A 72,089-nucleotide genomic window follows, 5' to 3' on the forward strand; every position below is an offset into this window, starting at 1 on the left:
TTTATTAAAAAAGAATATTAATTTAATGAATAAAAAAATAATTAAAAAATATTGCTTAAAGAATAATAAGGACAAATAAATCCCTAACCAATTTAAATTTAACAACAACTAGATCTCTATCCATTTTTGCACCTGACACATAAACAATTTTCGATGAGTTTTCGCCATAAAACTAACAGAAGAACTGCGTTGATAGACGAAATACAAGATCAGAGATCGTAATAAAAAAGATTTTTAGTTAAAAATCGTCTTGTCATTTTAAAAAATAGACAAAGACCAAGTTGGTACTTTACTCAAATCTTTTGCGAAGTGCCAAATTCCTTTCTCGCACAATGCAAGATACATTTTCGCAAATAAAAAGAAATTCCTTTCTCCTTCTCACGTGATGCGAGTTGATTTTTTCTTAAAAAAAACTATTTATTTATTTATTTTTTGCGAGTTGTTTTAAAAAAGAAAATCGAATTATTAAAATTGTTGATAAGCTTGCGTCTCGCATGTGCGAGAAGATCCTAGGCCCATAATATTGCATATTTACATTAAGCCCTGTTTTGAACATTATTCTAATAAATACTCCATTACTAAATGTTTTGCCACAAAATTAACTTAAATATATGCCAAACCTTTTTCAACTTTCTATCATAATGACACAAATTAAACACGATTACAGGCTTGGTAATGTCTAACTCAAGTTGAATGGACATTGGAATAACATATACCAGCGGCTACATAGGACAAACCGAACAAATCACTCTCTAGAATGTGAACAAAGAATTAAAATATACATGCGGCTACGAAGCAAAAACAGACTGAACAAATCCATTACCCAGCATAGTGAGTATACTATAATCTCACGTTTTCCTCTTCCTAATTAAGATTTCATTTTATATAAAAGAAAAAAAATAATAATTAAAATCTTGGCTATTAGCAACTAACATGGTATCTATTCTATTGTTTGTGCCCCACAATGATAACACTTAGCAGGGGGAAAAATCTTATCTTGAATAGCATGTGATTCGCATGATATTTTTGTTACCGTTCTATACTTCTATCCTAATATTGTGAACACGTGTCTCGTAGGCGTACGGTGTCTCCAAACACCGCCACTCCACAGAACAATAGCTCGACACGTTTTCACCTTTAATTTCCCCAAAGCTGAAGAATCAGAATCAGATATCAAATATTAGGCATTAAGTTGGGTTGTCGTGTTCATATTCAATTTTGGTGAATGTTATGCTGTGTAAAATGTGATGTTTATTTATTAAAAAAATTAAAAAAATAATATTTAATTTAAAATATATAATAATAAATAATTTTTAAAAAATTAAAATTTATATAAAAAATAAATTAAATAAAATTTAAATATTAATTTATAAATATTATAAAATTGATTTTTAATTTATTTATTGTAAAATTTTAGATATAAATTATTAAACGATCATAAAGTTGATAACTAAAAATTATTAAACGATCATTTAATTAAATTTATTAAATTATTTAATAATTTTTAAATATTAATTTTATAAAAATAATTATATATAAATTTTTACTTTTTACATATCATATTTATTTAATAATTATTTAATATATATGTTTTTTGTGTTTAATTATATTTTAATAATAAATAAAAATAATGTTTTAATATGTTCATACATATTTAAATATTATCAACAGTCAATCTGTTTAATTTTATTATTAATTTATATTTTTAAATAAATTTAAAAATAATTTATATTATTAGTTTATTACTATTAAAATAAAAATTAATTTTAAATGTTTAATTAAAAATATTTAAAATATTAATTTATATTTTAATATTAATAAAATATTATAATATTTACTAATGAATTTTAATTCAAAGATATATTATAATATTTTATTTAAAAAATATACTTTATATATATTATGTTCTGCTCTCTGTATTTTATAAAAAAAAGATAAATATTATGTGGCTAATTTTTTTTGTGTAGAAAAAATTTTAGTGTTTTTTTTAGAAATGGGATTATTTGATGTAATTATAGATGAGTGAATTTTGTAGAAGATAAATTAATACGTTGGAGGCGTGTTGCAATACGGGAGGTGTGTTGGATACATGACAGCGTTCTAGCCAATACGTGGGGACGTGTTGGACACGTGACAACATATTGGTCACCACGTGAGGGACGTGTTGCATCACGTGAAAAGATGTTGAATAATTTTTACAATATTATAATACACTTTAAATATCAATATTCAACCAAAACATCATTTCTTTTTTCATATTAAAAATAATTTCTGATATTATGTCAGGTTTTGTATTTGGGTCCTTGATAACTACCTATAGTTTTATTATTTATTTATTTGTTATTATATAAAGTTCGTGGTATTTCATATGTTCTCATGGTTGCAATTTTATTTTGAGTTGCCACGAACTACTACTACTTTACCCTCTTATATACACTCTGTCTCACTATTTTCACTCTTATTATTATTACTAGCTCCATTTGCAGAAGCAATGACATCTTGGGTGTTTGAGGAGAATGGACACGACGAGGGAAATCAACAACCCTCCGATTTTATCAACACGAATCTGACAGCCACAAATCTCTCACTTCCAACTGAAACCTTTCTCAGAGCCGCGGTTTCACTCAAGGACCAGGCATGTAATAATAATTTAATTATTTCTTAATTTTTAATTCATTTCTTGTTTTAGTAGTGTCTGGGAGTTCTTTTACAGATAGCATGGAGACGTAATTTTTTTCAATTTTTTGTTTAAAAAGAAAATTTAGATAAGTATTTTCTTTTTTTAACTAAATCTTCTTCTCGAGACCTTAATTATGAATTTGATAAAGTAATAAAAGAAAAATGATTGTTGTGGGTAAAATACATATAGGTGGTGGAGGAGACGTGGAAGCGGAGGGAAATGGTTGATCCAACGGTGTATAAGGGTTTGCTGGGCACAGCTTTCACTTGCTTGAGGTCGTACGAGGTCACCGGTAACCACACGGACTTGCAATTATGTGCAGAGATTGTCGACACGTGCGCCACCGTTGCACGTGACTCCCTCAGGTACCGTACAACCTTCTCGCTTTCATTAGATGTTATTTATATAAAATACAAATTAGAATATAAATATAAATTACAAATAAATTAAATCATATATATTTATATATAAATATATTGGTAGTTAATTTTGATATATAAATAATATTTTTATATTTATATTTAAGTAAATTGAAAATTATTTTTCTTTGGACTAATTAAGAAAAAAGTATTAATTAATTTTTTTTATAATAGTAAATAGTAGATATATATATTTTTTTATTAATAAATATTGCAAAAAATAATTATATATGTATTTTTGTTTTTTTGGTGTCACTTAAGTATAGAAACAATGTAGTTTTGAATATGAAAATATTTATTATTTTTTGAATTTTTAAATAACATTTATTAACGGTATTATATAACATTTATTGGGAAAATAAAAAATTAATTAAGGCAATAATTATTTTTTATTTGATGTTAAATTTGATTGTTTAACTAGTATATTTAGTCATGTCGTGCACAAAATAATATATAAAAATATATAAAATATTTTTTTGAATTTTTTAAATAAAAATACGCATAATAATTTTTGTTATAAAAATTTCCTAAAGTAACTAAATTTAAACTTTATATTATTTTTAACATTAAAAATAGTTAAACTTTAAAGTATACCCATTACCCATTAATAGTAATATATAATTTGTAATTAAATTAAAATATTTATATTAGAATTTTAATTTTTTCAAAGATCTCTCTTTAAATAATATTGATAATATATTAGTGGTTAAATTTGTAGATATTTTTTATAATTCATGAGAAAAGTTTTCAAACTCTTTTATCCTTATGTTAAAATTGATTTGAGCAAGCATAATCTAATATGAGATAAAATTTATCCTTAGATTACTTTTTTTATCATCATAACAAAAGAAATTATTATAAAAAATTATTTTTTTAAAATCTACTTAAAACTAATTTATATTCTAATAATATATTTATTTTTGTAATCAAAGTAATATGATCAACATTGTTATCTGTCGGAACTCATCAATATATTTTGTCTTATTTTTAAATTGAAATAGTTGTATTTATATTTAAAAATAGTTTTATGTTTTTTTGTTAATTCAAACCCTTGTCGCTAAAGATAAGATAAATGCACAATTTAATATACAATATCTTCTATTAATTCTTATAAAAAGATAGGATTTGTGGGTAAAGTAATTTGTGTCTAAGATATTAATTTGTCTATAGGTAAAATAATCATTATTGATACAATTTTTTTTTCAAAAAAATCTTGTATTAATTACAATGAAAATAAATGTGATATTGATTATTCAAATATCAAAGTTGATTTGTCCATTCAATATAATTATTTTTTTCGAAAAGTAAATCTTTGTTATGTGTAAAAATAATTAAGATATCATACAAGCAGTTATCAAGTGCTTCGTAAGAGGACTTACTAACTAAGGAGGGTTTTTTCCCAAATCATGCCTTTGGTTCTCATTAATATTATTACTTGTGGGTAATTAAGTTAGATCTTGAATATGGAATTCTCAATTATATTTTTGGTAGTATTTTGAATTTTATTATTATAAAGTCAATAGTTGTTAGAGTCGAATCGGTGATCGAATCAGTCGGATTATTGGGTCACTGAATTACTGGTTCAATCGGTGAATTATTAGTTGAATTGATTCGGTCCTATATATAAAAAAATAATTAAAAATTTAAAATACATATTTTTACTAACACTTTAAAAATATCAAGCTATTTTAAAATAATATGAAACAAAAATAATAAATATTTTATTATTTTTATTTTACTATAAATATTTTTGTTTTGTTTTTATATTAAAATAATTATTATTTTTAAATTTTAATAATTTATTAATTAGTTTATATTTATTATATTATTATATATTACAAGTATTTATTAAAAAATAATATTAATAGATATTATATAATTATGAAAAGAAAAAATAAGTGAATTTATAATTATTATTAAATAAAAATATAATTAATTTAAAAAAATAAATTTATAACTAAAATTAAAATAAATTAAATAGAAGTAATTTGACGAAAGATATTTATATATATTATAATTACATATATATTAATGAAGAGCACAATAGCCTAGTGGCTGAAAATGGTGCTTTCATTTATCCCCTGCCCCTAGCATTTTGATAACATATCCTATAACCATAAACAAAACTAAAACTCGTTATCCAGGATGGTATATAACCGTAACTAACTTATTAAATGTATGTTTTTTTTTTTCTCTTTAAATGTAGGGATGTGTATGGGTCGGGTGAAACTGGGTTTGATATGACTCAGACTCGACTTGAAATATATTTCGGGCCCGGCCCTAGATCCGATAAAATCTATACACTTTTCTACCGGATGAAAATTGGGTCATTAACATTACATTACCTTGATACCTTCTTATAAGCTAGCATGTGAAAATATCTAAATTTTCAAGGCTTTAACTATTATTTGACATAATAAAATTCACTTAGAAAAATATAACAAGAACCAATTCTTCTATAAAACTAAAGTATAACCATAATCAATACTAATATTGTATAATAACACCAAATATTTAAATCAATACAAATAACACAACATTATGCGTTAGTCTAAAATTTTATGCATTTTAAACATAAAATATTAACTTATAGTTTTATAATAACTAATAATACAAAATATTAAGGTTTACAATACTTAAATTCCACGTAAGAATAACCATCATCCATCACTAATAACACAAAATATTAATTGTGTATGATGGCCGGGCCACCGAGTCGACTTCGGGTGATCGGAATCATGATTCGGACCCGACCCGAAATAATGTCTGGATCTATTTTTGAAACCCTTACCCGGTTCTAGACCCGATAAAATCACACCAAATTAACCTCTAAAGTACTTGGGCGGGGCCGGGTCTTCAAACCGGACCGAACTATGCACACCCCTACTTAATGTGTTACAAAGGCTATTGTGTTTGAAGTTATTTGTTTTACCTCATCCCTCTCAAAGTTTAGTTCTTTTATATTTATTCTTATAACTAACAAAAAGCTATCTATCTCAGTTGCTAGAGGCATAAGAAGATAATCTTTTAAAATTTTGTTATAAAATTATAAAATTTCATCTAAGTCAAATAAGTATAATTGCTCAATCTCGTTATCTCACATGATTAATTTCACACGTAATACATAATAGTGTTAAATTGACCAACAATTAAAATATTTATAGTTAATAAAATTAGATCATGAAACGAAAAATATTTTATATTTATAAATTATTATATTTTTTTTTCATAGTATCTTCAAAACACATTTAAGAATTAGTTTCGTTTAAGAGTTTGTTATTGGTCAATAGGTTAATGTATGTATAAGTTGGGGTTTGAATTTTTTATATTTATTTAAGTAGATATAAATTAATCACTAAATCAATCTAAATTGATTAATTATTTAAAAATTTTATTTTATTTTAATTTTGTCCCAAAATTTTGTATTTGTATCAAATATACTTTCGACGGCTAATTTTTTAAAAAACTGAGAACCAATTCAACAATAATTTTACAGGAACAATCATCAACACAAGTAAATAAAAAATAGTTGTCATGATTATTGCTGGATTAGTCTTAAATTTTTTCAAAATTTAGTTATCAAGAGGTATATTTAATACAAATAAAATTTTTAAGACAAAATTAAATAAAATAAAAGTTAGAAATATTTTTAAATTTTGTCAAATTTTAAGGATAAAAATATATTTTATCCTTTATTATATTAACAAAAACGTTAATTATTTGAATATTTTATTAACTTTGCTTATATATTTTGTTCACTAAAAATTGACAATTCGTTTATAATTTTTTTTAGTAAGTAAATGGACTTATGTTTTTATTGTCTGAAAAATAGGTGTAAATAATTAACCCAACATTAATGTAGAAATTGATTAACACAAGACATGGTATAGTATGGGATGCATTGTCGTTTTCGGGTTGTGGTACAGCTAAGCCATTTCGGGATTACCTAGTTTTGTTTTGTTTTGTTTTGTTTTTTTTTTTTTTTGGGTGCGTTTTATTTTTTATGGTGCGTATCTAGTATCTATTTTGGTGCTATCTTTCTAGGGGTTAATGGTCACTTTCATCTTTATAGATACACGGATGATGTTGGAAGAATTATTTTAGATTTTTAGTTGTAATATATTTTGCTAGGAGAAAAATTAGAAATATAATTAGAAAAATGTTAGAGAATCATCAGATTTTATTATTTTCAGTTATTACTTAATTCTTTTAGTCTAATTTTTTGAGTTTAATAATCTAACACTATATTTTATTCCATACTTTTAAACATTTTAAACATTGATGGTTAACTGATTGTCAAAAATAATAAATTCTTATATTTTTTTAATATTTTTCATATAATTATTATGTATTTCTTTTTATTAGTTTAAATTTTTTTAAAAAATAATTTTATAATATGATCAAAATTTTATAACCTAAAGAAGAAAAAAATCTAGGAAAAAATTTACGCAAATTCAAAAAAAAAACTTATTTTGTACAAACAAGTCTATTAGAAATGTGAAAGTACATGAAACATTGTTAATATTAGTCAACTTTGATATTTAATTTTATAATTTAAGATTTAAAATCAAGGATTTATGATTTAGGATCTTAAATTTAAAATAAAAAAATAATTTTAATAAAGTTCACTAATTTTAGCTGGAAAAAATTAATTCTCTAATATTATTCTTTAAAAATAGAATCATCCATGAATCGTTAACTTAAATTTTTTAGCAAAATGATTTCTATAGCATACTCAGCAAATGAGAGCCAAACTCCCCGTGTGGATATGTATAAACTGGAGTAATAGTCATATATAGTTCAATTTTTGTCCGCGCTTAAAACATGCACAAGTTAACTAAACAGGAACTTATGCTAGCATAATTGATTACTAAATTAAGATAATTAAGTAATTGTATGCAACCTTAGTTAAAATTAAGTGAAGTTGACATGTTCTTTTAAGGAAAAAAAAAAAAACAAACAAAATAACTGATTTCAGAGATAATATAACATACTAATACTATTGCAGGCACGTGACGTTTTTATGTGGAAGAGGAGGAGCATATGCGCTTGGTGCGGTTGTCGCTAATTACATGGGGGACCCTCGGAAGCGTGACCTGTTTTTGGGTCTATTCGTTGAGGTAACAATTCCGCCACGTTTTTATGATGGTAAAACTGCCGTCAACTTTATACGAAGTTGATAATTGAGAGTATTAAGTAATTTGACTAATTTGATCAAATTTTTATCGAACAGTTATCAATTTCATATGAAGTTAATTGCATTTGAGTTTTCACTTTTTATGATATTATTTTTTTATATTTTTGTCTTTTGTACGATGATAGTTAATTAATTTTTTTTAGTCAATATTTATTATTTTTTTTAAAATTATTTTATTTATATTAAAATTTTAGATTCTAAATTAAAAGTTTTTAATTTTAAATCTTAAATTATAAATCTAAATATTAAAATTGGCTAATGTAAATTAATTAAAAGTTGGTTTCTTACATTTTCTGTTATGAAAAATGATATCGATGACTCATACTCTAATTAATTGATAATGTTTTTTTTTCAATGTAGCATAATTTATTTATTTTTTGTGTATGAATAATAGTCAATATCTTTATTCTTTCCACATTCATTATTAGCAAACTTTCCATTGTTGGTACACTTGTTGAGCCTTCTCTGTTTTCTGGATACTGGGGCCTACTCTTTAAGTGAGTGTTGTCCGTTGCTCGACTTAGAAAAGATATGTGGAGGACTATATAAGATTTCATAGTAGAGCAGGTAGGTCGAAAGCATGGTCCACAATCGTAATTTTCATTTTCTGGGCATCATGCATGCTCTAAGTAAATTGAATTAGACAATTAGTTCGCATAACATGTAACTTATTTGAGTCTTTTTTAGTTAGTTGTTTATTTTGGATTTAATAATATCAAGAGTTATAACTAACTTGGGTTGGTTGAGTGGTCAGCTCACTCGTCCGCTTAAGCAAGTGTCGGCGGGTTCGAATCTCGCCTTGTGCATGCAGCAACCCATTGGCAAGTGTCGGGGGGTTCGAATCCCGCCTTGTGCATGCAGCAACCCATTGGCCAGCGGTAGACCCTTCAATGGAACTCAGATCCGCAACGGATTAATCCTTGACCTGTCGGGTTGGAAAATACCGTGAGCAACAAAAAAAAAAAAAATATCAAGAGTTATAGTTGCAGTAATTTTAGAGATATGTTTGGTTGGGAAATTTTATGCATGAATTTGGTATATATATAGAATTCATCATGATAATTCTCTTCCCATCATATCGCGCTATCTTCCAAATACATCGTTATGAAATTATCTTTGAAGATCCAAACTAGTGTTTTCTAACTCTGCATTCACTTTACCACCTTTGAATATTAACGAGGCTTTAATGTCAACACAGTTTCTTGTCTTTATACTTGGATCTTCTTCGGTTACATTAGACACACTTTGTATCCCGACTTGTGCACACAGTAATTCATTGACTAACGACAAATTTTTAAATAGAGCTCCAATCCGTTATGGATTAGTTCTTGACCTGCTGGGTTCCTTCCGTGACGGAATTAGTTCTTGGCCTGTTGGATTGGAGAATACCGTATGAAATAAAAAAAAAATCAAAACAAAACATTAGACACACTTTTGAATATCCAAAAAATATTTTTCTTGATTAGCTTTGCAATCACATCATTAAAAGTCATATTATACATGAATTCTATGGGGACTATTATTATAGTGAATATGGTGACTATGAAATTTTAACAATACTTAACAAATGTGGTTAAAATTAATGTTACATTTTTTTACTATTTAGTAACACTTTTAATTTGATTGCATTTTTTTTACCTTTTTTTATTTCTTTTAATTTTTAAGTTAAGGAAGTTTTTTCAAATAAAAAAAAGTGTGATTTTAATTTTAGATATACTAGTTATCAAAATTTTATAATCACCATATATACTAGCCATAGTAGAATTGTTATGTCTATAATACACATTAAGTACACGGATCATTCTAGTATGACTATGTTACGATGATTATGGTGTTCTAAAAAGTGTCGCTAAAGTTAAAGTAACATTTTTATATCGTTAAATGATGTTTTTTAAAAAGTGTTACTAAGAAAAAAAAGTTATCAAAATATAAAAAAAGATGTGACTTTAATTTTAACAGTACTTCCATAGTCACAGTAGTCACTTAAACATAAACATATTAGAATCTACCTTATCTTAGTGTATATGTAAATTAGTGAAATTTTATGCTATGCACAATAATTTGTTATTTACTTGTTCTATATTCATGTGCATGGTATACATACGTTCAATTCATAGGTTGCAAAAGAGAGAGCCCTGCCTGTTGGACCTGAGGAAGGTGGTTTTGGAATGTCATACGATCTTCTATACGGCCGCGCCGGATTCTTATGGGCCGCGCTATTCATAAAGAAGTACCTAGGAGATGAGGCAGTTCCAAGCGATATTCTAATGCCAATTATCGATGCAATGTTGGCCGGAGGTAGGGCAGGAGCCTCCGACATTAAGGACTGTCCATTGATGTATCGATGGCATGGGACGAGGTACCTTGGCGCAGCGAACGGCCTAGCCGGAATCCTGCATGTGCTGCTCCATTTTCCGCTTCCCGGCGAGGATGCCGAAGATGTGAAGGGAGCTTTAAGGTACTTGATGAGTAAACGGTTCCCTCATAGTGGCAACTACCCGTCGAGCGAAGGGAATCCAAGGGATAAGTTGGTGCAATGGGGTCATGGCGCAACCGGCATGGCCATTACTCTGTCCAAAGCTGCAGAGGTAATAGGATTTGATTTCATTTAACCTTTCCTAAGAGAGTTACTCCTACTTGGTATAAAATTTGTGATACGAATAGTTGTTGGAACTTGTAAAAGTTAATTAAGTAACGACAGGAATCATGCTTGAGTAATAATCTGTTACTCTAGAAAACTTTTACTATGCCCGAAAATGATTTCCTATATGAGATTTAGCTTCCTTAACTTAAAATTTGTTTGATCCTGTGAATTTTTTATAGGTTCTTTCATTACAACATTCAATCAATTTAAACAAGTGGTGTGGTACTCTTTTCTTTGGGTGAATGTTTCAAATTCTTGTGAATGAAAAATAATAGTGTTTTTTGAATTCAAAAATGTTTCAGGAGAATAAAAATCAGTCCAAATTTTTTTTTGTTTTGTATTTTTTAATTATTGCCGAAATAAATAATTTTATGTGTAATAAGTATGTAACTACAAATGTTACATATATGAAATTACAGATGTTTAATTAAAGGTGTAAACTCAGGTACAGTTGAATTCACGTGAAGTTGATAACTGAGAGTCGTTAGATGATTTGATTTATTTGACTAAATTTTCATTTAACAGTTTTTAACTATCAAATTTACATGAAGTCGACTATACCTGAGTTTTCACCTTAATTAAATAAATTAATTTTGGATTATTCTCTCCATATCATTATTATTTTGAATTCAACCATTTTAGATAATATAATTCATTTCTGATTTCTTTATTGTTGCTATTGAATACACATAACTGCATGCATCTGAAATTCAAAAGTGCTAGTGAGCAAAAAAAAAAAAAAATCATTATGTACTTGTATATAAATATATATAACTTAACTCACTTTAATGCTAATTTTATATTTCAATATATATTCTATACTCATTGCTAATTTTGGTATACACTAGCACAGTTGTCTGAAATTAATCTTAGTAAAAGAAAGCTCGAAATGGATAGTAAGTTATGTGCTAGAGTATGTGCAGGTTTTTCCAAATGACAGAGAACTCCGAGACGCGGCAATCGAAGCGGGGGAGGTAGTGTGGAAGAGTGGCCTGGTGAAGAAGGTAGGACTTGCGGACGGCGTGGCAGGAAACGCCTACGGCTTCCTTTCGCTCTTCAGACTAACCAAAGAACAGATCTACGAAGAGAGAGCAAAAGTCTTCTCATGTTTCTTGTACCGCAATGGAAGTTCTCTTATTGCGGGTGCTGATGGTGGAAATGCTTATTCCCTCTTCCAAGGTATTGCTGGAACTGCATGCCTCTGGTTTGATCTTGTTGCACCTCATAACTCTAGATTTCCGTGTTATGAATTATAGAATGAAGCTAAGATTTGTTTTATGTTATTATTATTGTTAATCTGTAATGTACATAGTGTGGGGTTAAACTATGCTATAAGTTTAGATCATGCTATATGTTAAAAAAGATTGGAGTCGCTTACAAATTCGGTTATTTTCGTAGTTGATAATTCCGGTAGGAAGCATGTGAAATACGTATATGTAAATAATTATAATTTATTTAATAATTGAATTTTAGTTCTTATTTTTTTGGTAGAAAATTATAAGTATAATAATCAGGGTGTTCTGTTCTAATAAAAAAGTTAAAAAAATAAAATAATGAAAAGAAAAATTAGGATAATGTAGGGTGGAATTGTCTTTTTCAAGTTATCTTTATAGAACAGAACAAGAATATGTTAGTGTAATTAGATATTTTTTAAATATTATTTTTTATTTAATTTTTAGAAAAGAGAAAAAATAAAAAGTAAGTAATTTTTTTAGATTTTTTGAATAATTGGCACCTGAAGGTGAGTATTTAAATTAAGGTGAAAATTCAGATGTGTCAAATTGATAATTGAGAGCTATTAAATAAAAATTATTAAATTATTTAAATTATTTAATAATTTTTAACTATTAATTTTATATAAAATTAATTGTATTTAAATTTTTATTTTAAATTAATTAAATAATAATAAATTTTTAAAAGGGTGATTAATAAAGACTAAATTTTAAAGGATAAATAATATTTTTCGAATATTACATCAACCATAATTTTTAGTAGACAATAAAAATATTAAATCGAATGTATGGGGAACAAAAAAGATTTTGAACCGAGTCAAAATGAAGAACGTATAACCAAAACAATATTTTTAGTAATTAAGTAGCAGTCATTTGACAGAAAGTTAGTTAAGATGGTTATAGTTGTTAGGTTTAGTTTTTATATTTATATATGATAGTTAATTTATTAACTAATTTTTAATATACATATAATATTTTTGATAGATTATTCTTTTTGGCATGATATTTTATAAAAGATAATTTTCAAATAAAGTTCACTATGTATAAACTTAGACAATTTAAGAACGAATTCTGTTAGAGAACTAATTGAGTATTTTGTACAATGTGTACAAGGGGCTATTTATTTAGTTCAATATGAGTTAAAAAATGAACATCTATGATAAAATGTTACTAATTTCTCAAATACAATACGCTCATACTATTTAGAATAACCATCCGGGTACCAGGGATAATAAACTAATGTATTTAGAATACTAATTTCATGGTTTCTGAAATCAAACTTTGAAATCATTTTGAAGATAATGAAACTTTAGAAATACACCCAAACGATTACAGAAATACACCCAACCGATTACAGAAATACACCCAAACAGTGACAAGAATTCACCCAAATGATTACAGAAATACACCCAAAGGATTACAGAAATACACCCAAAGGATTTAAAAAATACACCTAAAATTCGTTGAAGTACACCTTATGCATACTTCAGAACTCTTCCTCTTTCTTCTTCTCATCTTCTACTGCTTCTTCTTCTTCTTCATTTTCTTATTTCATATTCTCATAATTCTTTTTGGGAGAAAAAAATCAAACAAAGAAGAAAAAAATACACAATGTTACAAAATCAAAAGAAGAACGAGTAAAAACACGACGATGAAGATGAAACACTTCAAAAACGAAGAAAAAGGAAAAGAAAAAGAGGAGACATAGAAAAAGAAAAAGAAGAAAAAATAAATAACTTGTATGACTCGTATGAAAAACACTTATATGTGAAGAATTCCTCAATTATATAATACTTTTCATTCTCTTCATACGAAAACCTCTTCATCATAGAATTGTTTAAGGTGAGTTCTATGGTGCCTTTTACTATAGTGCCTAAATTGCCTAACTTTCTTTTAAAAGTAAAAAATAAAATGTTTAAAACAAAAAATAAAATATTTAAACTTTATTAAATATTATCTATTTATCTTTTTTAGTAAGTTAGGCACAATATCAAAGGCACAATAACATTCACCATTGTTTAATTAGTGTTTTTAAATTTATCGAAGATAGTAAATCTTTTTTTTTTGTATTATAAACGTTTAATTTGGGCCATGCTTCTGTCTGTAAAACAGCAAAAGTTGTTCTATCATAATTATGTATACAGTAATATCTCTTTTTCACTTGTAATTTCTGTGATTTTTACAGAGTGTAATATATTTTTATTTTATTAGATCAATTTTAAAATTTATTATTCACATTATTTACAAAAATTATTATCTAGCTAGTAAAACCATCCTAAAATATATAACAAAGCAAAGGACGATCTTCATTAAGTTGAATTGTTGGACATATGAATTTGGACACGTTCATTCCCTTCAATAGCGATGTACACAAGTCCTTAACGCGTAGACGGTTATTCAGCTGCCACGTCAGACCAACGTGTTCTTGGCTTGTCCCATGTATAAACAGAGCCACGTCTTAGAATGACTATATTGCCCTTCTTGCAATATGCCTCATTACGGGGGCAAGGTTGACTCACCAGTTGTAATTTTTAATGTTATTTCCTTCAATTCCAAACCAAAACCCATCACATCAAACTCCTTCAAGTTGCAACTGTTCTCATCGCTTTGCATTGTTACGTGGATGGCATAATAAAAGATGATATATCCTCCCACTTATATACATATATATATAAGTGTTAGTTAGTTCAGTTCACTCATCACGCGCAATACAATACAGTAGAATAATCTTTGTTGTTGTTAGATCAAAGCTTTGAAAAGTGTATTAGAATGGAAGAACGATATGAGATTATCAAAGATATTGGGTCTGGCAACTATGGCGTTGCAAAGCTTGTTAAGGATAAACGCAGCGGTGCTCTCTATGCTGTTAAGTTTATTCACAGAGGCCATAAGGTACTTTTATTCTTTCTCTAATGTCAGATACATTTTCAAAATTTATAATTGGAGAAATAATATACACTTATACGTATTCTTCAATTTATTTGTTGATGATGATTTGCAGATTGATGAGCATGTGCAAAGAGAGATTATAAATCATAGGTCCTTAAAACATCCCAATATCATTAGATTTAAGGAGGTAATATATATAATAAGAGCCATCTCTTTTTTCTTTCTTTATTGGTCACAAAAGGTGTCTTTTTTTTGGGCGGTATTATAGTATTGGAAACATTTCAAGTACCGAGGAGAACCGATACACCAATTATTTTAATGGTTGATTTTAATTAATATATATTATATATATTTTTTATAATTCAGATTAATGGTTAAAATAACTGATGCACCGATAGTTGCAGTGCACTTGAAATGTTTCTATAATATTATTTAGTTATTACTTTCTTAGAAGAAGCACATACTATATAGGAAACTCTCAACAGAGAATATATATCAATAAAAGGACTCTTCTCTTTCTTTGACTTTTCTTCCAATTAAAGAAGTGAATTATTTATTATATATTAATAATGTTTAAGAAACAATAAAAATTCAGTTCAATCTACTTAAATTTATCTTTTTTAATATTTATTAATCTGTTAATAAATATTAAATAAATTAAAATTAAACTGCTTTTTTACTGTCATCTTAGCATTACCGATAATATAATATTACTGATTTTTTATACTAATTTTTTATTATTTTTAAATATTTTTGTTGTTGAATTGGATTTCATTTGTTACTGATCGATTAGATATATCGTAAATTTGTTTTAAAATTGAATTTAAATCTCATTATTGTTAGATAATAAATTAACTTACTATATATGTACGTATTAATAGAACTCTCATTTTGGTTTTCAACTAATGATTAGTTTTATTAAAAAAAGTTAATCACTGGTGGCTATCTAGGGGTGTTACAAAATTAAATAATAATAATAAAACATATATAATTTAATATTCAACCAAATGATTTAGTAAATTAGATTTAATGTTTCAAAATGTGATTAATATTTTAATAATTTTAACATATTTTCGTATTAAATCATGAAATGTAACATTAACTGTTCATTTTTGCAAACATTTAATTTCTACCTATTGTGATCTTTCTCTTTGGATTTATAGAATTTTAATAATTTTCACTATAAGAATATTACTTGACTATATGAAAATGTCCATCATACCTGAAACAACGCAATGTAATTAATAATTTTGTTCTTTTTTCAGAAAATAAGTTATTCCAGAATATAATGAAGGATTTGACATGATTTTTTAAATAAATAAATTAAATTCCATATTTAAACTTATATATATTTCAAATTATTTACGATTTACAGTTTTACACCATATTGCTTATAGTGTGGGATATATATATATATATATATATATATATATATATATATATATCGTTTACCAGACAACGAAATTAGAGCATTTGACAACTATAAAAATAGTATTTTGCAACATGGTTTATATTGATTCAGAGAATAAAATAAATATACAATTTTGATTCTATAGGTTTAGTTATCTTTTTTAATTTAGTTCAATTTTTTTTGGTGACTTTTTTTTTGTGACTAATTTAGTTCAATTTGATTAAAACAATTGAGATTTGTACCGTGTCAATTTGAATTAATCTTTTAATCAAATATAGTTCAAGCTATTGTGGTTTAAATTTGATCAGTGTATATCTCATTTAAATTTTAAATTTTGTAATTTAAATTAACTATTAATTAATTTTTTTCATATCCAATCCAACTTTTAAATTTTAAAAATTTTGTCAGTTTTTTAATTAGAAAATTATTAGACAACCAATTTTGTTTTTAATCCAACCAAGTTAGATTTACATACGTGCATTTTTTTTCTTACGTTCTTTTTCTTCTTCTTTAACGAATACTATTGCCATTGTGGTTGTTGTCTTCTTCTTTTTCTAAAAAAGAATAAAAAAAATCTACAACATTTTGTTTTGTGTGTATCTTCTTTTGCACAATTATTCTTCAATGTTATGGTCTTCTTCTTTTTCCAAAAAAAAAATTAAAAAAACTGCAGTATTCTATTTTATGTTACGTCTCAAAATTTTTTATATCAAAATTAAAAAATTTCTATGTCATAGTTAAAAATTTTGGTATTATTTTTTTATTTTATATTTTTTTCAAACAACTCCTCATCTTCTTTCTTGTTTATAGAATTTTTCTTATTTCACACTCTCATAATTTTTATTATTTCACCTTCTACAAAGAATAAAAACAAAAATAAAAAAATCAAATAAAAAAAGAAAGAACAAAAAAAGAAATTATGCAACTTTTATTTCATTTATTTATTTTGACAATAAATACAAAAAATTTGGAAAAAAAATACATAATTTTATAAGTAGAACACAAAAATCTATAAGAAGAAAGAAAAAAGAAGAAGAATAAGAAGAAGCAAAAAAATATTGTAGCATTTTGTTTTATGTGTCATGGTTAAAAAAAATTTCGATGCTAAATTTAAGAAATTTGTGTAGCGATTAAAAAATTTCAGTGCTATTTTGCTATTTTATGTTTTCCCAAATAACTCCTCCTTGTTTTCAGAGTTCATTTTGTGTAACTCTCACATAATATATTCTTATCATTTTATCCTCTAAGAAGAATAAAAAATCAAAAATAAAAAACAATTATGTAATTTTTTTTAGTTTATTTTTTACAATAAATACAAGAAATTTTAAATGAAATATATATAATTTTATAAATAAAACATAAAAATTTTGTACGAAAAAAGAAGAAAGAAGAAGAATAAGAAGCAAAAAAAAGTCTTTTGCAACATCAAGTTCAGAATTTTAAAAATTTTTGGTGTCAAAATTTAAAAATTTTTGTATTAAAGTTAAGAAATTTGTGTCACGGTTAAAAAATTTTGATATTATTTTTTACGGAAAGAAAAAATGTGATTTCATGCGCATATTTAAAAAACAATTTTTATTAGATTTTGGTCAACTTAAATGATAAAAATATTAGATTGTTTTTTTTTTTTGGTGACTAATATTAGATTGTTTTAATTATGTAATTAAATTTTAAAAGGTTTTTGAAGTTAAGCTTGTTATATTAGATACAGAGCTTAATTCAAATTTTTTAAAAGAAACTAGAAACTTGAAATTTTTAATATATGAATATAAAAATGATTGTTTTACAAAAGATGTTAACAAATATTTTTAGAATACGTAGTACGTACTTATATATGACAACACGAAAAATAAATTAATAAAGGACAGATGATAAAGACATATATAACATATAAATACAATTAATATATACATATATACATACATACAAAGACATATATCATATATACACGTACCAAGAGACTTTTTATTCAAAAACATGGCAAAAGTAGATAGAAGATTAAATAATTATTAATTTAACCTTTTGTACTCTACTTGTTATCTTAATCGTTGCACTTTGCACTTGATATATATGATTATCATTTTGTCTGGCCTTATTGCATTTGCAATTTACAATTAAATGGGTGTAAATAATTATTAATGACAGGTATTGTGTACTCCAACTCATCTAGCCATAGTGATGGAATATGCTGCCGGAGGAGAACTATTTGAAAGAATATGCAATGCTGGAAGATTCAGCGAGGACGAGGTAAACTATAAATATTGTTACTGTAGGTAACCGGAGATTAGTACAATAGATGGCGTTTGGCGGCCCAAGTACGTGATGGAGGAGAACTCCGGGTGGATCTGCAGCTTGGGAGGCTCCGTCCGACTTGTGCTCGCGAGTGAATGGGGGGTGGTACCTGCAAAGACACTCCGATGCCTAAGTTAGCAAGGGTGCAAGCAGGTCTAGAGAGTATTGGACTTAGAGATACCTGAGGGGTGTCAGTGTATTTATAGTGGTGAGCCAATAACCACCGTTGGTGTAGTGCCGTATCTTTAGGGTGCTAACCGTCCCTATTATCTCGGGGAGGTTAAGATATGGCTTTATGAAGTGGTTAGAGAGATTTTTGGGGGCGGTTACTCATTTGAATGAGTGTTTATCTGCCAGCTAATCTCTTACCCGACTTCTTCAGACCAAGTCGTGATTGATACCGACTTCTTATGTGAAGGTCGGTATTCTGTCTAGGCGTAACCCTTCAGGTTAGGCCTTCTATTTGGACCTGGGCCTTTATCGTTGGGCCAGGGTATGAACAGTGCCCCTACTTGAGCCCAAATTTTCTTTAAAGTTTGGGTTCAAGTATTCAACTCGGGTACGTAGTCGACTTGTTTGAAGAAAACGTGGGTCTTAGAAACCGACGTGATTTTCGCGACCTTTTGTTTCTGACAGTTACGTCAGTTCAAGCGTCGTGTCCGTTGGGGAAGTGTTGAGGGCTTTGGTAACGGTGCAATCTCATTAATGACTGCTCCGTTTTTACCATTATGCCCCTAGGTGTATTTATAAATACTTTCCCTCTCTTTCTATTTTCCGTTTCTGCAATCTTTCAAACTTCTCCTTATCTTGTTCGTACTGCATTCTTGCATTCGAAGACTTCTGTTCTTCTCCAACCTTCATTTTCGGATAAAGGTTAGTTTTGTTTTTTCGTGTCATGCTTTATGTTTGCATGTTTTGTTTTGCGAGTGGATAGGTTGTCCTGTAGATTCTAGCTTCATGTCTCTCCTCTTTAGGGGCCCTGTTTTTTGATTTTTCTTTTTCTTTTTCCTTTTTGTAGGTCTCTGCCACTTTTTCTTTATAAAAAATGGCTTCTGTAGACATTCTTTCTCAGTGGGTTGACGTTACGGTTATTGGGGAGGAACCGTTGGTCGATGCTGAGTTCATTACTCATCTTCGTACTCATCACAGGCTCTGTACTTCGGAGGAGGACGAGCCAAAATATGAACTGATAATCCCGGGTCCTGAAGACCGGGTCTGTTTTGGGAGAGAAAATGAGGCGGCCCCTCATTTTTTCTTTATGTATGAATGTATGATCACCCGTTTGGGTGTTTTTCTTCCCTTCTCCGATTTCGAGATATCTGTTTTGCATCACTGTAGAGTTGCCCCTACTCAACTTCACCCCAATTCTTGGGGTTTTTTGAAGATTTATCAGTTTATCAGCCATGCTCTGGACTTCCCGACCTCTTTGAGGATTTTTTTCTTTCTCTTTCATATGACTAAGCCCTTTAGTGGGCTAAACAACAAGTAGCAGTGGGTATCCTTCCGAGCCATTCAAGGTCGGAGGATTTTCACCCTTTTTGACGAATCTTTCCACGACTTCAAAAACTTCTTTTTCAAAGTTCAAGCCGTAGAGGGTCACCACCCCTTTTTTCTGGACGAGCGTTCCTCCCCTCGCTTTCCCCTTTACTGGTTGCCGGCCTCCCCTTGCGAAAAGATTGGTCTAGATGACCTAGACGAGGTGGAGGCGGCCATTGTAGGGTTTTTCCGAGAAGCATGGGGGAGGGCTCCGTACTTGGATACCAGGAAAATCCTCCAAGGAACTCCAACTTTTGTTCAATCTCAACTAGGTAGTGCATGCATTCTTTATTTTGTTACTGCCGACTTACATTCTACCGACTTGTAACTTTTGTTAGTTGCTTTCTTTTGTAGATATGGCAAAAAGGAACGCTCAGGAGGCCTATCAAAGGGTCCAGGAGGCTAAGGCAAAGTCTCGGGCTAGGGCCAAGACGGTCATCTCTCCACCTCCTCCTCCTCCTAAGAATGTGGGTACTCCCTCTCAACCCCTTGTCATTTCTTCCTCAAGTTTGCCCCGACCACCCCCTTCTGCCCAAACTCTCTCCGAGCCCGAGAAGAAGAAGCGCAAGACTTCAGAGTCTGGCCCTTCTTCTTTTGATGGCGGGGTTAAGGCGGATGCTCTGGCATTCGTCCGAAAGAACATCTATCCTTTTATAAAGTATGGATGATGTTTCTGTTCGAAACCACCTCACCGCCATGGCCGAGGAGAGTTTTAGGACAGCGGGTGTTTGTAACAAACTCTTGGACATTTTTGAGAAGGCTCCCCTCAGCTCTTTAGGGGCATCCTCGAGGGTTGAGGAGTTGGAGGGGAGACTTCTCATTTATGAAAAACATGAGAAAGAATTGAAAGAGGAGAGAGATAGACTGAGGAAAGAGAGGGATCACCTTAAGGAGGAGGAGGGTAAGCTGCGGGCTCAATGCACCTTGGAGGCAAATTTGATGAAAACAGCGCAAGAGAGCTATCACAGTCTTTTTCAAGATATTGTTGCTGTGAGGAAGGACTTGCTGAATTCCCGGAACGCATACGCCGAGTTGGAGGATTCTATCGCCGAGGGCGCCGAGGAATCTTGGAGAATTTTCTTGGAACAAGTCAGAGTTATCGCTCCCGACTTGGACCTTTCTCCTTTACATCCTGACAAGGTAGTTATCGATGGCGCTATCGTTGACCCTCCTGTCCCCGAGGTCGTTTCCGAGTCAGACCTAAAGACTCGGGGGCAGAGGATTATAGAGTCTCCTCCTCGCTCCAAAGATGCTCCGAGTTCTTCAATCCTTGCCCCGACTTCCTCTTCGGCTCCTCCTCCCGGTCCTGGTGGCGCTTCCCCTGGTGGTGGTGATTCCTCTACTCCGATCAAAAAATGACTTCTATTTTTTTATGGCTATATGAGGGCCCGGCCTGTGGGTCCCCCCTTTTTTAAACTTTATTTCTCTGTTGGTGGTTGTGAACAATTGCTTTCTGGCCTTTTAAGGCCGTCAACAAAATATTCCGATCCGTGCCCTTTTTTGGATAAGGGTTTAAAACAAAATAAATACCCTTTTTTGGATAAGGGTTTTAAGTTACCTTGTGCGTGTACATGCTTTTCTGTTTTGGATATGTTTGATCTTTTCGGAAAAAACCTTTTGTTAGCTTGTATTGTTTTCTCGAGCCCTTTAAGTTCAAAGGCTTGCATGCAACCTTTGAACTTTTTCCAGGTTTTGATATCTCTTTTATTATCCTTTATACTCAACTTTGCTTTAGTGAGTTTTTATGACTTAGGTTATTTTTGCGATGCGTTTTTCATTTACTCGGAATATATCCGAGTTTTTCTACTCGGGTTCTTGTCTTCGACTTATGAGTCGGACTGTTCCCGAGTTTAATACGATCAACTCATATAACCTCTTTACGCCGACTTGTACCTCGTCGTTTTATCCTGACGACCATGTTAGGTCGGTTCATGGGATTTTCACGTTTTGTCGAGCTTAAGTCGGCGCGTTTCGTAGAAAGACTTATGAAAATGAAGGAGGATTTTAAGAGAGATATTGTAAAAAAGATCTTTATTAATTGGGAAGGTACCTTTTTGCTACTAAGGGTCTTGACAGCATGTTTTCCCTTAGCCTCTACTATGATGCCTCGTTAAAAACCCCTCTCCAGAAAAAACCCTTTTTTGGGAAAAAATCATGAAGCTGGGAAAAGAGTACATCAGGGAGTAGAGTTCGCTTCTAACTGTAGTACCTTTTCATATTACAAGCATGCCACGACCTTGGTAGCTCAGTGCCGTCCAGGTCGGTTACTTTATAATAACCTTTCCCTAACACTTCCTTGATTTTGTATGGCCCTTTCCAATTTGCGGCGAGCTTTCCTTCTCCCGATTTGTTGACTCCAATGTCGTTTCTGATTAGGACCAGATCATCTAAGGCAAATGTTCTTCGAATGACTTTCTTGTTGTATCTGGTAGTCATCCTTTGCTTTAACGCCGCTTCTCTTATCTGGGCATCTTCTCGGACTTCGAGGAGCAAATCGAGCTCCTCTTTGTGCCCCTGTACATTTTCGACTTCATCATGGAGAATTACCCTTGGGCTTTGCTCATTGATTTCTATGGGAATCATGGCTTCTACACCGTAGACTAGTCGGAAGGGTGTTTCTCCTGTGGCGGATTGGGGGGTTGTCCTGTAAGCCCACAGCACTTGGGGGAGCTCTTCAGCCCAAGCTCCCTTTGCTTCCTGTAATCTCTTCTTCAATCCTGCCAGTATGACTTTGTTAGCTGCCTCGGCTTGCCCATTGGCTTGTGGGTGTTCCACCGAGGTGAATTGATGCTTGATTTTCATACTGGCTACCAGACTTCTAAAGGTGGCGTCGGTGAATTGGGTTCCATTATCTGTGGTGATAGAATAAGGTATTCCATACCTTGTGATAATGTTTTTGTAGAGGAACCTGCGACTTCTTTGGGCAGTGATGGTGGCTAATGGTTCTGCTTCTATCCACTTTGTGAAGTAATCTATTCCCACGATCAAGTATTTTACTTGCCCTGGTGCTTGGGGAAAGGGACCTAACAAATCCATTCCCCATTTTGCGAAAGGCCAGGGGGAAGTGATATTGATGAGCTCTTCTGGTGGAGCTACGTGGAAATTCGCATGCATCTGGCATGGTTGGCATTTTTTCACAAAGTCTGTGGCATCTTTCTGCAAGGTCGGCCAATAGAATCCTGCTCGGATAACTTTTCTGGCCAGCGACCTTGCTCCGAGATGATTTCCGCAGATCCCACTATGTACTTCCTCCAATACCTCGGTGGTTCTCGAGGTCGATACGCACTTCAGCAATGGTGTTGATATCCCTCTTCTGTAAAGGACATTCCTCACCAAAGTATAATGCTGTGCTTCCCTTCGGATCTTTTTAGCTTCTTTCTCCTCCTTGGGGAGGATGTCGAATTTCAGGTATTCGACCAAGGGATTCATCCATCCGAGGTTTAAGCCGACTACCTCAAGTACCTCTTGCTTGTCTTCCGTTTTTGCTACTGAGGGTTCTTGGAGGGTTTCTTGAATCAGGCTTCTGTTGTTTCCTCCTGGTTTGGTACTTGCCAACTTGGATAGGGCATCCGCTCTGCTATTCAGATCCCGAGTTATGTGTTTGACCTCGGTTTCCGCAAAGTGCCCTAGGTGCTCCAAGGTTTTTTCTAAGTACCTCTTCATATTGGGATCCTTTGCCTGATATTCTCCGCTTATTTGGGAGGTCACCACCTGTGAGTCGCTGTAGATCATCACCTTTGTAGCACCAACTTCTTCTGCTAATTTTAATCTGGCGATCAAGGCTTCATATTCTGCCTGATTGTTTGAAGCCGGAAATTCAAATTTTAAGGAGACCTCTATCTGGGTTCCTTTTTCATCTACCAATATTATGCCTGCGCCGCTCCCTGTTTTGTTGGAGGATCCGTCTACATAGAGTTCCCATGTAGTCGGTTTTTCCTCTTGTTCTCCTGCATATTCTGCAACGAAGTTGGCGAGGCATTGGGCTTTGATTGCTGTCCGAGTTTCATATCTCAAATCGAACTCGGAGAGCTCTATCGCCCATTGAACCATTCTCCCGGCAACATCCGTCTTTTGGAGGATTTGCTTCATGGGTTGGTTTGTGCGGACTCTTATTGTATGAGCCTGAAAGTAAGGTCATAGCCTTCGTGAGGCTATTACTAAGGAGTAGGCAAACTTCTCTAGTTTGTGGTACCTTAGCTCAGGGCCTTGTAGGACCTTACTGGTAAAGTAGACCGGGTGTTGACCGACCTCGTCTTCTCTGATTAGGGCTGATGAGATAGCCCTGCTTGCCACGGATAGGTATAGGACAAGGTCTTTTCCCGGTACTGGTCGGGTTAAGATAGGAGGTTGGCTTAAGAATTTTTTGAATTCTTGGAACGCCTCCTCACATTCCGGAGTCCATTCAAACTGGCATCCCTTCCTTAATAAGGAGAATAATGGAAGGGATTTTAGTGCCGATCCTGCCAAAAATCTGGAGAGTGCTGCAAGTCGGCCATTGAGCTGTTGAACCTCTCTTAAACAAGTCGGGCTTTTCATTTCTAAGATGGCTCTGCATTTGTCGGGATTGGCCTCAATCCCCCTTTGTGTCAGCATGAAGCCTAGAAATTTCCCCGCTTCTACTGCGAAGGTGCATTTTGCGGGATTTAGTCTCATCCCATGCAACCTTATAGTGTTGAAGACTTGTGAGAGGTCGGTTAAGAGGTCGACTTCTTGCTTGGTTTTTACTAACATGTCGTCGACGTATACCTCCATTAGGGTCCCTAGATGGGGGGAAAACACTTTGTTCATCAGCCTTTGATACGTGGCTCCTGCATTCTTCAGTCCGAATGGCATGACCACGTAGCAATAGTTGGCTCTTGGTGTGATGAACGATGTTTTCTCCTGGTCGGGTTCATGCATCGGGATTTGGTTATATCCCGAGTAGGCGTCCATGAACGATAGGTATTGGTACCCCGAGATGGAGTCCACCAGGGTATCAATACTCGGTAGAGGATAAGGGTCCTTAGGACATGCCTTATTCAAGTCGGTATAGTCGACGCACATTCTCCATTTACCATTCTGTTTTTTGACTAGCACTACATTGGCTAGCCACGTTGGGTATTTGACCTCTCTAATAAAGCCGGCTTCCAGAAGCGCCTGTACTTGCTCTTCTACTATTGAGGCTCGCTCTGGGCCGAGCTTGCGTCTTCTTTGCTGTATAGGTCGGGATCCTGGGTAAACCGAGAGTTTGTGGGACATGAGCTCGGGATCAATCCCGGGCATGTCAGAAGCCTTCCAGGCGAAGAGGTCGGAATTAGCTCTTAGGAGTTCACCCAACCTTTGTTTTAGGGTTTCCCCTAGGTTGGCTCCTATGTAAGTATTTTTTCCTTCCTCCTCACCGACTTGTATCTCCTCGGTTTTTCCTCCCGGTTGGGGTCGCAACTCCTCTCTGGTTCTTGTGCCGCCTAGCTCTATGGTGTGGACTTCTTTGCCCTTTCCTCTCAGATTTAGGCTTTCGTTGTAGCACTTCCTTGCCAATTTTTGATCTCCCCTTACCGTTGCTATTCCTCCTGGAGTCGGGAATTTTATGCAAAGGTGGGGAGTGGATACCACTGCTCCGAGGCGATTAAGGGTAGTCCTGCCGATTAAGGCATTGTAGGCTGACCCTTCGTCGATGACTATGAAGTCTATGCTCAGAGTCCTTGATTTTTCCCCTCTTCCAAAAGTGGTGTGAAGGGGTAAAAATCCCAGTGGTTTTATTGGCGTATCCCCTAACCCATATAGGGTGTCAGGATAGGCTCTCAACTCTTTTTCATCTAACCCTAGCTTGTCGAAGGCGGGCTTGAAAAGGATGTCCGCCGAGCTTCCTTGGTCTACTAGAGTTCTGTGGAGATGGGCATTGGCTAAGATCATGGTTATCACCACGGGGTCATCGTGCCCGGGAATTACTCCTTGCCCATCTTCTTTTGTGAATGAGATAGTGGGGAGGTCGGGCGTCTCCTCCCCGACCTGGTAGACTCTCTTGAGATGTCTTTTGCGAGAAGATTTGGTGATTCCACCTCCCGCAAACCCTCCTGAGATCATATGGATATGTCTCTCTGGGGTCTGCGGTGGTGGATCTCTTCTATCCATGTCATCTCGCTTTCTCTTTCCATGGATGTCCGACCCCTCCATGAGATATCTGTCAAGCCGACCTTCTCTAGCCAGCTTTTCTATCACATTTTTGAGGTCGTAACAGTCGTTGGTGGAGTGACCATATATTTTATGGTACTCGCAATACTCGCTGCGGCTTCCCCCTTTTTTATTTTTGATAGGTCTTGGGGGTGGCAGCCTTTCAATGTTGCAGATCTCTCTGTATACGTCCACTATAGAAGTCTTTAGAGGAGTATAAGAGTGATATTTCCTGGGCCTCTCGAGACCGAGTTCTTCCTTCTTCTTGGCTTCCCTTTCCCTCTCCTTGGATGAGGAAGTGGGTCCAGGTCGCCAACTCAGGTCCCTTAATTTTGCATTCTCTTCCATGTTGATGTACTTCTCGGCCCTTTCTTGTACATCACTTAGAGAAACGGGGTGTCTTTTTGATATGGACTGTGAGAAGGGACCTTCTCTGAGCCCATTGACTAACCCCATTATGACTGCCTCTGTGGGCAGGTCTTGGATCTCCAAACATGCTTTATTGAACCTTTCCATATAGGCTCGTAGAGGCTCTCCGACCTCCTGTTTTATTCCCAGGAGGCTCGGTGCATGTTTTACTTTATCCTTCTGAATTGAGAACCTCATCAAGAACTTCCTTGAGAGGTCTTCAAAGCTGGTGATGGATCTCGGGGGAAGGCTATCGAACCACTTCATTGCTGCTTTCGATAAAGTGGTCGGGAATGCCTTGCATCTCGTAGCGTCGGAGGCATCGGCTAGATACATCCGACTTTTAAAGTTGCTTAGATGATGCTTCGGATCCGTGGTTCCATCATAGAGGTCCATATCAGGGCTTTTGAAGTTCCTTGGAACTTTTGCCCTCATTATGTCCTCGCTGAAAGGATCTTCTCCGCCCGGGAGTTGATTTTCTTGTTCGTCGCGGGAATTCTTGAGGGAGGATTCTAGCTGTAAGAGTTTTCTTTCTAACTCTTTTCGTCGCTCCATCTCCTCTTTAAGGTACCTTTCGGTTTCCTTCTGTTTTTCCCGCTCTTGTTCCAATTGCTCCAGGCGGCTATGGACCAATCCTATTAGTTCAGCTACGTGGGATGGCCCGTCCTTTTCTGATTCACGGCCATCTGAGGAATTTACCTTTGGATTCTTTACTCCGGAGGTACCCTCTCTGTGTTAGTCGTTGTCTTCATTGCCATTACCCATGTCAAGGTTCTCTTGTTCAGAATCTGTTTCGGCATGGCCCTCTTCGTGGGATCTATCTGCCATCGAGGGATGATCTCGCGGGTCCCCGGCAACGGCGCCAATGTTACTGTAGGTAACCGGAGATTAGTGCAATAGATGGCGTTTGGCGGCCCAAGTACGTGATGGAGGAGAACTCCGGGTGGATCTGCAGCTTGGGAGGCTCCGTCCGACTTGTGCTCGCGAGTGAATGGGGGGTGGTACTTGCAAAGACACTCCGATGCCTAAGTTAGCAAGGGTGCAAGCAGGTCTAGAGAGTATTAGACTTAGAGATACCTGAGGGGTGTCAGTGTATTTATAGTGGTGAGCCAATAACCACCGTTGGTGTAGTGCCGTATCTTTAGGGTGCTAACCGTCCCTATTATCTCGGGGAGGTTAAGATATGGCTTTATGAAGTGGTTAGAGAGATTTTTGGAGGCGGTTACTCATTTGAATGAGTGTTTATCTGCCAGCTAATCTCTTACCCGACTTCTTCAGACCAAGTCGTGATTGATACCGACTTCTTATGTGAAGGTCGGTATTCTGTCTAGGCGTAACCCTTCAGGTTAGGCCTTCTATTTGGACCTGGGCCTTTATCGTTGGGCCAGGGTATGAACAAATATATTACAACATAAAGTGACTTGACTTTATCATGATAATGCTTTTGTCCAAGAGGCCATTCTATCAATTATCATTATCATTTATGCAATTGCTTTAATTAATTCCTTGATATTGTTATTGTAATAATAAAAGATTGCAACCATGCACACATATACCTTTTGTATCCAATGGTCATTATTCCCTTAATATACTCAAATCAAAATTTTATTAGTTTTTTAAAATTGAGGTATATCATGTTCTCATCATCTATTATTATTATTATTATTATTATTATTATTATTATTATTATTATTATTATTATTATTATTATTATTATTATTATTATTATTATTATTAACATTTTGATGACTTGAGAGTTATATAATTACTTGCTTAATTATATTGATTATACTAATAATCAATTCAATTATAACGAGTATTCAACTCGTATTATTCCTTTCCTTAAGATAATTCAAATATATATCTTTCATATTAATCCCATTAATGTTTTTCTATTCTATATCTATATATATTTTTTGTACATAAAAGAAACATGTTTAATATAGAATGATCTAATACTTATTATCTATTATTTATTATTTATTATTTAACATATTATTATATTTATCTATCTATTATATCAATTATATATAATTAAAACTCAACTAATTCATTTGATAAATTTTTTAGGATAAAATATATTTTTTATACTTGAAATTTGTTAAAAATTTTAAAAATATTTTAAAATTTTATTATTTTAATTTTGTTTCAGATATTTTTTATCGAATATATTTTTGATGGTTAAATTTTCAAAAAAGTTTGAGACCAATCTTATCATAATGCATAATAAATATGAGCTAGTGACATAATTTTGTGTTTGATTTGTTTGTATTAAAAATTGTCCTTATAAAATTATTCTTGAATTAATCCTAAATTTCTTAAAAAATTAACTGCCAAGATATAAATAAAATGTTTTTATAAAAAAATTAAAATAAAATAAATTTTAAGAATAAAAATATAATTTATATATCCATTTGGTTATTGACATGAGAGGTTTCAAATGTTTTCTTTTTAATTTATTTGACTACTTAATGGGAATTAATATAATATAATATTATATTAAATATGAAGATTAAGTGTACCTTATAATTATCATTTTTCTTAGGATCAAATTTTTCTTGACCAAATTAGTTATATGTATAAAATATATATTAAAATATTAAATATATATTAAAAATAATAAAATAATATATATTTATATATAAATATATAATATCTAATTTAGTAATTATTTTTTTTTGTGTATATAATATTTTTTATACAAATCAGAGCCAATATGTTGAATGTAAAACAGATTATTGATTAATATTAGTTCAAATATAAAGTAAAAATAAAGTGTCGGCAAGTTATTAGCCTCTTGTATATCCAAAACAGTATCTAGGTTCTCTAATTGCCATATTTGAATGTTAAAACTTTTAAATTTTTTCGGGTTATATATAAGATTTTGGACTTGGTTAAATTAGCGAATTATTATTTTGATTTTTATAAAATTGTTATCAGTCTTTTGGTCCAAAAATTTTATACGTGACATTGGTCTTACTGGCTTACATCTCACGCACAAATCAATTTAGAGATAGTTCCTTACATTTTAATCTGAACCATAAGTGTGAAGTTTGTTTAATTTGTAGATTTTGTACATGAAATAATAATATGAACTTAATTAATTTCACTTTTATTAATTTGAATTTATTTTTAATGAAATAGAACCACAATGTTTTTTTTATAAAACCTAAGATTGTAACTTACTAATTTTAAACAAATTAAATCATAAACTCGTTGAACTTTCTTTTTATTTTTATTAACACTGAAATTTCAATTTTATTAATTTTAACATCATGTATCTCTAGATATTTTTAAGCATTAATCCTCATCAATTGTTGTTATTTTGCTTGCATAGGCGAGATATTTCTTCCAGCAATTGATTTCAGGAGTTAGCTATTGCCATTCAATGGTACTAAAGTTCTTGTGATATTGTCCAATGTGAATTCAAAATATATATGATTAATTCCTTTTTCATCTATCTTTCAATTTTGTTTCTTATTGACGAATTGAGGGTGTATATAAACATTACTTTATTGCAGGAAATATGCCATAGGGATCTTAAGCTGGAAAACACACTTTTAGATGAGGGTTCAGCACCACGACTTAAAATATGCGACTTTGGTTACTCAAAGGCAAGACATTAGGCTCCATTTGGTTGATGTATTTGATGAGACATAGACACAGAGACACAAACATTAAAGACATGGACATAAAATATTTGTGTCTATGTATTGTGTTTGGCAAAAATAAAAAATAAGACACATATATTTAAAAAAGACTGAATTATCCTTCATTCAACCACAAGTTTTACCACTATTACAATACACCTATTATCCCAAACAATGCATGCCATCACCATTAAATTTTTATTTCTTCTAATAATTTTTTATTTCTTCTAATACCATCTTAAATTATCATTTAAATATTAAATATATAATTGTTCTTGAAAAAAATAGAAAATTAAAGTTCAGATTAATCAAAATTTAAATAAATAAAAAAATTAAATGTACAAATTTTTTTTTGAAAAAATAGAAAAGTAAATTTAGTTGTAGAATCTAAAAGAGAAAGAAAAAAAAAAGATTTGGGAAGATAAGAAGACAAATTTTAAAAACTCAATAAGGGTAAAAGAGTAAAAAATTAGTGTCTCACAAGTTGTGTCTCAGTGTCTCACCAAATTGAAGGTACACAAATTTAGTGTCTCCGTGTCCATCCGTGTCCTCCCGTGTCCTTCGAAAATCTGTGTCTCACCAAACCAAACAGCAGACATGTGTCACCGTGTACCACTGTGTCTATGTCTCAGTGTCTATGTCTTAGTAACCAAACACTACCTTAATTACTCACACACATACACATATTCTACATATGCGACTTCTTGTTATTGTACCAACAATCTTTTGATATCATATATAAGTGAAGGAACTTTTGTTACATACAGTTATATTTGTGTGAAGTTATTAATTAAAAAATTGTTAAATAATTTGATATTATTACAGTTAAGTATTTTTTAAAAATTATTCATCATTCAGTTTTTAAAAGAGAGAAACTAAAAAATAAGTAATTTTTAATAAAAATAAATATTTAAATTAATTAAATAATATTATTTAAATAAAAAAGTTGATTAAAGGCTGAAAATTTAAAGGATAATAACATTTTTTATTTGATATATTATTTGACTAAATTACTATTTAATAGTTCTCAACTATTTTTTTAATTATCAACTTGATATAAAGATAACTGCATGTCATTTTTTTTTACCTATAAAATTTTCCTTTTTTTTTAGTCATCGGTTTTGCACTCGCAACCTAAATCTACGGTGGGAACGCCAGCTTATATTGCACCGGAAGTATTATCAAGAAGAGAATACGATGGAAAGGTAATCTTCCTACGAAATTTGAATTTCAAATTATAAATATACATACGTACAAGCTATCATAGAAAGCTTAAAAAATTTAGATATGTAAGTAGGATGAGTGTTATATCTTCATATGATAATTTTTAGTGTTTTTTAAAATTATGAGAGATACACAAATTCAAAGTTTAAAAAATTTTAAAAATTTGGGATATAGAAATTGGACCTATCGATTTATGTTTAAAAAATTAAAAAAATTTGGAGTACACAAATTAACGGTCCGATTTGTTAATCCAATATTGGAACTAACTTTGGTCCTAATGACAAATAATGAACGATGAGTAGGTTGCTGATGTTTGGTCCTGCGGAGTAACCTTATATGTGATGCTAGTGGGAGGTTATCCTTTTGAAGATTCGGATGATCCACGAAACTTCAAAGAAACTCTTAAGGTAATTAGCCTTCCAAAATATTAATATTATTAACATAATTAGATTGTGCTTCAAACTATAATCTTTTAAAATATTTCTAAAATTTTGACAAAATTATGATAAGTTATATTTCATTAGGGAGCTCTAATTTTTGGCACCTTTATAATATTTAAGGGTTCTCATAAGTTGTTTGAGGCAAAAAATTCTGCCATGTATCTTAATAATTAATTCAGCCGTTAATCTACCAAATAACCTTATATATAATAGTAAGGATTTGAAATATTTTGCAAATGTCATCGGTGTGGGTGTGGGTTTGCATCACTCATTACAACCTTTGACTAGCAAGAATTTGAAATATTTTGCTTGAGATAGGTGTATTCTACTGGAGCTTTGTTAAACTTCTTCAATGCTAAGAAAGAAGTTCATTTCTCCTAAGTCTTTTAAGGAAATATGTGGAGTTGATTTGTCTCATGAGCACTTTTTCCATTGGGGATCACAAGTACATCATTTACATTGACCAGGTATATGTGGTTGTTGTCTTAATGAATCTAGTTAAAGGAAAATGGTTAGATGTAGCGTTTTTGAATCCAAAGTGGTTAAGGGTGGAGCTGATCGAGTTGAGTGAACCATGCTCTTGGAAAATGGCGGACCTTAAAAAAAATTATGAAGGGGTACAAATTTAACATAATAATTACATAATAATATTTATATTAAAATAAAATTTATAAATATAATTATTTTTTAAATTTGTTATTAATAAGATAATAAATAAATAATTCTATAAATAAAAAATAAAAATAGTTTATAATGATACTCTTTGAGTCTTGAGTGACTTAAAATTTTCAATAATTAAATCAGAACTAAACTTTTTAACAATTTCTTTCTTAATGTAAATAATCAAACTATTCGTTAAAAAATTATCCTCCATCTTGTTTCTTAATCTTATCTTTCATTATTTTCATTGCTAAAAATGATCGCTGTGTAGTAGTTGTAGAAATTGAAAGAGTTAATATTAGAAGAATCAATCTATCAATCAAGTAATATATTTTTGACTTTTTTGTTTCGGCTAAACATCTACACAATTCATGAATAGTTGATAGATTCTTCATTTCTAGTTATTGACGAGCATAAAAAATAAAATGTTGAAATTGAAAAGGCAAACTAATCTTCTCTTGTTCAGTAAAGTCTTTGGAATAGTATTTGTCAATAAAAGTAGAAATCTTAGCGATGTTAAAATTTTTGTAAGCATTTTTAGGAATGAGAATACAGCCCAAACTTAGTAGATCCATTACTTGATCATGGAATCTGATATTCAATTCTTGCGATTGCTTATCAATTGTGACTAAAAATATCTCCACTCTAAAATAATATGATCTTTTTGGTGACGTGACCCTCCCTGATCTGCTACATAAAAAGTAGTTAAATAAGGGATTAGAATATCATGTTACTCACAAAATAATTTTACATTTTTCAATAATTTCTCCCATCTGTTATCTCTCATGTTTTGGATAAGTGTTTTTGTAGAATAAACTAGTTGCACAACATTAACGATGTCTTGAGACTGCTTTTGTAAAGCTTGACAAAGAACATTAGTTATTCACATAATATCTTTCATCAAATGCAAGATCAATACAAACTCAAATGTGGTCAGGGTATTGTAAACACTATATCTGCATCACCACACTGAGAATAAGTTAATCTATCAACAATAACCTTTTATAAAACAGTCAATGTTGCACCATATATATATTTATCAAACTGCAAATAGAAGAGAAGTGAGAATTCCATCGAGTATCACTTGCTTGTTTTAAAGTACCAATTTGATTTGCCTCTTTACCAATTTTAAGTTCATCAATATCTAATAAATGAGCAATTTTCTCTGTCTTGGCATCATGTAACTCATCATGTTACTTCCTAGAAGAACAAATGATGTTGACCATGAAAGTCAATTTAAAAAAAAAACTTATGCACATGAATAATTTCTCTAGATATAGCAACTAATGCATGTTGTAATTGATGAGCAAAACAGTGAATATAATAAGTATAAGGGCAATCTTTTAATAATAATGCTTGTAACTCATTCCATTCCCCTCTCATGTTGCTGGTACCATCATATCCTTGACCACGAATATTAGAGATATCAAAGACCATATCGAGAAAGAATGCCACCGAATTCATGTTTCAGAGTTAATGATGTAGTATCTTTAATATGTATAAGATCAAAAAAATGCTCTTGAATAAAATCATGTATATCAACAAATCTCAAAACAAGTGTCATTTATTTTCCTTTGGATTCATCACGAGCTTCATTTATTATAATGTAAAATTTAGAATCCCCAATTTCTTCACAAATATGCTTTCTCACCTTGGTTGAGAGAATATGTAATTTTTTTTTTGAATTTGATATGAAGTATACTTAGTATTATATAGAGCATTTTTTAACACAATTTTTGAAACTTCATCATTATAAGATTGACGAACAGATTTTTGCGTGGTCTAGAATTTCACAATTAAAAATTAAAAATTTGGTTAATCAAATATAATGTTATATATTTGATAATAGATATAATTATAATTAGTTTTTTGATTAAAAAAATAATAAATACTTGTCAAATAAAAGATTTATCTCAATTTTTATAATTTTTTCATAATTATTTATGGTTTTACGTCTAATAAAATATAAAATTATATAGTTTTAAATATTTTGTTAATTAATTTACTTTATTAAGTATTTATGTGACAGTAAATTATATTTTTATGTTTTATATCATTAAAAAATAGGTTTAATTACTATGTTGGTCCCTATAATTTTGCAAAATTTTTAATTAGGTCCCTGTACTTTTTATCCTTTTAATTGAGTCTTGGCACCAAATTTTTTTTAATTGGGTTCCTACACTTTTTTTTATTTGGGTCCCTGCACCAATTTGCGATTTTGGTTAGGTCCCGATAAAATTAAGCTAATTACTGCCAAGAGGGACCTAATTAAAAAAAAAGTGGTGCAGGGTTCCAATTAAAAGGAAAAAAGTAAAAAAGAAACAACTAAAATAATCTTAAAACAATAGTTTTATCATAATAATATTAAAATATTTTTTATATAATTATAAATGTTAAAATTAATCTTAAAAAAAGAAATATAAAAAAAATTCTAAATTAAATAAAAAATACAAATAATAAAAATATATGTAGAGAAATTTACACCCTAATACATACAGAATAGTAACTCTTTTTACTATCACTACAATATTAAATTTTACTCTATATAATACATCTATTATAATAGTATATGAACTTTTAAAATTTGTTGGAGGGCCAAGGCCACTACTTGCCCCCCTTGAGTCCGTCCCTGCTCATGTTAAAGTTAAGAAGCTAAGCCAACTGAACTATATTTTTTTTAGAGATATACTACTAATTTTTTTATAAAAAATTTGGAGGTATGGCCACCCCATTGTCTAACATAAGCTCCGTCACTGCTCTTAGAACTTGCTTTACGCCAAAGAGACTTTTAGAGTTTGTACACTTGATGGTGATTGACTAAGATGAGGCTTTCAAGTAGTTGCCAAGTTTATCAAAGAGTTTTTGTACACTTGATGGTGATTGACTAAGATGAAGCTTTCAAGTAGAGTTGCCAAGTTTATCAAAGAGTTTCCTAGATTGATTTCTTACTAGAGTTTCATATTCCTTCTCTATTTCTCTTTTTTTAGTGTACACAATGCAGTGCTTGCTCAACTAACTGAAATAATTTTCGGGATAGATCAATATTTTTTTTAGCCACCACTATTGCATAGATCTTTAGTTTAGCTATGCCAAATTTTCTTCTAGTATGTATTGGATGAAAGTTGATTAGTGCAATTAGTGTTATACTTGGCAGCGCAACTTGCAAGTCTACTGTGTTATATGAATCTGGACTGATTTGATTAGTATTAGAAGTGAAAATGGAAACCAAATTATTAGGGAAAAAATGATGTAGAAGATAATGGTGCAATTATCTTATTGACATTGTTGTAACTTGTAAGTATCGTGTAATGTATGCACAATGTTATAAAATACAAATGGTGATGAGGATTTAAATGCAGCAGTGAAAACAGGTGCTTGATGAGGTTGGTGTTGTTGTGTGGCAATATTTGGTATGGGGGGTTGTGTTTTGGGTTATGTTGTGTTGTGTGGTTAAAAGTGAAAAATTTGGGATATTCGTGACATGATGTTTAATTTTGGTGGGAAGGTTTGATGTTGGTAAGTTTGTGAAGATTGGTTGGGGAATAAATTGTGTTGTTGTAGAGAGTTTTGCTACTTGATAAAATAGATAAACATTTGAAAATTTAGACTCATTGAAGAAAACATTCCTTGAGGTAAAATCTTTGCTTCGGGGTCAATCGAAATAAATTTATATCTTTTTTGTTTTTTTTTTGTTTTTTGCAAAATCTATGAAGATGCATTTTTGTGATCTATGATCAAGTTTGAAGTTCTTGTATGCTCTAAGGAAGGGGTAATAGGTGCATCCTAATGGACTGAGAAAAGTATAATTAGGTTTGGTTCCTGTTAAGGCTTCTAATGGTAACTTATTATTGAATGTTTACCTTAGTAGTTTGTTGATAAGATAAGTAGCTAAGAGTGTGGCTTCATCCCAAAATCATAGTGGAAGGGCAAGCTAATAGTTAGTGTTGTTTCTATGATATGATTATGCTTTCTTTCAATTATGCTATCTTGTTGGTATTCGTAAGGACATGTAAGTCTGTGTTAGATACTTTGGGTTTTAAGGTAATAATTGAAGGATAAAGTAATGTACTATTCTCCATTATCTGTCTACAATGCTTTGATCTTAAGTCATGTGTTTTGAATTTGTGTCTTGTATCATAAGAAAGCTTTAATTTCCCGTGTCAGTATTTTTTACAAATAAGTGTATGTGAATCTGGTACATCCACAAAATAAATACAGAATCTACAACTTAATCTACTATACACTTGTGAAAGAGCCCAAATATTAGGAAAAAATTAGTTCTAAAGGTGCATAGGTGGTGTAGGATTTAAGATAAAGTAGTTGATGCAATTTATTTATATAACAAATATTACACAAGGTTGGTACAAAATCATCTTTATTTATTGAATCATTAGTGACATTACATTGTGATGCGGGAGCAAATAGAGTTAGTAGGTTAATTATATTAGTTAATTGTAATAAGGAAATACAAGTTCCATATTATTTAGAATAGTAAACTTTGTGTTATATATTAGTCCCACATTGTGCAAGTCATGAAGGCTTTTCCTTTTTCCACTAGTATAAATAATTCAAGTACCTTTTATTTATGAAATGGAGTTGAGTTAAATATGATATAAGCTTGGTGCTTATTTTACTCTAGGCTCTCTTTAGAGTAAGAGGTCTAGTTTGCATCCTTGGCTTGGCCAATGAAGGTGGGTTCATGGCTATTTTCATCATAGTGGGGTTGCTAACCTCGCCATGATTGGTGAATCTAAACTATGTCACCATAGTGGGGTTGTTAACCTCACCAAGATTGAGAACTCAAGCGACGTCCCGCGTCAGTTTGTTATCAAAGCAAGATCGGTCCTTGCGGCCTTCACCTTGCTTTAGTAGAATTTTATTTGATTTGTCGGTGCAGGTTTTTGGCGTGGATTCTCCAATAGCATCTTTAGTGTGGATTCGTCAATGAGATCGTCTGCTACCACGGATCTTGTAAAATTTTACCTGATTTGTGAGTGCTGGTCTTTGGTGTGGAGTCACCAATAGGATCTTTTGGTGTGAATTCATCAATGAGATCAGTCACAAGTCTTTTCACACAAGAGTTCTTTCCAACCCAAGGAGAATGATGCGGGAGCAAGTAGAGTTAGTAGGTTAATAATATTAGTTAATTGTAATAAGGAAATACAAGTTCTATCTTATTTAGAATAGTAAACTTTGTGTTATATATTGGTCCCACATTGTCCAAGTCATGAAGGCTTTTTCTTCCTCTACTAGTATAAATAACTCATGTACCTTTTGTTTATGAAATGGAGTTGAGTTGGATATGATATAAGCTTCGTGCTTATTTTACTCTAGGCTCTCTTTAGAGTAAGAGGACTAGTTTGCATCTTTGGCTTGGCCAACTAAGGTGAGTTTATAGCTATTTTCACCATAGTGGGATTGCTAACCTTGCCAAAATTGGTGAATCTAAACTATACCACCATAGTAGAGTTGTTAACTTCGCCAAGACTGGTGACCCAAGCGACGTCCCGGCGTCACATTGTTCCATTACAAGTTTTACTACCTTATCAGATAGATACCCTAATTTTATATGGCATAGCTGCATTGTGTGACTTATACTTTTACATAAGATATTAATACTGATATTTAAATTCAACATACTATTTTTATTTTTATGACATTTTTTCTCTATTACAACATTGAAAATTTTTTATACATTTTTCAGTATTTTCACTAACATATGCAACTTTACAAAATTTTTTCAATATTACCATTATTATCAACAATGGCAGAAGTATTAATAATAACAGAATTATTTGTATTGGTAGAAGCAGCATTAACATTGGTAGGATCAACAGAATTGGTATAGCAATAATATTAATAACAACATTATCAACACCAAAGTTATGATTGTTAAATGCAACATTCCTTAGTAGCGTGCGAATTCCCTCAAAATTTACAAAATCCATCTCTAATAAGACCTTGGAGGATTATCTTCTTGCTGGTCTAACATTTCGCATTGCATAAATGAAGCCAAAATTCAGAGAATAGGAAGTTGTCTAAAACAAATTTGGCTACACTCATCGAATTCTTAGAGATACTAGATATATGCAGTAGATTTTATAGTTTAAAAGGATAATTAGACAATGATGCATGCATTAATGAACTTCCGACATGTACAATACCCATATGTTGGCCATTACCTCGTATACCTATTATAAGCCTTCATAATATGCTCCAATGATGAGATTCCTCCAATCAAAGGGGATATAATGAGATGTTCTAGTATCTGTGATGGTTTCAGTGGCTAAGAGAAGGGGGGTTGAATCTTAGCCCCCTTTTTCGATGCTAACACTTGCTGACCTTCAGAGAAGACTTTTCTATTTTTGCTCGTCACTAGACACGAGCAACTTTGTTTTGTCTCGTCCCTTGCCACGAGACTTTTCTTTTTGTCTCGTCACTTGGCACGAGATAATATCAGTTTTTGCTCGTGTGTAGTAGAAAACAGAAATGGAGTAGAAAGGAGAAGAAGATTGCACCCAGATATATCCTGGTTCGGCTGCTAAGTGCAGTGCAGCCTACATCCAGTCTCCATCACAAATATGATGGAATTTCACTATAATCAATCTGAGTATAACTTGTAAAGTGCTAACCCAACTTACAAGGAGATTCCCACAGAATCATGATACACAACATAGATGAACAAAGGACCTCTAAGACATCTATGGCTTTTTCTTTTAATTTTGCACTCTCTGCCTTTTTCCGCTCTATGGCTTTTTCATACAAACCTCACTTGTTTGCCTTTTCCATGAGACTCAAGACATGACAAAATTAACCAGAAAAATTCTAAACAGAATACATTGAAGGAGAAGAGAAATCTGTTAGCTCAGGTAGCTCTGAGAACTCTGTGCCTTGCACTCTCAAATTTTCTCCTTGCTTCAAACAGTGGTTGTCCACCCTTATTATAGAAGAGAGGAGCCTCCACTTATTGAAGCCAAAACCGAACCAACTTCTTCCTCCTTCAACATACAGAACCGGTTCGGCCACATAGAGAGAGAAGAGATAACCATGCAAAACCCAACATGCAATTACCTCTAGTCCTTTCTTGATCATCACCCTTCATCAATCCGGGCTCTCCATCCTTGGCTTGCTCTCCAAGATGGATTTCTGGCCCTTGATGCTTCATGATGATGATGACTTCATCTGCTTCAATCTCTGCCTTCAACCATCACTTCGCCACTCTAGCTACTCCCTGTGGTGGTTGAGCAGAATCAAAGACAAGCCATGCTTCAAGAATCTCCCTTGCTGGCCGAATCTTCATCTTCCTTTTCTGAGCATGAAGAGCTCGAGATTACCTCACCAAATCTAACCACATTTGGTGAAAATCTCAGCCACTACATACTTTACTTTTTCCTGCCATCATTAACTTGATGGTCTTGATGCATGCAACTCCTTCTTTTTCTTTGTTGATGAGCACGGCGTCCATGGTTTACTGGACAAAGACCGAAGAAGAAAAACAAGAAAGAGATGAATGAGAGAGAGGAAAGAGAAATAGTAGTTAATGAAACAAAAGATAAAAGTGAATCAATTTCCCTTTCTTTTTACTGACAAACGTGTAGCCTTGGTGCTTGCAATCAAATCACTTTATCAATTTCTCTCTTATAGTTCCCATGTAATAAATGATAGTTGAGTGTAATTTGAAATCCAACACATGTTTGAATTTTTGGATCTGTTGAAAACAATTTGGCTTCCCTCCTCATTGTTTTCGGGTAATGCATGAGGAATCAGCATTGCATATAATTGGGCTTAGTTTCATCAATTATTAAATCTGGCTCAAGTAATAACATATGCTTTCCTGATGAATTTTTTTGTTTCGGATCAAGCATAGGAAGCTCTCATAAAAAATTAACCATGGGCTTGGTTGTAATCAACATTGAGCTTGGCCCATCAATATAAAATTTCAGCCACTTAGTATAAAACATGTAACAAGGCTGGTTATTGGGCTTAAGCCAGAAATTTATTTTTCGGCCCAATATAAAATCTGCACAACAAAATTATTAATTAGGCAAATATAAATTAAGATCAAATTAATAATTTTGTAATTAAATATTTTAATAATGTTTGTTCATTATCAAAATTAAATAAGAGTTTTCCAAACTCATCAATCTCCCCCTTGATGACAAACATTATTAAAATTGAAATGGAAAGAAATTTAAAGATTGAGTAAAGAATACTCCCTTTGAATTTGAATTTCTCTCCCTTTCTAAATGTCACATGGCTCCCCCTTGATGTATGCTTATTTTACCAAGGGAAGCACTAACCTGTAACATTTTAATCAAGCTTCAAGTAACAATGTTATTTAGCACGTTTTATGATGCTAAATGCTTGATTTATGAGCAGTTTTAATTGATAATCAAAACTCATTTGATATCATAAATTGATTTACTGCTCAACCAACAAAAAGTATCCAAATATTTTTCAAACATTTCCCTGTTTAGGATATCAGAGCAAAACAACATGATGAAAAATATTTGAAGAACAAAACAAGGCAGTTTTGATATTTTACACAATTTAAAGGAACTGCCAAAAATAAATTTTCAATCCAACAAGTTTATCGATGATGAATCAACAGCCAGGCATCAAAATAAATCCAGCATCATTATAAACCAAATGCCAAATAAACTAATCATGATGAACCAAAAAAACAAATGCAGTTCAAACAGTAATGACCATAGTAAAACTAATGCAATAACAACATGCATTCTTTGAACAAGGGTGATCATGAATTTTCAATTTGAAAATTTCATCCCCTGTTCTCATCCCTGTTCCAGCCCCTGTTTTTCTTTGTTTTCTAATTTCAATTTTGGAAACTAAATTTCCTCCCCCTTTTGTCATCAAAGGGGCACCTGCACAAATCATGATTAACATAACAAAAAGTTCAAGATAAAGTAGCAAAAGTATATCACAGTATCCTAGAGATTATCCTAAAGCAGTTAGTATCAAGTCATGCTTATACAAAAAAAAGGATTGAGCCTAATGGAGCCAATATCAAACAGAGTAAAAACAGTCACTAATCATCAGAAAAGTTAATATCTTCTTCCTCAGCGTCTCCTCCACTATCATCTCCCAAATCATCTTTGAAATGTTCCATCATCAGATTGACCCTTTCTTTGTAATTTTTCCAAGCTTTCTCAATCTCATAAGCTTGCTTGCGGGCCTCTTTGTGGGATTGAAACATCATGTCTGCCATGTTTGAAAATTCTCCCAAAATCTGTTTGATGGACTTGATTGTTTTGGAAGATTCTGGCCTGCCTTCATAGTCACTATCCGATGCAGCAAATTTTCGCCCTTTGGTTTCCTTAGTCGCTCCTCCTCCTCTGATTAAAGACACCTTGTTTTCTACAGTCTCATTCAACAAATCAACTTTAAAGTACTCAAAAATTCTAGTTAAAAACATACCATAAGGCAGGTTAGCCTTTCTGGTGCTTCTAATAGAATCCCACATGTGCCTAATCATAATATAACCAAAGGAGATAGGGGTAGAGGTAACCAAAGCAAACAATATGAGACAGTAAAAAAATGTTACTCGGTTGTGTGAGCCGCTTTGGGGAGTCAGAATATGAGTGATGATTCGGTGAAGCAGGGAATTGACTGGTCCAAGAGCTTTGTGGGTTGGGATGGTGCCATGCAATCCAGAAAGATTCTCGCAAATGTGCTGGAGAACAGTTTTGTGTGAAACGCCAACTTGTGTGTCCCATTTCTCTACCATATATGCTCGCGGTCCTTCATCCTTGAAGCCCAGGGCCGCTCCAATTGTGTCAGCATCAAGGGCTATTTGAACCCTTTTGACATAGGAATGAAGGGTACCGTCAATAAGTCGCATATTAGCATAAAACTCTCGAACAAGACCTGGGTAGACTGGTTTCTTGATGAGGAGCAAAGGCTTCCAGTTGAGGAGTTCAAATAGAGAGGAGATGTTGGTGCTCTTGAGATTTTCGAGGCTAACAAGATAGGTAGTGCACAAATGACGCTTCTCCATAACCTCTTTGTGAAACTCAAAAGAGGTACAGGAGTTAAATCTGCTTGGATCAAAATGAGAGTGAGTCTTGCTATACTTGTCTCTGAATTTCATGGATTCCAAGTTTGGAGGTTCAGTCGTGTCATTGAGTGCAAACCCCTGATTCTTCTGTGAGCTTTTTTCGGGGGTAGTCTTCTTCGGTGATGAGGGTGGAGGTGAAGGAGTGGGAGAAGTATGAGATTCTTGCTCTTCTTCTTCAACTACAGGTTTCTTGTTCTTGTCTCGGCCTGAACTTTTGTGGGCAATCACCTTCTTTCTCATGGTGGTTGTTTGTTTGGACGGTGGTGAAAGAGAAGATGATGAGGTTGAATGAATGTGGATATGAGTGTGGGTTTGAGGCGTTGATGGTTTTTGAGAAAGAAGAATTCTTTCACTCGTTCTTGGCGCGGTTTTCTTTTTCATGGTAATGGAGGAATGAAATATGAAAGGTTGGGGGTGATAACCGAATTGAGTGGGAGAGAAGCAAGGTGGGTGACGCATTAAATGAGGCTTGGAGAGAGAGAATGGTTGAAATAATGATCATTAGTGGGCGGTTGATGACCATTATGGGGTGGTTATTACCCAAAAAGATGATTTCCCTTTTAACTTTTGAAATCTAAAACTGAAAAGTTGTTGCCTTAAATCAAGGGATTAGATGGAGAGAGGGATTTGATTTGACAATAACCACTTCCAAGAAGATATGATGACACAAGGAAGAAGATTCTTATTTGCATAGAGAGATAACTAACAAAACTGTTATGGTGGGGTCATGAAATTTTGGTGGGGCCCAAAAAAAATTTGAATTCTGCATTGCCTCCCCCTTAATCATAGCTCTTCCATTATGTCATTTTTCATCTCGTCCAAACCTGCGAGCAAAACAAAACAGAGTCACACATTCACAAATTTTCAATGAAACTTAAATCAAGCATTCCCAAACTTTTTCTCAAGGTACAGAATCTGTCTTCACAGAGAGGTTTTGTAAAAATATCAGCAATTTGGTCTTCAGATTTTACAAATTGAATATCAATAGTACCCTTTTGTACATGTTCCCTAATGAAATGATATTTTATCTTAATGTGCTTAGTTCTTGAGTGCAGAACAGGATTTTTTGAAATGTTTATAGCACTCATATTATCACAAAATAAGGGTATACTATTGATTTTAATTTGTAATCTTCCAATTGTATTTTTAACCAAATTAATTGTGAGCAACATGCAGATGCGGAAACATATTCGGCTTCAGCGGTGGATAGAGCCACTGTGGCTTGTTTCTTGCTTGACCACATGTTGAGTGAGCTTCCAAGGAAGCAACACATGCCGGAGGTGCTCCTCCTATCCACTCGATCTCCCGCATAATCTGCATCACAAAAACCTACTGCACAAAAGTCATCAGATTTAGGATACCATAATCCATAATTACAGGTTCCCTTAATGTATCTAATGATGCGTTTAACAGCCGTAAGGTGGGATTCTTTTGGATGTGATTGAAACCTTGAACATACACCCACACTTTGGACTATATCCGGTCTAGAGGAGGTAAGGTACATGAGTGAACCTATCATTCCTCTATACCTTGTTTCATCCACATCTTGGCCATCATCATCCTTTTCAAGTTTAGTATTGGGATGCATAGGAGTGCCCATTGATTTGAAATTTTCTAGGCCAAACTTTTTGATAAGTTCTTTTGCATACTTTCCTTGGTGAATAAAAGTACCACTAGGAGTTTGCTTAATTTGGAGGCCAAGAAAGAAAGTAAGCTCTCCCATTAAACTCATCTCAAACTCACTATTCATGAGTTTTCCAAACTCTTCACACAAGGAAACATTGGCCGAACCAAATACAATGTCATCAACATAAACTTGAACAAGAAGGATATCATCATTAGATGCTTTAATGAATAAAGTAGTGTCGGTGGTTTCCCTTTGAAAATGGTTTTCCAACAAGAAGGCACTAAGCCTTTCATACCAAGCTCTTGGAGCTTGTCTAAGACCATAAAGAGCCTTAGTTAATTTAAAAACATGTTTTGGAAATTCTTTATGTTCAAAACCGGGGGGTTGAGCCACATACACTTTCCTATCAATAAAACCATTAAGGAAGGCACACTTAACATCCATTTGAAACATTTTAAAACCCTTATGGGCAGCATATGCAAGAAGCAACCTAATTGCTTCCATTCTAGCTACCGGAGCAAAAGACTCATCAAAATCAATGCCCTCTTCTTGATCGTAACCTTGGGCCACTAATCTAGCCTTGTTACGAACAACTTGTCCATCCTCACCAAGTTTATTTTTAAACACCCACTTAGTACCCGTTACCTTCTTACCATCCGGATGAGGTACTAGTGTCCAAACCTCATTTTTGTCAAATTGAGCAAGCTCCTCTTGCATGGCCTTGACCCATGATGGATCTTGAAGAGCTTGTTTGACATTGTTGGGCTCCATTTGTGACAAGAGAGCAAAGTTGCTAGGTTCGGTTTGCCTTTTGGTGGAGGATCTTGTTGTTACTCCTTGAGAGGGATCACCAATAATGAAGTCATGAGGATAACCCCTCATGGACTTCCATTCTCTAGGCTTTCGGATAAGTGTAGAGCTTTGATGAGCTTCTGGTGGTCTCACTATTTCAGTTGCTCGTGCCTGCTCAGGAGACAAATTGGAAAAGTCTCCTTCAATCTGACGAGACAAAACTGGACTGGCAGATTCTTCATTTTGGACAGATTTGGGATTTTCTTTGCTTGTTCTAGCTCCTTCTCCATCTGAATCATTATCTATCACAGTACTGGGAATTAAGTTAGAATCACAAAAATTAACATGTATGGATTCCTCTATAGTCCTATGTTCTTTGAGATAAATTCTATAAGCCTTGCTTGTGGTGGAATATCCAACAAACATTCCTTCATAGGATTTTGGATCAAACTTTCCAAGATTTTCTTTATTATTAAGCACAAAACATTTGCATCCAAAAACATGAAAGTACTTAAGATTTGGAGGGGTTCCTTTCCATAGCTGATAAGGGGTTTTCTTTAATCCTTTTCTAATAATTGTTCTATTCAAAATATAACATGCTGTGTTCACAGCTTCAGCCCACAAAAATTTAGAAATCTCATTCTCACATAGCATAGCCCTAGTCATCTCTTGAAGGCTTCGATTCCTTCTCTCAACCACCCTATTTTGTTGGGGAGTTCTAGGACATGAAAAGTTATGAGAAATTCCTAAATCATCACAAAATTTTTCAAAATCTTGATTTTCAAATTCCTTTCCATGATCACTTCTCAAATGGGCAATTTTTAAATCCTTTTCATTTTGAATTTTCTTGCAAAGAGTGGAGAAGGCATGAAAGGCATCATTCTTATGAGCAAGGAAAAGTACCCAACCAAATCTAGAATAATCATCTACCACTACAAGACCATAGTGTTTACCTCCTAAACTTTGAGTTCGAGTAGGACAAAAAAGATCAATATGCAACATTTCTAATGGCCTTTTGGTTAAGATTCCATCTTTGATTTAAAAGAGGATTTTACTTGCTTGCCCAATTGACATGCATCACAAGTAAGATCCTTATCAAACTTGATGTTTGGAATTCCTCTAACCAAATTCTTTTTAACTAGCTTAGAAATTTGGTACATGCTAGCATGTCCCAACTTTCTATGCTAAAGCCATTTTTCAGATTCAAAAGATGTAAAACATGTTACATTTTGTTCCTTTAAATCCTCAAGAGTTAATCCATACACATTGTTGCATCTCTTGGCTTCAAATAAAATATCCCCAGTTTTCTCACAAACAACCAAACAAACAAACTTCTTAAAAATAACATCAAAACCTAAATCACACAGTTGACTAACACTAAGTAAGTTATGTTTCAAACCATTTACAAGAAGCACATCATTTATACAAGATGAAAAATTTTTACCAACTTTCCCAACAGCCACTATTTTTCCTTTTGCATCATCTCCAAAAGTGACAAGCCCTCCATCATATTCATCAAGCTTTATGAAGAAGGTTGTCTTTCCGGTCATATGCCTAGAGCATCTGCTGTCCATATACCACATATTTTCTTTCTTCTTGGAAGCTAGGCATACCTACAAAATAAGCTCAAGTGACCTTAGGTATCCAAATTTTCTTGGATCCTTTCACGTTAAACCATCTCTTATGTCCCAAATCATTGTAATAAAAAACAACCTTGTAAACTTTATCACCTATCATTCTTTCACCAAAGAAACATTGAACTGGAAAAGGACCTCTTCGATTGCATAGCCTACAAAACCTTGGAGTTGCTGTTTTGTTAAAGTAAGTTGGGTCTTGATGCTTTGTATCATTTGAAGATGAAGCAATGTTTTCAAAATGTGATTTTTCAGATTTATAAAATCCCAACCCAGCTTTATCATAAAGAGGTTTTTGACTAGCCAAGATTTGATTCAAATTTTCAGAACTTTGGGTGAACTTGGCTAAGTCTTCCTTAAGTCTTTTAACCTCTTTAAGCAACTCTTCATTTTGCTTAAAATAGTCAACATATGCAAGAACAGAATGGTCACTTTTACAGCTCTTGATTTGGGCTCTTAACTGCTTATTTTCTTCAACAAGATCACAAGCAGTTTCAGCCTCTCTTACTTTCTCTTTAAGAAAACTGTTTTCAGCTTTAAGAATGGTGATTTGTTGTTCAAGTTCTTGATTTTCCAACAGAAAACATCTTATTTTTTCAGAAAGGTGGTCTATCATAAGATGAAGGTCTTCAGTGTCAGGGTTTTGAAATGATACCTGATCTACCTCATTTGCCATGAGACAAGGCTGTGATTTAGTCTCAGACTCTTCATCATCATCATCTGAGTCATTTTCCAAATCTTCCCATGTGCCCATCAGTCCCTTCTTCTTCACTCTTTTCGGCTTCTCCTCCTTTTTTAACTTGGGACAATCAGATCTGAAGTGACCCATTTCCTTGCAATTGTAACAGATTACTTTGCTAAGGTCTTTCTTCATCCTCCTTGAGCTGCTGCCTTTGCCTTTGAGTTTCATCATTTTCCTGATTTTTTTTTTGCAAACAACACAAACTCATTTTCAGAAGAATTATCACTGGATTCATCATCCAGAGGGTTAGTCACAGAAGAAAAAGCAATTCCTTTCTTTTTTGAATCTTTTTTCAAATAGGAGTTTTCAAAAGCAAGAAGATTTCCTCTCAAATCATCAAGTGTCATGGAATCTAAGCTACTACTCTCAGAAATAATTAAAGCTTTTGTTTCCCACTCTTTTGTAAGGCATCACAACACTCTTCTCACTAGCACAGATTCTGAATGAGTAATTCCAAGAGCATCTAAGCGAACAATGATGAAGTTGAACCGTTCGAACAGTTCATCAATGGACTCTCCTTCCTTCATTGCAAACATTTCATATTCCCTGTTTAACATGTCTGTCCGAGTCTTCTTTACAATGGTGGTTCCTTCATGAGTGATTTGCAATTTGTCCCAGATTTCGTTTGCCGTTGTGCATCGTGATACTCGTCGGTACTCCTCAAAGCTGATAGCACAGTTGAGCAGATTGATTGCCTTGGCATTTAACTCCACCTTCTTCCTATCTTCCTCGGTGCAGCTTGCTTCTGGTTTAAGAATGACCACTCCTTCAGCACTTGTGGTAGATGGGAATTGAGGACCTTCTAAGATAATTTTCCATAGTCTGTAATCCACTGCTTGTACAAATATTTTCATCCTCTCATTCTAATAGGTATAATTTTTCCATTGAAAAGGGGAGGTCTGTTGCTTGATTGACCTTCAGCCAGATTGTAAGACACCACATTTGCGCCACTGTTTTCTGCCATGAGGATCTTTACTCTAAGCTGCAAAGCTTGATCTCTTTGAGACCAAGCTCTGATACCAATTGATGGTTTCAGTGGCTAAGAGAAGGGGGGGTTGAATCTTAGCCCCCTTTTTCGATGCTAACACTTGCTGACCTTCAGAGAAGACTTTTCTATTTTTGCTCGTCACTGGACACGAGCAACTTTGTTTTGTCTCGTCCTTTGCCACGAGACTTTTCTTTTTGTCTCGTCACTTGGCACGAGATAATATCAGTTTTTGCTCGTGTGTAGTAGAAAACAGAAATGGAGTAGAAAGGAGAAGAAGATTGCACCCAGATATATCCTGGTTCGGCTGCTAAGTGCAGTGCAGCCTACATCCAGTCTCCATCACAAATATGATGGAATTTCACTATAATCAATCTGATTATAACTTGTAAAGTGCTAACCCAACTTACAAGGGGATTCCCACATAATTATGATACACAACATAGATGAACAAAGGACCTCTAAGACATCTATGGCTTTTTCTTTTAATTTTGCACTCTCTGCCTTTTTCCACTCTATGGCTTTTTCATACAAACCTCACTTGTTTGCCTTTTCCATGAGACTCAAGACATGACAAAATTAAACAGAAAAATTCTAAACAGAATACATTGAAGGAGAAGAGAAATCTATTAGCTCAGGTAGCTCTGAGAACTCTGTGCCTTGCCACTCTCAAATTTTTTCCTTGCTTCAAACAGTGGTTGTCCACCCTTATTATAGAAGAGAAGAGCCTCCACTTATTGAAGCCAAAACCGAACCAACTTCTTCCTCCTTCAACATACAGAACCGGTTCGGCCACATAGAGAGAAAAGAGATAACCATGCAAAACCCAACATGCAATTACCTCTAGTCCTTTCTTGATCATCACCCTTCATCAATCCGGGCTCTCCATCCTTGGCTTGCTCTCCAAGATGGATTTCTGGCCCTTGATGCTTCATGATGATGATGACTTCATCTGCTTCAATCTCTGCCTTCAACCATCACTTCGCCACTCTAGCTACTCCCTGTGGTGGTTGAGCAGAATCAAAGACAAGCCATGCTTCAAGAATCTCCCTTGCTGGCCGAATCTTCATCTTCCTTTTCTGAGCATGAAGAGCTCGAGATTACCTCACCAAATCTAACCACATTTGGTGAAAATCTCAGCCACTACATACTTTACTTTTTCCTGCCATCATTAACTTGATGGTCTTGATGCATGCAACTCCTTCTTTTTCTTTGTTGATGAGCACGGCGTCCATGGTTTACTGGACAAAGACCGAAGAAGAAAAACAAGAAAGAGATGAATGAGAGAGAGGAAAGAGAAATAGTAGTTAATGAAACAAAAGATAAAAGTGAATCAATTTCCCTTTCTTTTTACTGACAAACGTGTAGCCTTGGTGCTTGCAATCAAATCACTTTATCAATTTCTCTCTCATAGTTCCCATGTAATAAATGATAGTTGAGTGTAATTTGAAATCCACCACATGTTTAAATTTTTGGATCTGTTGAAAATAATTTGGCTTCCCTCCTCATTGTTTTCGGGTAAGGCATGAGGAATTAGCATTGCATATAATTGGGCTTAGTTTCATCAATTATTAAATCTGGCCCAAGTAATAACATATGCTTTCCTGATGAATTTTTTTTGTTTCGGATCAAGCATAGGAAGCTCTCATAAAAAATTAACCATGGGCTTGGTTGTAATCAACATTGAGCTTGGCCCATCAATATAAAATTTCAGCCACTTAGTATAAAACATGTAACAAGGCTGGTTATTGGGCTTAAGCCAGAAATTCATTTTTCGGCCCAATATAAAATCTGCATAACAAAATTATTAATTAGGCAAATATAAATTAAGATTAAATTAATAATTTTGTAATTAAATATTTTAATAATATTTGTTCATTATCAAAATTAAATAAGAGTTTTCCAAACTCATCAATCTGGATACCATGTTGTGTCTGACATTGTAGTGGGACAATGCAAAAATGACTTGAGATTAGAAATTGATGGTTGAGAGGTCACTTGTGTGTTGCTACAAAATGACATTGATAGTGATGGTGTAGCTTTTAAAGGTTGCTATAAGGATTAGCAAATTTTTATTTGAATAAATAAAAGCATAGTTAATCTTCAAAAGTTCTGCCTTTTTAGAAGCTCCTATTATGCCAAAACCTCTACCACATTTATATCATCTTCTATTGTAGCCAACACAACCTCTATCATAGTCTTTTCCTTGTGTTGAACTATCTTGATTCTCATTTTTTTGAGTGGCATGTGCTTGTATTGGCCCTAATTCCACTCCTTCGATCATATTTATAAATTCCTCTTGCATTATTAGTGATTCTAATTCAAGCTTACTTTTTAATATTTGTTCCATTCTGCCTAAGGCTTTCAAGATTTTCAATATAAATTCATACTTAACAACTATATTGACAAAGCTTCATCATTGAAACACGAGCTTGCTATAAGACAGTGATGTTGAACTTCCCAATCCATAAAAGCTTGAGGCTATTTTTTTGCACTGACCTTATTTTAAGTTGAACTTTTGAGGAATCTTTCTTAAATTAAGGTGATTTTGGAGTTTATTGATCTTGATGCACATTAATGCCTGTTTCTTCAATACTTTAAAATTACTTTGTTGAGTTTGACGGAGGCAAATATCGAAAATAAATTTTGACGAAAAAAGTTTGTAGGAACTTTTGGTGCAATCAAATTGTCTTTAGGCACCATGGATTTGCAGCTTTGATATTATGTGAGGTATCAGATTTTGTAGAAAATGAATGGAGAGACTAGAGAAAGAGAAGAAATTAAAGTTTTTAAAAGATAAGAGAATTTCTGTTATATTGAATGAAATGAATTTGAGTTACTTTTTTACAAAGTAATTGAACTAATCTAACAACTTCTCACAACTTTGCTGACATGGTATAACCAACTTATTAAATAAGTTGACTCTCAACCAACATGGATTAGTTTATTAGTTGGTTAACTAGTCTGCTTAAGCAAGGGTTTGTAGTTCGAATTCCATTTTGTGCGTGTAACAATTCGTTAGCCAACGATAAACCTTTAAATGAAGCTCAGATCTGTAACAAATTAGTCCTTTCCTTATTGGATTGATAAATACTGTAATAAAAAAAACTAACTTGATTCTCACGGGCACTCTTTTAGCATCTCTCTCAATAACACTAATAACGATTGCGGATATAAGAAAAGAAATGATTTTTTTTGCTGTCAATAAAATAAATAATATATTTTATAGGCATTACTCATATATAAAGACAACAAAAACAACTTTTTCCAAAGTTGTTTATTTGGTCGCAATTAAAAAACGTGTTTTAAAAAATGTGGATTAATAATAAAAACGTAAATTATGAATACAATTGAATCAACAAGTAAATTAAAAGATTTAATAAAAAATAATTAAATTATCTAAATTAATAAACCAAAAATTAATAATTCTAACTAATATTAAATCAAATGACACAAATTTTTAAATTAATATAAAATAATTTTTTTTAAAATCTCAAATTTACCATAAATTTTATTTAAGAAATTCAAAAATATATAAGAATTGTTAGACTAAAAATAAAATAATTAAAAATAAGAATTGGTATATTAAAATATAAATCTTCAAATATTAAAAAAAGGATTATTAAAAGAATTGTAAAAACTGTAAATAAAAATTTAACTCATAAAAAAATTATTAAATTCATAAAAAATGAGAGAAATATCAAAATGATAATGAAATGGAAGTAGAAAAATACTATTATAAAATTTATAAAAAAGTAAAAAAATAAAATAATCCTTTAATAAAATTTTTGTTAAAAATTTAAATTTTAAACAAATTAAAAAAGTTAGTATCAAAACTAGAGTAACGATTTTAAAAATATAGCAACATTTTTAATAATGACAATACTTTTAAGTAAAAAATTTAATATATAATAATTTAGTTAATGAACGAGATGAAACATCCTTATTTAAAGACGTTTTAAACGTTTTTGCCTAAACCACTACTATATTGTATAATTATAGACAAAACACAAATTTTCTTTTAGTTGCCTTTGCTTGCATTTGCCCAACGAACAAGTGGAGATAGTATAATAATTTATTAAAACAATTTTATAATTTTAATTATCATTTTTAATATTTTGACAGAGAATTCTCAATGCCCACTATTCTATTCCAAACTATGTTCGTGTCTCAAAGGATTGTGGGCACCTTCTATCTCAAATATTTGTAGCAAACCCAGAGAAGGTACTATATAATTATCAAAATACATTGTAATTATTGATATAATTAATATTTAGCTTTATATCACTAGCGTAATTTAGTTATTAAATTATCACCTAATTTTTCTGACAAATTGTTCTAATTTTATTGAAGAGAATAACTATACCTGAAGTTAAAATGCACCCGTGGTACCTAAATAACTTGCCAGAGGAATTGATGGACCAAAGGGGATTCAAGTTGCAAAATATTGGTGCGGATGATGATGATTCATCATGTCAAAGCATTGAGTCAATACTTTCAATAATTCAAGAGGCTAGGAATTTAGGAGTGGGAAAAAAACTCAGTGGACAATTTGTTGCGGGTGACATTGATCTTGATGACATGGATGCTGAAATTGATGATATCGAAAATGGTGGCGATGATTTTGTATGTGCATTGTGAGGTCTTATGGTTATAACCTTTGAAAAAACTATGTTTAATATTTTATTTGTAGTTTTTTTTCAAGAATTTTGTATAAAAAGTCAAAACTAATTATAATTTTATTTGCATCTATACATAATTAAACTAAGTGTGCAATTTAAATTTGAAACTCAAAATATATCTACAAAATCAGAATTAAGAATTAAATGTTAAAAAAAAAAGTGAAAGATATTATGCAGAGCAAAAGATATTATTACATCCATTAAAACTTGAATTAATTATCTAAGTTGAAGAGAAGAATAATGAGAATCTTAGTAAGAATATGCAGTTAAAGTCTCTCGGACTTATTTCTGGACTTAGCTCAATATGACTTAAATTTTGGAAAATGAAAGGATGTGCTAGAAAAGGGAAAAAATTATATGGGGCAGATCAAAATTCTCTTTCCTTGACCCAAGAGCTCTCCTAGGATTTTGAAGGAGTGTAGTGAATCCATCCGTACAACATCGTGCATCCATCGCTATAGTGCTAGACATACGTCGGTAGAATCCTGTTCCATTGCCAAACCAAATGTCAAACAACAAAGAACCCACACCACACACCTCAACAACTGAACATGAAGAAGAGGAATCACTGATACTATTCAATAATGAAGATATAGAAGAGGGCTACAGAACTGCAACAACAACTTAGTTGGAAAACTGCTCTCAGACAAAAACATCAACATCTCATGGATCTAATCTGCTGTGCATAACATATGGAAGAAACCACGGGGAATGAGGATCGTTGAGCTGAAACCAAAACTCTATCAGTTCTTTTTTCATAACGAAGCTGACCTAGAAAAAATCCTAAAAGGGAACCCTTGGTCCTTTAGAAACTCATGGCTGATATTAAAAAAGTGGGATAGAAAAGAAGAGCTAGAAGGGGAAGGACTGAACCAAGCAGACATCAACGTCCAAATGTGAAACTTGCCTGAACATTGTAAGACAGCCAGATTAGGGAGGAAAATAGCAAGATGCTTAGGAGAGGTAAAGGAATGTGAAATATACGAAGTCACAAGAGACCAAACAAGGTTCCTTAAGGCAATAGTTACTGTGAACATCCATAAATCCCTTCTCAAGGGAGCAAATCTGGGTAGCAAAGAAGATGGACTAATTTGGGTGGACTTCAGGTATGAGAGGCTACCAAATTTCTGCTATTACTGTGGAGTCATAGGACACGAGGAGAACAACTGTGCCAAAGCTATTGAAGACCAGAAAAAAGGGACAAATAGATCCAAAAATATGGGTCCATAGCTAAAAGCAGATAGTTTGGGTACCAAACTAAACAAGGGCAAAATGCAAAACAAGAGCGATACAGAGGAGAAGAAGGGGATAAATGTACCCAACCTGAAGAAACTTAAAGAGAAAATGCTGGAAGGGCTGGCAAAGCTAACAATGGCCGAAGAAAACGATATAGAAGGAGGAACTGGAAGCCCCGCCGAAAGAGGAAGCATAACACCAACAAAGCTCCAAGAAACAAAAGCACAAGAATTAAACCTGACACAGAACCATAAAGGCACACAAGAAGTAGAAGAGCCAGACAGAATGATTATGGGCCTGGAAGACATCATAACTGGAGATAGCGTAGAAACAGAAGAAAAAGGGAAGCAAGGAAAAGAAGAGAACAAGGAGAAAGGAATGTCAAAGCATCTAAAAGACTCAACCAACACAATGAGCACACCAACCAAAGTAGGAACCAAAATGTGGAAAAGACAGGCCAGACAAGCAACCGCGATGACAACACGAGGAAAGAAAAATAGTGAAGGAGGAGCACAAAAAAGGAAGATACAAGAAGTTAATGAGATGAAACTGGACAACCCAGAGCCAAAGGTGAGGAAAGGCACACCAGAAGATACAGTCACAACGGCAGCGGCTGCAGGGTAGCCCCGCCGAGACCAATGAGACTCATTAGTTGAAACTGTTAGGCTTGGGAACCCATGGGCAGTCCGAGCTCTGTCAAAGCTCATAAGACAAAAAGGACCCAACCTAGTCTTCCTAATGGAGACAAGAAGAAATGAGGCTGAAATGCTAAGATTAAGGTATAAAGAAGGGCTAGCAAATATAGTAGGTGTCGACTGTGAAGGTGAAGGAAAATAGCGGGCAGGAGGTTTGGCGGTACTGTGGGATGAAACAATCGATGTAATGATCAGATCTATATCTATTAACCACATAGATATGGAAGTGGAAATCAAAGAAACAAGCCAGAAATGGAGAGCCACAGGATTCTATGGATGCCCAGAACAAGAGAACAAGAAACTCAGCCTAAACCTCCTAAACACCCTAGGGAAAGAATCAGACATGGCATGGATGATTTTCGGAGACTTCAACCAAATCATGGGGCAGCATGAAAAACAAGGCGAGAATCTGGTCACATTCTCACAAGTTGAAGGGTTCAGAGAAGCTATCCAAACCAATGATTTACTTGACCTGGGTTTTGTGGGTCACTCTTTCACTTGGACTAATGGGAAAGGAGGGGAAAGCAATATCCAAGAAAGATTAGACCGAGCCATGGCGACTCTGGCCTGGAAAGAATCCTACCCGAAGACTGTGGTGTAACACCTTAACAGGTACAAGTCTGATCACAGCTCAATTCTTGTAGATATGGAAGGAGATCAGGGAAGGAGGAGAAAAATTCCCCATAGATACAGATTTGAAGAGTGCTGGTTAAGGGATGAAAACTGTGAAAAAATAGTCAAAGAAGCCTGGGAAAGGAGTGATCAACCGATTTACATGAAGCTGAAATAATGCAGAGAAAAATTATACAAATGGGGAGAGGAGAACTTTGGAGATATCCCAAAGAAAATAAGGTCCCTGCAAAACAAACTTCAGCACCTCAACACTCTAAAACAAGAAGAAGGCACGCTTTTGAAAATCAAAGAAGTAGAATTTGATCTAGATGAAGCATTAAAGGAGGAGGAAATCTGATGGGCTCAATGCTCAAGAACAAATTGGCTAAAATATGGTGATAAAAATTCCAAATTTTTTCACCAGAAAACATCGCAAAGGAAGAAAAGGAACTGGGTGAGCAAAATCCATGATGATATGGGCATGTGCCACGAAGATGAGGAAGCTATTGAAGGGGTCATGGTGGGCTATTTTGAAACGTTGTTTGGTTCAGAAGAAGTAGAAAACATCCAAGAAACTGCAGCAATAGTAGGAGGAAGGGTTGGAGAGGAAAAAAGAGACTTCTTAAATTAAGAGTTCACGCTGAAGAGGTTCTCCAAGCACTCAAACAGATGCATCCTACTAAAGCACCGGGGCCTGATGGGATGCCAGCTCTCTTGTATCAAAGAATGTGGAAGATCGTGGGGAGAGATGTCACTGAACAGGTCCTAAATGTCCTTAATAATACTGTTGATCCAACCCTACTCAATACAACTCACATTTGCATTATACCCAAAATAAAAAACCCAACCCACACAAAATATTTCAGACCTATCTCTTTATGCAATGTTATCTTTAAACTTGTAACAAAAACTATTGCAAATAGACTCAAACATATCCTACCGGATATTGTTGGAGAATTTCAAAGTGCTTTTATGCAGGACAGGCTTATAACGGACAATGGACTGGTGGCTTTTGAAATCTTTCATTACATGAAGAAAAAAGTTGCAGGACAAAAAGGATACATTGGTTTGAAACTGGATATGGCAAAAGCATACGATTTGATTGAGTGGAACTTCCTAATAGAAGTGCTGACAGCAACGGGCTTCTCAACAAAATGAACCAACCTCATCTGGAGATACATATCGACAGTGTCCTTTTCGGTGCTGATCAATGGGAACCCAAGCAAGAATTTCAAGCCTAGCAGAGGACTAAGGCAAGGAAATCCACTATCGCCCTATTTGTTTGTTCTTTTTTGCCGAGGTTCTATCAGGACTATTAATTAAAGCACAGGAAAGGAAGATGACAGGGGAATTAGAGTAGCAAGACAAGCACCACAGATAAATCACCTTTTTCTCGCAGATGACAGCATACTCTTCTCAAGAGCTACAGATCAAGACATCCAATCAATCAAAGAAGTTCTGGTCCAATGCCAAGCAGCCTCGGGCCAAAGGATCAACCTTGATAAATCAGAAATCTCTTTCAGACAAAATGTACCAATTATCAGACAAACGCTTATATAAGATTGGTTAGGGATAAAGGCAGTAGAGCAACACTCTAAATACTTGGGTCTACCTACTTTTGTAGGAAGATCCAAAAAAGAGGTTTTCGATTTCATCCAGGAGAGAATTTGGAAGAAGCTCAAAGGTTGGAAAGAAAAGGTACTTATCAAGAACGGGAAAAGAAACTCTGATTAAAGCAGTAATCCAAGCGATACCCACCTACATCATGGATGTTTCCAGATCCCAAAAGGATTGTGCCAACACATAGACGCAATGATTAGAAAATTCTACTGGAGAAGTAAAAATGGAGAGAGGAAAATGCACTAGGTCAAATGGGACAAGCTCTGCCATTCCAGAATTTTGAAGGATTTAACTCGGCACTGCTAGCCAAACAGGGATGGAGACTTATGAAAAAACCAGATTTCCTAGCCGCTAGACTCAAAAAGGCCAGATACTACCCAAGAATAGATTTTCTGGAATCCACAGCAGGCTTCTCACCAAGTTATACTTGGAGAAGTATTTGGAATGCCAAAGGAGTGCTTCAAATGGGTGGAATTTGGAAAATTGAATCGGGCAGAACAGTCAAAATTTGGGGCTCTCCTTGGCTCCCAAATCAGAATGGTTTCAAGATTTGGAGTCCTATTAACTCTTTAGGAGAAAATGCAGTTGTGAGAGACCTTATGGATGAAAATGGAAATAGATAGAATGCCAGGCTAATTAGAGAAAATTTTTTGGAGTTCGAAGCTCAATAAATCCTAACAATTCCACTACCAATCACAAATCTACAAGATGAATTTTACTGGAAATTCACAAGAAATGGAGAATTCAGAGTTAAAGGTGCATACCACCGAATTATGCAAGAAAAGAATCGCCAAAAACAGAAGCAAACCCCTCCTAGACCTGAACGAACCAAGATGGGGGAGATTGTGGAAAGCCAGAGCCCACCCCAGAGTAATAAACTATGTGTGGAGAGTGTTGAACAATTCACTTCCAACTCGCCTCAACCTGCAAAAAAGAGGAGTGAATTGCATAGCGCTGTGCCCAAGGTGTTGGAAAAAGAAGGAAACAGAACATCACCTACTCAAAGAGTGTGAATTTGCTCGTTGTTTCTGGTTTCATAGCCAATTGGGAATTCGTACCTCAGATTTCCTTGATTTGGACATCAGAAAGTGGATTGAAGAATTATTGGATAAATTGGACATGGATTTGCAGGGTCTTTTATGCACGAGCATTCTCCACCTTTGGGTTGCACGAAACGAAGTCCTCCACGAAGAAGTAGATAGATCACCCATGGAAGTAGCAGACAGAGCCATGAAGAATTTCAAAGAGTACCAAAAAGCTCTCACAGTAATTGAGGATGTAATTCACCCACCTCCGCTAGGTTCACAAAGTGTAGAATTTTGGAGAAGACCACCAACCCACAAGCTGAAAATTAATGTGGATGCATCATGCATTGATGAGGAGACAGTGGGAATAGGAGCAGTGGCAAGAGACTCAGAAGGAACCATACTCATGTCTGGCATGTGGAAAGTAAATTTATCTATTAAGTCACATGAGGCTGAGGCTTTAGCATGTTTGATGGGCTTAGAAAGAGCTCGAAAATGCTGTTTTTTTGATATTATTGTGAAGAGTGATAACATTGAGGTCATACAAAGTCTTAGAGAAAAAAGAATTCAAAGTAATTATCTCAGTATTTTTATTGTTGACTGTTTGCATCTAATTCCTAGTTTTAGATCAGTAGAATTTTCACATGTTAAGAGAAATGGTAATAGGATAACTCATGAATTAGCAAATATGGCTCTTACCACTCCAAACACAATGTGGATGGAAGAAGCACCCCAAAATATCTGTAATATGGCCTGGTTAGAACGCCTAGGACCTATTCATGAATGATATTGCTACTTTTACCCGTCAAAAAAAAAGAAAAGGGAAAAAATTAAAAATAGATTAATAAAAGAAAATCTGGCAAAGGCGAAGTTAGTTAGAAGAGAGGGATATATATATATGTGTGTCTCTCATCTTATAAACTCCTCACTCTTTCTTACTTTCTTTGATGTGGGACTAATTTCATACACTCCTCACACTTACAACATTAATATCTTTTTCATTCTTCCGTACGTTATCTTTATTCTTACAAACTCTCTTACCCATTTCCATACTACAATTGTTATAGTTGTACATGTTAACCATTCTCTTATCAATATATACACATGGTACTTGCTTTGTAGTTAGATCCTTGTATATGTCACCATCAATACTAACTATAACTACATCTTCGTAGTTAAATCCTTGTATATGTCACCATGAACATTAACTATAACTACATCTTCGATTTAAAGCTTGTAGTAGAAAAAAACACAGCTTATATAAGTCTACTAATGCATCACATAACAAATATCAAAGGATAAATATGCACATAATCAATGACATAACCAGTTGGATTAATGATCATGCCTTCAAGTTCCTCGAAGTCATCATCCTTGACACTGCAAACGAATATGATGTTGAATCACAAATGTAGGGCAACAACAGATTGTAAATGAAGTATTGCAACTTAGGTTCTTATCCTTGACATGAGGACCCCGGTCATTACTTGGATAATAATGATCATCAATCCTGGAACTAAATACCTCAACTCCTAAGTCAATAAAAAGATGCAAATCAACGCAGACAACACAAGGAGATGTATCAAATAGCTATTGTTGTGCTAAAAATTTAGCACAAATGGTCGATATCGAAAAAAATTGATAGTTAAAGTTGAAGATTTTATACGTAAAGCACACTATGATTGAAAAAAATAAAAATGGGTTAGGCTTGATGGTCAAGTTGCTTTATGCTTAATGTCCAAATTTACTTGAGGTTCAAAACTATTTGGAGTTCAAGTTTGCTTGAGATCCAAGACTACTTGAGATTTAAGACTACTTGAAGTCTAAGTTTACTTGAAGTGTAAGACTACTTGAAGTGAAAATTTACTTGAAATCCAATATTATATCAATTAGTTTAGATTTTTTCTCTATAAATAGGATTAGTTTCAATAAGCTAGAAAGGCTTCCATTCATTCACACACTCACTCACTCTAAAAATTTTTAGTCACACTAATGCAAAGAAACATGAGTTACGAGTCCATGTAAGTATTGAGAGATTCCATTTTCTCTTTTAGTAATTTCAATTATGTTATTTCCTTTCTTTTATTGAAACTAGTATTTTTATCCATAATAATATTACAGGAATATAAATTTTTTAAAACTACGGTCTACTTTATTCTGACAGTATAGATTATGTATGATACAAAAGATTTATAAAATTAAACTACTTTTAAAAAAAAATTATACGTTGACAAAAGTCTCTAGCTAAAAAGACCAAGGTCTTTCTGGATAAAAAAAATCAAATAACAAAATTTTTAGTTATTATTTTTATATAAAAAGGACTAATTTTTTATTTGCATTATATTATTTTGTTATTTTTTTCTATAGAACAAAAAGTTAAAAAAAATAGAGAATGAGAGAAAAGAGAGAAAGATAAAGATGAAGAATGGGAGTGAGAGTGAGAGTTTGTCAATTTTAGAAGAAAAAATTTTATTTTAATTGTAATAAAAAAATATCAGATGACATATTTTGATTTGTCAAATTACTAATATAAAATATAAATTATATATAGATTGAAAATAGTAGAGAGAAATAGAAAAATGGAGAGAGATAGATGAGAGAATTTAGGAAGGGAGTTTATTAATTTTGGAGAAAAATATTTTCTCTCAATTTTTAATAAAAGAGTGTCATGTGACACATTTGATTTTTAAATTAGATAGTAATATATGATACATAATATAGGTATATTTCAATTTCAATTTCAATTTTAATATTCTAATTTTAATTTTAATATAATTAAAGAATGTTATGTTGCACATTTTGATTGTCAAATTAGTAATTAGTAATTGATATTGATAATGATATATAAAATAGATAGAGTGGATGAAAGAATGAGAGAAATAAAGAAAGGAAAAAGGAGGAGAGGAGAACTCTTTAATTTTGGAGGAAAAGATTTGATTTCAATTGCAATGAGAAAGTGACATGTGGTACATTTTAGTTGTAAAATTAGTTTGGAGGAGAGAAGAATTCTCCTTAATTTTAGAGGGAAAGATTTGATTCCAATTACAATAAGAAAGTGACATGTGGCACATTTTGGTTGTAAAATTAGAAATACTAATGGATATTCCCGTGTCCTGCATGGGATGATATATAAAATTATATAAAATTTTTTATTAAAAAATTAAATAAAATTATATATAGTAATTATTATTATAAATATGTTATAATTTTAAAATATTAAAAATAATTAGTATTTATTTCAATCAACTTGGATTGGTTGAATAGTCATCTCATTTGTCCATTTAAACAAATATTTGAAGTTTGAATTTTGCTTTATGTGTATAACAATCCATTAGTTAAAGCAGACGTTTAATAAATAGAGCATCAATATGTGCTGGATTAGTCCTCGACTTGCCGAGTTAGGAAATCCGTAGAAAACAAATTGTATTTGTCTTTAAAATAGATTAATTTTTTATTAATAAAAAAATTTATAGACTTTTGTCTTTGTTGAAATTTATTTGGGACAATTTTATTTGTTCGTATCATATTCATTTTGAAGTCAAAACAATATGATCAACATTATTAGTTGTTGAAACTTCACATTTTATGAAATGATTTTTAAATTTTTAAATTTATAAACTTATGTCATTACAAAAGTTATTAGATGGATTAATATTTCTTGGTAAGATGATGTACCGAAACACCATCTTTAAGTATTAATAAGTGTGAAGAGAAATTGTTCCGATAGTTACCTGAAACTATAGGTCGATCTCGGTCGAGATCTTCTGTGTTGGTCAGAGCCGATGTGTCCGGCAGGTGTATAGCGGCCGGAGCTGGTGTGTCCGACTTGTGGAACTAAGAATGCTGCTAATCCTTTGTCATCGAAGGGTGGGGGGTACCTGCAAGGGACTGTGATGCTTAAGTTAGCAAGGGTATTAAGCAGGTATTGAGTAGAATCAGAGTATGAGTTATACCTGGGTGCTCCAGTGTATTTATAATGGTGAGATGTGACCTTCTTCGGATAAGATAAGTTAGTTGTCTTATCTTATCTTATCTTTTGTCGAGGTCAGCTTATCTTCCATGGAATCGCACTTATCTCTATAGGCTTGGGCTGCCTTTGGATCGGGGTCGTACTCCTTGAGTTGGGCCCTTCTTTGGGCTTTCCTGTCGATTTGGCCGAGTTCTTTACGAAGAAGTCGGTCCGTTTGACCTAAAGAGGTCGGTCGCCTTGCTACTGAACATCCCGGCTCGGACAGCTCGACCCAGGGTATGAACAGTGCCCCTGCTTGAGCTCGGTTTTCTTTTTTGAGGTCGAGTCCTTGACTTCGGTCCTTCTCTAGTGAAGCCGAACTCAAGCATTTTGTCGATTCCTTTGTAGAAGCTTTTTGAATGTGGAATGTTTTTCTTCTAAAAGCGCGTGCTTTTATATCAGCGCTTTGGGAACGTGCATGGGTTTAATACCTTCATTAATTGGTATTAATTGCCCCGTTTTTCCTCGTGGCCTTTTATTTTGAATTTGCTATCAGAAAACGGTTTCCCTTCTTTGCTCCTCTTTGTAACTTCTCCCTTCGTTCTCTCGCTCTCTGTCTTTTACCCACATTTTGCTTTTCTTGCGTTGCGGCGTCGTTCAGTGATCGGTGATTCCGTCTCTCCATCTCCAACTTTTCTGAAGCTTCCTGCTTTTTTCCAGGTTGGTTCCATTTTCTTTTCGTTTTGCTTTGTCTTTAATTCTCTGGTAAATTGTTGATATTTGCTTGAATGTCGAAAAAGTTTGAACCTTTCTTATGATCTTGTGTTTTCTTGTCGCTGTAATGTGTTTTTTCTTCTTCGCGTATTCCTGGTATTTCTTCTTTGCGGTTTCCCAGGGGTTTGCGTGTTCTATTGTTACTTCTGGCTGTTATTTTTGGAAAAACTGTCTCTTGCTCCTTGTTGTTGTACCTTTGTTGGGAGATAATGATACCTATAGTTTGCTTTTTGCTTGGAGTACATTTTCTTGACTTCCTCTTGATACTTTTTAGGGTTTTTGCATGAGTCTGCAAAAGGTTGTGTTTTTGATGATTTTCTATTTGGTGTTGTTGACAATGCTCTTTGCTGGTAGACTGTAGAAAGATAGTGGCTTTGATGATTTTTGTGTTTCTACTTTCCTTTTTAGAAATGCTTTGTTTGTTTGAAATCTTCTTTTCTTGTTTGAGAGATGCTGGGATGCGAGCTGTAGATTTTTTCTGAAAACCTTACTTTGTTACTGCCTCCAAAGGATGTCCCAGGACTTTGGTTTGAGTCTTGGGGTTTTTCTTTTTTGTTTGTTCGCCTGTGTCGTATTAATCGAGTTGTTTTGTCCTTCGTCCAAGATGTTTTTAGTAATCCCATCTTCTTTTCTTATTGTAGGATTAGTTGGCCTCATGTCTACTCGCAATAACATTGTAGAGATGTCTTCCAGAGTTCCCGAGGGGATGTCCGATTGGCTGGATTCCCTTATCTTGATGTGTGTCTCTGTTGTGGATGCTGAATTTTGCGTAGAGCTGAGGAAGCGTCATAGGATCTGTGGTAATAGTGCCCGGGAGAGGGATTATGAGCTTGTCGCTCCTGATTCTGATGAAAGGGTTTGTTTTCCTACCTCCATCGAGGGAGAGCGTCCCTTCTTCTATGCCTATGAATATTTTTTCAGTCAGTTGGACATTACTTTTCCTTTTACTACTTTCGAGACCGACCTGTTGTGGTCGTGTAACATTGCCCCATCCCAGCTTCACCCGAATTCCTGGGGTTTTGTCAACATCTTTCAGCTACTTTGCCAAGAGTTAGGCGTGACACCTTCTCAGACTCTTTTCCTTTATTTGTTTGTTTCTGCCAAGCCTGGTGGTTCTTCCAAAAAGAAAGCTTCCTGGGTTTCTTTCAGGTCTGCCCAGGGCCATAAAGTTTTCGCCATGTATGACGAGTCCTTTAAGGATTTTAAGAATTACTTCTTTAGAGTTCGTGCTGTCGAGGGGGCCCGCCCCTTTTTTCTTGATGAAAATGATGAGCCTTCTTTCCCTCTAGAGTGGCAAAAAGATGTGAGAGTGTCTCGGTATACATGGGAGATGCTTGACGAGGTTGAGCGTGCTTTTGTTGTTGTTCTTGAGGATTTATGGGGGGAACCACCCCATCTTGATACAAAAAGGTTTTTGAATGACCCGTCCTTTGTTCGGACTATTTTGGGTACTTGTCTGACTTGTTTCTATACTTGTTTTCTTAGTTTTGCTTCTTCTTCTTGTGATTGTAACCCTTTACTATGGCTGATTCTGTATTTGCAGAGATGTCTAAAAACAATAACTCCATGAAGGCCTTCAAAAAGGCAAAGAAAGCAACTGCTGCTCAAAATATCTCGGCCAAGGTGGCCGGAGAGGGATCTTCTCAGGTTCCAGTGAATCCTCCTGTGCTAAGTTCTCACGGGCCGAGGAAAGCAATTCCTATTCCTCGGGTTCGTCTGGTCGATCCTCCACAGACTTCTGCCGCTGCTTCTGGTGCTTCTCCCTTAAAAAAGCAAAAAACGTCCGAGCCCTTTAACCTGGATGCCCCGGATTTTGATGCTGTCGAGTTTGTTGACCAGTAAATTGCCCCCTATGGTGGGCTCTCCATGGATGATGTGTCTCTTCTTCAGCATCTGGAGTTTATCACCAAAAGTAGTGTAAAAATGGCACATATGGGTGTGGCTATTTTTCGAACTGTTCAGGGGATCCCGATTCATGCCACAAAATCCTTCATGGAAGAGGCCAAATCAGAAGTTGATTGAATCAAGGGTCTGAAGGAGGATCTGGAGGTGAAGTTGGCGAAGGTAGAGAAGGAACTGGAGGGTGAGAAAGCCAGCTCTATTGCCTTGGCTGCTTCTTTGAAGTTGGCTGAGGACATGGCACTGAAGCACAAGGATAGCTATGTCTCAGCTTATAGGGAGTTGGTGCATCTCTGGGTTGATTTGGAAACTGCTCGAGTTGATTATGCCGAGCTTCAAGGTCACCTTGTGGGCAGCGTGACTACCGCCTCTGAGAACCTGATGGAGCAGTTTCGGATTGTTGCTCCTGATGCCGATTTGACTCTCGTTAGTCTTGATAACATAGTAAAGGATGGCAAGATTGTCCCAAATGATCCCGATGATGATGTTGAACCTCCCCCAGTGCCTTCTATCAAGGTGTCGACCTCCTCGGTTCCTCTAGTTATGTCTGATCCGGATTACCAGATTCTGAACCGGGATGATGGAACTGTAGATGCTGTGCCTATTCAGACTCGCCCTCCTTCTCCCCATACTGATGCTGCTGGGAAGGCTCCCGATCTTTGCTGATCTTCTTTTGAAGTATTTGTGTAAATAGCCCGGTTTGTGGGCTTTTGAACTGTTTTATTGTTTTGTTTAACTGCTGACGCTTTTTAGTTGCCTGCCTGGCAACTTTTATTTTGAAAAACATAGGTAGCTTTTTGAGGTAGAATTCGGTAGCCTCTTGAAGCTTTATTATACTATGCTTCTATTGCGCTTTAACATGGTATCTCTTCTGGTTTCTGAGAGTGTTGGAATCTTGCTGCTTGACCTTTTTGGATTGCTTTTGTACTTATTGTTTGTAACTTGGAACCTTTGAGGCCGTGACTGTATGGGTCCAACTTGTTTTCTCGGTTTTCTCGCTTTTGCTTGTATTTTTAGCGCCCTATAATCGATATCTTTGTGTTAGTCCCCTTCTAAGTTATTTTTGTAATCCTCTTTCTTGGACCGTTGTTAGGTCTCTTTCAGGGATTACTTTTATAACTTGTATTGTAGGAGACCGACTTCGTTAGGTCGATCTCTTCTAAGTTATAGCAATTCCTCTTTAATAGGGTTGGCCAGACCTCTTTCCAGGGATTTGCTGATAACTTGGGTTGACTTGGTCCAATTTTTTAGTGTCGGCCAGTCTTTTTAAGTTATTATATAGCAATCCATAAGACCTCGTCAGGTTCTTTTTTGGGATCACTTTCGATAACTTCTTGCATTATTCTGTGTTCATCTTTGCCGATTTGTAGATGGCTGTTTCTGTCCTGGTTTGATCGTTCTTTAGGTGAATCGCGTTTTCACCTTTGTCGGACGATCATTCCTACCGAGATCGTACAGTGAATCTGTTCTTCACTTTCTGTTGATCTGTTGCTTTATAATCGGACGATGAATGCTTCAGATTAATGTGTCTTGGGAAATTAATAGAATATCTGAAATGTATTTTATTCAAAGAAAGTGCAAATATATAAATGCGGGAGTTTTTTGTTCCCTTAAGTCGGATTAAATCTCAGTTTTGATGCCTCATTAAAAAACCTTTTCAGGAAAAAGAGTGCATCTTGTGATGAGATCTTTTACCTTTCCTAGCTATAGTACCTTCTTAGGTTACAGGCGTGCCATGATCTAGGGAGTTCTCGTCCCTCGAGTTCGGACAGTCTGTAGTAGCCCTTCCCAAGTACTTTTTTGACTCGGTAGGATCCTTTCCAGTTGGCTGCCAGCTTTCCTTCTCCGGGTCGAGTTGTTCCAATATCATTTTGGATTAAGATGAGATCGTTCTCAGCGAAACCTCTTGGCACTACCTTTTGATTATACCTGGAAGCTATTCGCCACTTTAGTGCTTCTTCTCTGATCCGAGCTCTTTATTGGATTTCCGGAAGTAGGTCGAGCTCTTCTCTTTGAAGTTGAGAGTTGGTTTGTTCATTGTAGTGGACTACTCAGGGAGACCCTTCCTCGACTTCTATTGGAATCATTGCCTCCACTCTGTATGCTAATCGAAATGGCGATTCATCCGTAGTAGAATGGGGGTTGTTCGATATGCCCATAGGACTTGTGGAAGTTCCTCGGCCCAAGTTCTCTTTTCTTCTTGCAGTCTCCGTTTTATCCCGGCCAATATGACTTTGTTGGCTGCTTTGGCTTGTCCATTGGCTTGGGGATGTTCGACGGAGGTGAACTGGTGTTTTATATTCAAGTCGGCCACTAGTTTTCTGAAGCCTGCATCTGTGAATTGGGTGCCATTATCTGTGGTGATGGAGTATGGGACCCCGAACCTTGTAATGATGTTCCTATATAGGAATTTCCGACTTCTTTGAGCAGTGGCGTTGGCTAGGGGTTCTGCCTCGATCCATTTTGTGAAATAGTCTACCCATACTATGAGGAATTTAACTTGTCCCGATCCCTGGGGAAAGGGTCCGAGAAGATCGAGTCCCTACTTTGCAAATGGCTAGGGTGAGGTCATGCTGATGAGCTTTTCCGGCGGGGCGATGTGAAAGTTGGCATGCTTCTGACATGGTGGACATGTCTTTACAAATTCTATAGCTTCCTTTCATAGAGTTGGCCAATAGAATCCCGCCCAGAGTACCTTTTTGGTGAGAGCTTGCCCTCCGAGGTGATTGCCACAAATGCCGTTGTGTACTTCCTCCAAGACTCCCTTTGTATTGGAGGTCGGTACGCATTTTAAAAATGGTACTAAGATCCCTCTTTTGTATAAGGTGTTGTTTATGATAGTGTAGTACTGTGCCTCCCTTTTTAACCTCTTTGCCTCCTTTTCATCTGTAGGAAGCGCTTCTGTTTTGAGGTAGTTAATTATGGGGGTCATCCATCTTTGATCCCGACCTGTTATGGTTAGGACTTTTTCTTCTTCCGATATTGATGGGTTCTGCAGTATTTCCTGGATGAGGCTTCTATTGTTGTCCCCTGATTTGGTGCTGGCTAGTTTTGAGAGTGCGTTAGCTCAAGCGTTTTGCTCGCAGAGTATGTGGTAGATCCTATATTCCCCGAGTTGTCCGAGCAGTTCCTTGGTTTTATCCAAATATTTTTTCACGGTAGCGTGTTTAGCTTGGTATCTCCCTATTATTTGTGAGGTAACGACTTGTGAATCGCTGTAGATGTTGAGTTTCTGAGCTCCAACCTCCCTAGCCAGCTTCAAACCAGCTAATAGTGCTTCATATTCCGCCTGGTTGTTTGAGGCCGGGAATCTGAATTTGAGGGAAAGCTCAAGTTGGGTTCCTTGGTTGCTTTCGATTATCACACCTGCACCGCTTCCGATTTTATTCGAGGAACCGTCCACGTATATATTTCACTCTATGGGGATCTTCGGGGTGTCTGTGAATTCTGCAATGAAGTCGACTAGGTATTGTGACTTAATGGCTATCCGCGCCTCGTATTGGAGGTCGAACTCGGACAATTCGATTGCCCATTGTAGGATTCTTCCTGCTAGATCTGTTTTCTGCAATATCCCCTTTATGGGCTGGTTGGTCCGAACCTTAATGGTATGAGCTTGGAAGTACGGGCGAAGTCGTCGGGGTGTTAGTATGAGAGCGTAGGCAAACTTCTCTATTTTCTGGTAGTTCAGCTCTGACCCCTGTAGTGCTTTACTAATGAAGTAGACGGGTTGTTGCCCACCCTCGTCTTCTCTAATTAGTGCTGAGGCTATTGCCCGACTTCCTACTGCGAGGTACAATATGAGTGGTTCTCCTTCTCGTGGTCGAGATAGGATAGGTGGCCGTCCCAAGAATTCTTTGAAGTCTCAGAAGGCTTGCTCACATTCTGTTGTCCACTCGAAGTTCTTTCCCTTCCTTAAAGTAGCGTAGAAAGGGAGGGACCTTATCGCTGACCCTGCTAGGAATCTGGACAAGGCCGCCAATCTGGATTTGCCTCGATTCCTCTTTGTGAGCATAAAGCCCAAGAACTTACCTGCTTCCACTGCGAAGGTGCATTTAGCCGAGTTAAGTCGCATGCCATGCTTCCGTATGGTCAAACATTTGAATCAAGTCGGTAAGTAATGTCTCTTCACTTTGTGTCTTTATCAACATGTCGTCCACGTAGACCTCCATGATTTTTCTGATGTGATCTGAAAAGACCTTATTCATTAGCCTTTGATAAGTAGCTCCCGCATTCTTAAGGCCGAAAGGCATTACGATGTAGCAATAGTTTGTTTTGGATGTTAGAAACGAGGTTTTTCTTGATCCGGTGGATACATTGGGATTTGGTTGTACCCCGAGTATGCGTCCATAAATGAGAGATACTTATATCCAGATGAGGCATCTACTAGAGCGTCAATGCTTGGGAGTGGATAAGGATCTTTTGGGCAGGCTTTGTTGAGGTCGATGTAGTCGGTGCACATTCGCCACTTCCCATTTGACTTTCTTACCAAGACGACATTTGCTAACCATAGTGGGTACTTAACTTCTCTTATGAATCCTGCTTCTAGTAGTGCTTGCACCTGTTCTTCCACAGCCTAAGACCATTCTGGCTCGAGTTTTCTTTGTCTTTATTGTACCGGCCGGGATTCCGGATAGACTGCCAACTTGTGGCTCATTAGTTCGGGATCTATGCCTGGCATGTCGGCGGCTTTCCATGCAAAGAGATCAACATTATCTCGTAGGAACTATATGAGTGATTCCTTTGCGTCTCCTTTTAGGATTGTGCCAATATTAGTTGTCTTATCCGAGGTGTCTCTGATCTGAACTTTCTCTACTTCTCCTTCGAGCTGTGGACGGAGTTCTTCTCGCCTCTGAACTCTGCCAAGTTCGATTGTGTGGAATTCTTCTCCTTCGCCTCTGAGGTTTAGACTTTCGTTATAATAGCGACACGCCATCCTTTCATCTGCTTTTATCATAGCTATCCCTTCTACAGTTGGAAATTTCATACATAGGTGTGGAGTTGAAACTATTGCGCCGAGTTGGTTTAACGTTGTCTGACCTATTAAGGCATTGTAGGCTGAGCTTACGTTCACTACGATGTAGTCTATCTTGAGTATTTTGGATTGGTTTCCCTTTCCTAAGGTTGTATGTAGCGATACGTATCCCAGTGGTTGTACTGGGGTATCCCCAAGTCCGAACAGGCTGTTCGGGTATGCTCTTAGCTCTTTTTCTTCTAAGCCGAGCTTGTCGAAGGCAGTTTTGAATAAGATTTCGGCGGAGCTTCCTTGGTCAATTAATGTACAGTGGAGGTTGGCGTTTGCCAGTATGATAGTGATGACCATGGGGTCGTCGTGTCCTGGGATGATTCCGGATGCGTCTTCTTTGGTAAACGTAATTGCTGGGATGTCTAGCGCCTCCTTCTTTCCTTCGACATGGTATACTTCTTTGAGATGTCGCTTGCGGGATGATTTGGAGATTCATCCTCCCATAAATTCGCCGTGTATCATGTGGACGTGTCTTTCCGGTGTGCGAGGTGATCGCTCAGACTGTCCGACATCTTCATCCCTTCTTCTTTTTCTTGGCTCTTCATCCCGGTTGGCCAAAAACCGATCTAATTTTCCTTCTCTTACTAATTTTTCTATGACATTTTTCAAGTCGAAGCATTCGTTGGTGGAATGTCCTCGGACTCGATGATACTCACAGTATTCGTTCTGATTTCCTCCTCCTCTTTTGCCTTTGAGTGGCCGGGCTGGGGGTATTTTTTTCCGTATGGCAGACTTCTTTGTAAACATCTACCAAGGATACCCTAAGAGGGGTGTAGTTATGATATTTTTTCATTTTCTCCTCGGAGCGATCTTCCTTTTTCTTAGATTCTTTATCTTTGTCTCGGTAGGCGGAACCGAACCTCGAGGCTTTCCCAAGTCGTGAATTCTCCTCCACGTTGATGTACTTCTGCGCCCATTCTTGTACTTCGTCCAGGGATGCAGGGTATTTCTTAGATATAGATTGGCTAAAAGGTCCTTCTCGTAGGCCATTTATGAGGCCCATAATGGCAGCTTCTGTTGGTAATGCATGTTTTGTTGAATCTTTTCATGTAGTTACGAAGACTTTTCCGATCTCCTTGCTTGATTCCTAGTAGGCTGGGGGCGTGTTTAGCCTTATCTTTTTGTATGAAAAATCTGGCCAGGAACTTTTTGTCTAGGTCGTCGAAGCTCGAGATGGACTTTGGAGGTAGGCTGTCGAACCATCTAATGGCTGTCTTGGTAAGAGTTGTTGAAAAGGCTTTGCAGCGAACTGCATCCGAGGCGTCAGTAAGGTACATTCTACTTCTGAAATTGCTGAGGTGATGGTTGGGGTCTGAAGTGCCGTCGTATAGAGTCATATCCGGAAGTTTGAAGTCCTTTGGGATTTTGGTCTTCATGATTTCCCTGGTGAATGGATCTTGATCCTTGCGAGAGCTATCCTCTGGAGTGGATCGAGTAGCCTTAGTTTTGAGATCGGCTTCGAGTTTTAGAAGCTTATCTTCTAATTCCCGGCGTCACCTTATCTCCCGATGTAGATCCTCTTCTTTTTCGCGTTGATGTTGGGCTTCTTTCTCGAGTTGCTTTAATCGATCTTGAAGCGCCTCTATAGCTCCCGCGTTTGGAGAATCCTTTTTGTTGTTAAGTTGAGGAGTATCCTTTGGTGTAGTGTCCGCGTTTTTGTACGGTGTTGTATCCTCTAGATCTGAGTCGTGGTCGTTGTCATGGTCGTCCGCCATGGTGATGGGATGACTTCCAGGTTCCCCGGCAACGGCGCCAATGTTCCGATGGTTACCTGAAACTATAGGTCAATCTCGGTCGAGATCTTCTGTGTTGGTCGGAGCCGACGTGTTCGGCAAGTGTATAGTGGCCAGAGCTGGTGTATCCGACTTGTGGAACTAAGAATGC

The 72,089-nt window shown here is 34.5% G+C and overlaps 3 protein-coding genes across 4 annotated transcripts; all 3 read left to right on the plus strand.

The window, feature by feature from the left end:
- Nucleotides 1-2,341: 2,341 nt before the first annotated feature.
- LOC112715154 (lanC-like protein GCL1) lies at nt 2,342-12,419 on the plus strand. The gene is made up of 5 exons (XM_025766920.3): nt 2,342-2,635; nt 2,870-3,045; nt 8,108-8,219; nt 10,414-10,884; nt 11,864-12,419. Exons 1-5 carry the CDS (start codon nt 2,369-2,371, stop codon nt 12,194-12,196), a joined length of 1,359 nt encoding a protein of 452 aa, XP_025622705.1. The 5' UTR covers nt 2,342-2,368; the 3' UTR covers nt 12,197-12,419.
- Nucleotides 12,420-14,672: 2,253 nt separating this feature from the next.
- LOC112715155 (serine/threonine-protein kinase SAPK1) lies at nt 14,673-53,454 on the plus strand. 2 transcript variants are annotated; one of them, XM_025766922.3, is made up of 9 exons: nt 14,673-15,064; nt 15,174-15,248; nt 18,618-18,719; nt 30,196-30,249; nt 30,380-30,472; nt 31,621-31,713; nt 32,035-32,139; nt 52,816-52,914; nt 53,044-53,454. In XM_025766922.3, the coding sequence occupies exons 1-9, from the start codon at nt 14,942-14,944 to the stop codon at nt 53,329-53,331; spliced, it is 1,032 nt and encodes a 343-aa protein (XP_025622707.1). In that variant the 5' UTR covers nt 14,673-14,941; the 3' UTR covers nt 53,332-53,454. The 2 variants fall into 2 exon arrangements, with proteins under 2 accessions (XP_025622707.1, XP_072060704.1); XM_072204603.1 differs by lacking the exons at nt 52,816-52,914; nt 53,044-53,454 and adding an exon at nt 37,730-38,135.
- On the plus strand, nt 18,932-21,857 carry LOC140175812 (uncharacterized). Its single transcript, XM_072204604.1, has 2 exons — nt 18,932-20,572; nt 20,655-21,857. The coding sequence occupies exon 2, from the start codon at nt 20,961-20,963 to the stop codon at nt 21,657-21,659; it is 699 nt and encodes a 232-aa protein (XP_072060705.1). The 5' UTR covers nt 18,932-20,572; nt 20,655-20,960; the 3' UTR covers nt 21,660-21,857.
- Nucleotides 53,455-72,089: the final 18,635 nt, after the last annotated feature.

The sequence above is a fragment of the Arachis hypogaea genome, chromosome 10 (assembly GCF_003086295.3).
Source record: "Arachis hypogaea cultivar Tifrunner chromosome 10, arahy.Tifrunner.gnm2.J5K5, whole genome shotgun sequence".
Lineage (NCBI taxonomy): Eukaryota > Viridiplantae > Streptophyta > Magnoliopsida > Fabales > Fabaceae > Arachis > Arachis hypogaea.

Excerpts from the sequence above, each read along its gene's own strand:
- LOC112715154 (XM_025766920.3), top strand. The coding sequence starts at position 2,369 with ATGTTCTCATGGTTGCAATTTTATTTTGAGTTGCCACGAACTACTACT. Across the intron at positions 2,636-2,869 it reads CGGTTTCACTCAAGGACCAG|GTGGTGGAGGAGACGTGGAA; the intron begins GCATGTAATAAT and ends AAATACATATAG. Across the intron at positions 8,220-10,413 it reads TTTTGGGTCTATTCGTTGAG|GTTGCAAAAGAGAGAGCCCT; the intron begins GTAACAATTCCG and ends TTCAATTCATAG.
- LOC112715155 (XM_025766922.3), top strand. The coding sequence starts at position 14,942 with ATGGAAGAACGATATGAGATTATCAAAGATATTGGGTCTGGCAACTAT. Across the intron at positions 31,714-32,034 it reads GAAGAGAATACGATGGAAAG|GTTGCTGATGTTTGGTCCTG; the intron begins GTAATCTTCCTA and ends AACGATGAGTAG. Across the intron at positions 52,915-53,043 it reads TTGTAGCAAACCCAGAGAAG|AGAATAACTATACCTGAAGT; the intron begins GTACTATATAAT and ends ATTTTATTGAAG.
- LOC140175812 (XM_072204604.1), top strand. The coding sequence starts at position 20,961 with ATGGATGATGTTTCTGTTCGAAACCACCTCACCGCCATGGCCGAGGAG.